At 53.2% G+C, this 69366-nt stretch overlaps 3 protein-coding genes across 6 annotated transcripts in view; 2 read left to right on the top strand and 1 right to left on the bottom strand.

The window, feature by feature from the left end:
- Window positions 1-10498, bottom strand: part of FIGNL2 (fidgetin like 2) — a 26119-nt gene extending 15621 nt beyond the window's left edge. The window contains exon 1 of the mRNA XM_045554880.1: window positions 10437-10498. The gene's annotated coding sequence lies outside the window, so the exon portion shown is untranslated. The remainder of the gene's footprint in view (window positions 1-10436) is intronic.
- A 21793-nt stretch (window positions 10499-32291) lies between these two features.
- On the top strand, window positions 32292-43064 carry ANKRD33 (ankyrin repeat domain 33). The gene is made up of 10 exons (XM_045555166.1): window positions 32292-32320; window positions 32476-32494; window positions 32578-32692; window positions 33393-33453; window positions 33631-33826; window positions 40149-40194; window positions 40458-40702; window positions 40947-41076; window positions 41246-41362; window positions 42367-43064. Exons 1-10 carry the CDS (start codon window positions 32292-32294, stop codon window positions 43062-43064), a joined length of 1656 nt encoding a protein of 551 aa, XP_045411122.1.
- Window positions 43065-51985: 8921 nt separating this feature from the next.
- ACVRL1 (activin A receptor like type 1) lies at window positions 51986-66177 on the top strand. Of its 4 annotated transcripts, XM_045553961.1 has the most exons (12): window positions 51986-52945; window positions 53333-53596; window positions 54074-54261; window positions 54456-54517; window positions 58744-58812; window positions 59385-59639; window positions 59838-60049; window positions 60253-60352; window positions 60690-60836; window positions 61073-61348; window positions 61878-62075; window positions 62661-64499. In XM_045553961.1, exons 5-12 carry the CDS (start codon window positions 58749-58751, stop codon window positions 62972-62974), a joined length of 1566 nt encoding a protein of 521 aa, XP_045409917.1. In that variant the 5' UTR covers window positions 51986-52945; window positions 53333-53596; window positions 54074-54261; window positions 54456-54517; window positions 58744-58748; the 3' UTR covers window positions 62975-64499. The 4 variants fall into 4 exon arrangements, with proteins under 4 accessions (XP_045409917.1, XP_045409918.1, XP_045409919.1 ...); XM_045553962.1 differs by lacking the exon at window positions 53333-53596; XM_045553963.1 differs by lacking the exons at window positions 51986-52945; window positions 53333-53596; window positions 54074-54261; window positions 62661-64499 and adding exons at window positions 64506-64636; window positions 65858-66177 and having other exon boundaries at window positions 54310-54517.
- Window positions 66178-69366: the final 3189 nt, after the last annotated feature.

Raw genomic sequence — 69366 nt, 5'->3', positions numbered from 1 at the left:
AGGTCCCCACACCCCCTTCTCACTGCACATGAGCTACCCTGGATTAGGTCAGGGATGGACTTCAACTCCTGGGCCCTAGAGAAAGGGCAGAAAAGGAAGTGAGGGCAACGTTATCATTATGCTTCCCAGGGGGCTCCAGAGGGCAAGGGGCTGTGTCCCAGAGGCCACTGGTACTGGGCGGGGGTCTGATCTCCCTGTCTCCTGCAGTCCCCACAGCAGGCTGCAGGGGGTTATGAGTGCGTGAGCCTGGTCTACCGTGGGCCACACGCTTTCCCTTTCTCTCCCCTCTCCACCCGTTCACTGGCTGCTCCCAGCACCCCTCCCCACAATACAGCCCGCACCCATGATCAACTTGAGTGAGACAGGTGTCTCAAGGGCAGCCTGAAAGACCTGCCCGGGGCTGGGGGTCTCTGAGCCCCCTCTAGCGAGCCCTCTCTCCCACCCTTGGCTCAGGTGTTACAGGGAGTGAGCACTGGCCTCAGAGTCAGCCTGAGATATGGGACAAGTGTCTCAATCTGTTTCCTCCAGTGTGAAATGGGGAGACCCAGCATCCCCCTCACAGGCCAGCCTGAGGGCAGTGAAGGAGAGTGGTGCTTTGAAGACAAGCCAGAAGGAGGCCAGGGGCTGGGGCAGGACACCAGGACAGAGCCCAGGGCAGGCTCCGACTCAGCTCCTAAGAGGCTGCCTAGGTGCTTCAGCCTGCAAAAAGGTGGGGGAGTGGCACTCTGGGGCCAGAAGTATCCTATGGGTTTGAAGGATGACTCCAAGGAGAAGCATGGCTCCCGAGCTGCCCGCTGGGGCCCAAAAGAGCACCGCCCTGCAGGAGCGAGCTCCCCGTCCTGCCCCTGGCTGGCTGACTTCGCTGAAAATGCAGCCCCAAACCACAGCTTCCCAGCATGTTCTAGCCTGACCCTGGCCCTCTGACCTGTGTCCTGGGATATCTGTCACCAGCTTCTCCTCTGCCAACAGAAAGAGGGGCCCCAGGGCCTGCCATGAGCCCCCTACCCCACCTTCTGCCACTTGAAACTTCCCAGGCAGGGTGTCCTGCCCCTGCTTAGATCCGTCTTGAGAGCCTGTGATGCCCAGATCCAGCTTCGTCCTGAGCCACATTTTTCACTGTCCCTGGCAATCTTAGGAGGAGATTTAGGAATCTATGTAAGAATCTGTAGGAGCCCCTGGGGGGTCCACAGAGACCTCGGACTCAACATGCCCAAGGAAAACATCTCTGCTTCCTCTCTGCTGTCCATCTGTTCACTGTGGCTGAAAGCCTTGGAGCCCCTGTCTCCACCTATCCAGCCAGCCACTGAGTCCCGCCGACATTCTCTGAAATGACCACAGCTCCCACGTCCCCCACCACATCGGAACTCACTGCTTCTGCTCTCTGCCTTCCTGATCCTCCTTCTGCATGGCTGCCACAGGGGTCCTTCTGTCTAAAACACAGAACCAACCTTCCACCAGCCAGAGTGGACACTGAACCACTTAGGCTGGCACCAGAGGTGGATCAGTTTGTCCTTCCTTCCAGCCTCAGCCCCTGCCTCAGGCCCGTGTAGCCCCTCCAGCCACATCCGCCCATTCCCCAGGCCACACACGCTCACACTGCCACGGCTTCGCCCCGGCCGGCCCTCTGCCCAGATGGCCCCTCCCCAGTTCTGCAGCTGGGGCGCTCCCAGGCCTTTCCGTCATATGGACTCTGAGGCTGTTGATGGCTCTCTTTGGGAACCTCTGTCCTGTGACTCCAATGCCTCATTAGAGGTGGCATCACGTGTTAAACTGGGCTCCCATGCCCTGCCCAGCTCAGCCAGCCCTATCTGTGAGCCTTTGTTTGCACTGCAGTTCTCTAGCCCTTCCTGTCCTTTTCCCTCCCAAAGTCCCCTCCCTCAGAAAACCTGCCCTGATTCGATGGTGGAGGGAAGAGCAAGGCCCCTGGAGCAAGGCTGATCTGGACTTTTTAACAATAGTGATTTTTTTTTTTTTTGGCAATTACTTTTGTAAAAGATTGCTTGCTTTTTCATGGAGGTACAGAGATTTGCAGTTAAATCCTATGCTTTGCCCGCCTAGAGTCAGCTCCTTCCTGAGACCCCGTGGGGACAGAAATGAGCCTCGCAGGGGGCTGCAGGACACTCCCCGGGCAGCTACAGGGCACAGGCGCTTGAGAAGGGGGATGTGGGCAGCTGTCTGTCCGCTTGGGGGCACCACTGTTACCTGGGGCTGGTCAAGACCCTTCCAAAAGTGCTCATCTCCTCGTGGGTCTGCACCCAGGGCTCCTCTTCCCTTGGGACCTGGCCCAGCGTGTGCGTGAGATGGAGGGTGTGGTCGGGGCTTCTTACTGCATTTAAGCCATAGGCCCCTTTCACAGTCTGGAAAACCGGTGGCCTGTTCCCCAAATTACTTTTGCAATGCATAAAATAAAAGTACACGGGACTACAAAGGGCACTAATAACACCAGCCTATATTAATACTTCTATTCGTGAACTCCTAGGGGTTGTGGAGTGGCTCAGCCCAAGAGCCTCCAGTTTCCTCCAGAGCCCCACATTGCCGTCCCCCCAGCCAGATGCAGGATCTGAGGTTGACTTGAGTCAGTTTGGGTGGTACGCAGCCCCCAAAGGCTTACGCTTTTTTTGTTGTTGTTTTTCTTTTCTTTTCTTTTCTTTTCTTTTTTTTTTGCAGTAGGGTGCAATGGAGTCATCATAGCTCACTGCAGCCTCAAACTTCTGGGCTCAAAGGATCTTTCTGCCTCGGCTTCCTGAGTAGCTGGGACTACAGGCATGTGCCACCACGCCTGACCAGTTTTTTTTTTATTTTTTGCAGAGGTGGGGTCTCACTATGTTGCCCAGGCTGGTCTTGACCTCCTGGCCTCAAGCAATCTTCCTGTCTCAGCCTCCCCAAGTGCTGGGATTACAGACATGAGCCACCTTGCCTGGCCAAAAGGCTTATGCTTTCAAGTCTGGTTGCCCCTATGTCCTCTGGCCCCAAATGTGGTCCCTCCCTGTGCATGTGGGTGGGTGTGAGACACGCCCCCGAAGGCCAGCCTGACCAAAGGTGAGGAAACAGGCCCAGGCAATCCACCGGGTGTCCCCAGTGGCTGCCTCAGCCTCCTCCCAGCCTCTTCCCAGCCCTGGGGGTGCTGAGCTGAGCAACTCCAGCTATGCAGCCTGGCCAGTCCACCTGGGCGTGAGTGGGCAGGGCTGTCCTCCAGGGGGTGGCCCCCACACCTGCAGGGCCACAGGAACAGAGAGACAGAGAAACTGGGCTAGGAAGAGACTAAACAAGCACAACGCTCCTCTGTCCGTCTGCCCCGGTATGGGGTTCTCAACACAAGCGCCGAGCACTACTCCGAGTGTGTTCCACACATTAGTTCAGTGCATCCTCACTGGAACCCTAGGAAGTGACTCCCCTGTTGCAGATGAGGAAACTGAGGCATGGCTAACCTAAGTCACCAAGCTAGGACAGAGTGCCACCTGCCTGGGCAGTCTGGCTCCAGATGTTTTTCTTCCTCCCACATGAGAAGCAGATGTTGTGCCCATTTGACAGCTAAGAAAATGGAGGTATCAGTTGATTCTCATCCTCCTCATCAACCTCCCCTATCCCATTTAGCCCTCCTCCCTCGAACCCCCTCCTGTACTTAGCCACAAGCCCAATTCAAAGCTGTTGTCATTGGACCAAGTAAGTCCTTGCCCAGGTCTGAGAAGCTCTGGCCTCAAGGTTAGGACCCCAGATCCTGGTTAGGGTCCCTGCCTCACTCTGAGAGACAGGGAAGTGAGTCTGGAGACCATGTCTAGAGGAATGTGGAGGAGAAAGGCTCTGAGGACCAGATGTCTGGATGACAGGCAGGTGGCAGACTGTACAGCTCTGTGCAGCCTCTCCCCTCCTCCCCTACGCTCCCTACCCTCCTCAAAAGTGGAAAATCCTCTCTGAAAGATTTTTGGCTTAACAGGAGTTGGCTCTGTCTGAGACCACGCAGGCTGTTTCTAGAAGTGCTGAGCTCCCCAGCAGCAGAGGCATTCAACGTCAGAGGCTGTCCTCACAGGGAGGGGTGCTCCCAGGCTGGTGGAAGGGCTCCTCCCCTTCTCTCAGCAGTTTTCCCAGGTCATCCCCACTTGGATGTCTAACAGACACTGCAAACTCAACAGGTCCCCACTCAACTGACCTCCACCCCCCTGGTCCCCCAGCTGCCTTCCCCACTCCATTTAGGAAGCTCCATCTTTCTCAACAAGGGGCTCAGACCCCAAAACTCATGTCTGAAGAGGGCTACAGTATGGAAGACAGTGATAAAACAATGGCCAGCTCACATGGGACACAGTCTGCCTGGAAAAGAAGGCCCTTCCTAGAGGAGAGAGAGTTCGGCCCCTGATGAAATGCCATCGCTTGCAGGAGCTGCGTGGAAGGGGTAATTCCTCCTGGCATCCAGGGAATTCCCAGGGAGCCCCTCTGGCCCAGCAGAAGCCGACAGACAGGCTGGGTGGGGAGGGGGCCACAGGCTGTGGGGGTGGGGGCAGGGTCCTTTTTCAAGTATAACCTAACTCCCATCAGTTTTCTTTCCCCACTGGCCTGGAAAGAACAAACACCTCCAGGCTCTTGAGCATCCAAAGGTCAAACATGGCAGTCAGCAGCAAGTGGACTCTCCCTGAGCAGTAAGTAGCCCTTGTCCCAGTTTTCTAATTCCCACTGACACAGCCTCCCCCAGGAAAACGCAGTCTCCTCAGGACTCCACCAATGCAAGGCCCTGGACCTCCTCTACAGCCTCTCTGCTGCAAGCCATCCTGTACACTCTCCACAGCTCCTGGCCTGCCACTCCCCAGCTCAATGCCCTCAGTGGCTCCCCTCTACTCCCAGAATATAGGGACAGTGGTCCTGAAGCATAGCCTGTCCCTTTGCCTCTTCACTGGTCCCCAACATCTTGCAAGCTCCCTGAAGGTGACACCACATCAGAAAACAATGGTTCCTGGATGAACAGCTACCTGGAAAAAATACTGAGGGCCTGGCAGCCATGATTCATGCTAGGTGCCTGTGGCAAAGCAATGCCAGGGTTGGGGACATCCTTTGGCTCTCCCTGGCCATGTGGGAGAGAAGGTTGTTAAGGAAGATCCCAGGTATGAAAGCCCCAGTTCAGGGCCTGGTCCGTAGGTGCCCAGTGAGTGTCTGGGGTGTCTCAGGGGTCCAGGAATGCTGACCCCGGCTGGGCACCCTCAGGGATCCAGCTAAGTTACACTCAGGACCTTGCACGGTGTTGGGACACAGTGTGTAGATGCTCAACACAGGTTTGTTAAGAGTAAAATGCAGCCTCTTCATCACATCTTCCCATCCATCCCCATTTAATCACAGCAGTAGGCTGGGGACCAGGTGGCCTGAGTCTGCACAGGCAGTGAGAGGGGATGGAGGGAGGTATCCTGCCACCCCCCAGATTCCTACAGGCAGCCACGCTGGCTCTCCTCCCACTCACCTCCTGATACCCCACCCCCAACTCTACTTTGGAGGGGGCTTCAAGGATGGCCTGGGCAAGCCCTGTCATGGGCCAGAACTTTCACATGCATGTCCTCTTTTCCTCCTTACTCTTATGCTGGGATGTGGTTCTCTGGAGTCCCTGGGTCCTGAGTCACTGAGCAGGTCACCAGAGAGGGGCATGTGCTTTGGAGCCAAAGGGGCAGACTATTTGAAACCAGGGCCCAAATCACCATGATGTGAGGTTCTTATCCCCATTTTGCAAATGAAGAAATTGAGGCCCAAACAGTTGAAGTTTCTTGTCTACGATTACACCTGATTAGCAGCAAGGTCACTGCAGCTCAGGGCTGTGTCCCTAGAGTAGGGGCTGTGGCTGGTCATCATTACATGGGGTTGGGGCCATAGCCCTATGGAGGCAGGCCCGTGGCCACTGCCCAGCTCTGCCATCCACCGAGAACTCCCCACCCCACCTCCAGCCCCCAAGATGAATGCCAAAGTTTGACACTGTCCACACCTCATGCTAAAGGAAATGACAGCAAGGCACTTGGTGGTTCCCACTGCAATCTCTTTTTATTTATTTTTTTTTTTTGAGACAGAGTCTCGCTGTGTTGCCCGGGCTAGAGTGAGTGCCGTGGCCATCAGCCTAGCTCACAGCAACCTCAAACTCCTGGGCTTAAGCGATCCTACTGCCTCAGCCTCCCGAGTAGCTGGGACCACAGGCATGCACCACCATGCCCAGCTAATTTTTTCTATATATATATTTTAGTTGGCCAGATCATTTCTTTCTATTTTTAGTAGAGACGGGGTCTCGCTCTTGCTGAGGCTGGTCTTGAACTCCTGACCTCGAGCAATCCACCCACCTCGGCCTCCCAGAGTGCTAGAATTACAGGCGTGAGCCACTGCACCCGGCCCCCACTGCAATCTCTTTTCCTTGGCTGGACAAACCAGAGAAATGTCAGCATTGACAGCAATCATGGCCCTGAGCACTTTCACCTGCTTTTCTGACCAGGCCCTCGCAAACCCACAGTCATTCAAGACCAGGACTCAGGGCTCCCAGCTCCCAGCTCCCACCACATTTAATCCTCATAATAATGCTTATGCCATTCTTAGTTCCATTTCCCAGAAGAGATGTAGAGTTTAATAAGTGCTTTGTAAGTGTTAACTGATTCACCAGGATTCTGAAGAAACTGCTCCGCTTTCCTGCCACTCATCCTTGTGCCTGGGGACAAGTGGACCCTAAAACAATAAAGTCCCTGGACAGCCTCCTCTCCAGGCCACACAGTCAGAGATGAGATGACCAGCCCAGACCCCAACCCAGGCAATGTGAACCTTCCCACTCGAAGGCTGGCCCTGCACCTCAGTCCCCTACCCCTGGCCCCTTGGCTCATGCTGTCTCCCTGCCAGTAATGAGGCCAAGGTGCAAGCACTGAGTGGAGAGGTCAGGAAACCCAGGCTGCATGCCTGACCCTGCCATCAGCACATTACAGGGGGCTGGACTAGGGTGAAGCTTTCTTGGTATAGCTCCCCAGTGGGCTTGGGTGGGGGTCCAAGAACGCTCTAAAGCAGAATGCAAAGCCTGGTGTCAATGAATGGCAATGCAGCTTCCTAGGGATGCCTTTCACCAGTTCCTCCAAGGGCTCTGTAAATCAAAAAAGTATGGACTCCAAGACTGGGTAATCTTGAAGGCCCCTTCCATCCCTGGTATTCTTGGCCTATACACGTTTAAACATAAATTCCACTCCTCATCTTTCAAGGCCAACTCCTGCTGCTCCAGGAAGCCCTAGCAGATTTCTTGCTTCTTTGTCTGCACGGACAGGCTAGGGACCCAATGCCACAGAGCCTTGCAGGATCTTTCCGTCCTGATCTCCTTCACTCCCCACTAGCCTGCCACCTCCCAGGAGGAGGCAGGGCCAGTCCAAAGCTAAGATAGCAGAAGATGCTGGGACACCCACAGTCAGCCTAGTGTGGCTCCTCCAACCCACAGCCTCCATCCACTGGACAGCGGGGGCTCTCAGTGTTGCAGACCACAGGTGCACCAGGGTCTGAAGTCCACCTCTCCCTGCTGCAGCCCTGGAACCTCCCTGAACTGTGCTCCTGTGAGGAACCTGGTTTTCATTAAATCGGGTAAAGGAGTCATTAACTGCCAAGTCAAGAAGAAGCAAAGTTCTGCTAAAAGGCACAGGGAGGGTAAGGGAGTCCAGCCTGTCCCTTGCCCTCCCCAACTGACCAATGGTGGGGGAAGGGGAGGCGGGCTCCTCAAGGTCCAGCAACTGCAGCAGTAGGAGCTAGGGGTGGAGAGTGGGGGGAGTCTTGCCCAGATAATAAGCAATTGTTAATGTGATCCATATGGATCCTGACTGGCCCCTCTGTTTAACAGGATGATAATGGCAGGGAAAGAATGCTGGTCTGAGGGGAAGGGAAGGGGCAAAGTCCTCCTCAGACTTGGGGGGTGGGGGAGGGTCACCAAGGAGAAGGAGGAAGAGGAGGAGAGGAGACCCACCCAGGGGTCTCCACCACTCAAGAGCACAGAGCTATTTGACTGAAAGTGGCCAGATTGCATGCTCTGCAGACTGCCTAGCTAAAAGCCCTTACAAAATCCCTTTTATTCAACTAACCAAAACTTATGGCACCCACAAGGTGCCAAGCCCTGTGCCAAGTCCAGTGGGGGCAGGGAAGTATCTGCTCTACCTCTGTCCTCGGGGAGGCAAAACCCCATGTAGAGCCAACCACAAAGGCTGAAGGGAGGCACAGGTGCAGGGCAAGGAGACCATGGACGCAGGAGCAAGTGACAAGAGGGCTTGGGTAGGCTGCATGTAGGAAGTGTGGCATCCGAGTTGGGCCTTGAAGAATGAGGAGGTTGTGGAAAGACAGGGACAATGGGGAAGGCATTTAGCTGAGGGAACAGCAGGAGCAAAGGCAGAGAGGCGTGAAATTGCGTGGTGAGAGTCTGAGATCTCAGCAATAAAAGCCGCAGCCCGGGCAGGGGAGGGAGGGGACTCTTGATCCATAAAAAGCTGTGGCCATGGTTGACCAGGAGAAAGGCAGGAAAGAGCTCTGGAACACCCCACTCGGGTCTGGGTGCCTCTCCCCGGCCTTCCTCCACGCCGTGCGCTGGAATTGTCCAATCGTGGGATCCCCAGCCCAGCTCACCGCCACGCCGCGGCCAGAGGATCGGGCAGAGCCTCGGGAGCCAAACCCATCCCTGTGTCTCTCAGCCCCCTTTTCTGGGGAGCTGGGGATCCCCCAGGAACGCGGGTCACCCAGGCATCAGCAGGAGCAACTCCACCGCCCCGCACAGCTAAATTCTCTTTGGCGTAAGAGCGCTTCGCCCAGCAGATACCACGGCGAGGGCGTAAGGGTCGCTCCTGTCTGCTGCGGACACCAATGGAATCGAGTGGAAATAAATGAAATGGTGCTAAATGTGGGAAGGGGGATTTATGAGGCCAGTCACCCGGGCCGGCCCAGCCAGCCCCGCAGGCCCCGCCCCTTTCCTCGCCCTTCCCGGGAAGTCCCGCCCCGCCCCCTGCCCCGCGGCGCTCGCGGCCACCGGGGACCCGCGCCCGGCAGCTGAGTCGCCGCGACACGGCGCTGCGGGCGCGTCTGCCCGTGGGGGGCTACCGCACAGCAGGGAAGAGCGTCTGGGCTCGGGAGGGGGCCGTTGCCAGCAGGATGCTCTGAGGGTTCGGGTTGAGTTCTGGGAAGGTCTGGGACTCCCTCTGCAGAGGTGTTCGGACCCGGCGTCTCCTGGCCCACCCCAGAGACCTGGCGGCTCCACAGGGAAGGCTCCCGGCCCCGGGACCCGAGGAGCACCCCCCGCCCCCACGCCCTGAGCCCAGAGTGGGGTTGGAACCCGGTCGACCGGGCGCCGCAGCCCGTGCGGAGGACAACACAAACATTCTTCCGTCCTCTATTCTCCTCCAAATTAGGTATCCATGGAGACAGGGCCGGCAGCCTGACAGCCCTACGGCCTAATCCTGATTTAGTGACCGTCCCTTTAACAGCCCACCCACCCGTCCACCCACCCCTGCGCTCCGGGCCGCCGCCGGGCGCAGGCTCCAGGCCGCTCGCACTCTCCCCCGCGCAGACCCCTTCCCAGGCCCCCTCTGCCGGGAGGGGCAAGGGGACCAGAGGCGCAAAGGGGGCCAAACTTGCTGAGCACCTACTGTGTGCGCGACACTGCGGAGGAGCCTCTACAGAGAGGTTCCTAGCATGGGAATCTCTGCAGACCAGGAGAGGGCTCTTGCAGCGGGGAAGTTTAATGGGCTCTCTCCAGAGAGCCGGGAGCCTAGGGGGTCTCCCTTGCAGCCTGGAGGGCAAGGGCGAAGGTAAGTAAGTGCAGCTTCCAGCAACACCCCGACTCTGAGATGGGGGCTCTGCTCTCCCAGGCCAGAAGAGAAGAAATGAAGGCAGTGGGAGTTAGGGACGCAGGGACCCGAAGTACCCTCAGTCTCCTGTCACTGCCCCGTCACGATGCTGGGGAATCTCCAGGCCAGTAACCCAGCCCCCACCCCCTCCCACACACAGGGGCCGCTGGACAAAGACCTGACGGAGTGGGAGGGGCCTGCGGGCCGACCCTCGGGCTCCAGACGCAGGATCCTTTTGGGACCCGAACCCGCAAATCCTGGCTCGCCACCCCCCAATCCCGCAGACTCCCCTCAGAGTCAGCTGCTAGCTATTGCGGCAGCCTCCGCACCAGAGGGGGCGAGGAAGCTGGTGCCCGTCGGCGGCCGAGTGACGATCCCCTACTCTGCCGACCCTTCCCCCCGGGAAGTGACCCTCGGCTCCCACGCACCCGCTCGGGTCTCTCGCCGGCCTTGCCCTCCGACCCCCGCCTAGTTGAACCCCATGGCCTGCAGCCCCCGCCCTCTCCGGCCCTCGCACAGCCCCGAGCCCGCGGACAAAGCTCCGGACACCCGGACCGAACAGTCACCACCCCCTGACCCCGGCCTGCCCGCGCGCTCCCGTGCCTGCCCCCGCCCCGGCCCGCGGCCCCGTACCTCGGCATTCCGGCCGGGTCCTAGGTGAGTGTGCGCGGCCTGGGGGGGCGTCCGGCCCAGGGACAGGGGCGGGGGCGCGGGCCGGGGGCGACAGGCCGGGGCTGGGGGGCAGCGGCGCTGACCATCCTGGGGCCGCTGCTGCTGCGGCTGCTGCGGCCGCCGCGGCCGGGAGCGGGACTGGGCAGTGGGGGTGGCCGGACAAGGGGCGGCCCCGGCTCCCCCCGCAGGCAGGACCCCCACCCCCACCCCCGCCTCCCCTCGCCCGCCCCCAGAGCCCTCCCTTGCGGGCCCTCGCTCCCCTCCCCTAGCCTGCTCCTCCCCTCCCCTAGCACCCCTCCCTTCCCCCAACTCCCGCCCCTTCTCCGGCCCTCTCCACCCCTGGCTCCTTCCCCGCCCTCCCCCACCTCGCCCCCGCCCCGCCCCCACCTCCCCTGGGCTCGCCCAGCCCCTCCTCGCAGCCCTCCCGGATGGCCCCGCCCCTCTCCCTCCCCTAGCTCTAAAATAAATTAGCCACAGAGGGGGGGTAAAAGAGCAAATGACCCTTGGTGTGGAGAGTGTCCTTGCGCCACTCTCAGGCCCGCCCGCCCCCGCCTCTGCCCGGCCGTCGAAGAGGGAAGTTGACGGGGTGGGGGCCGGGCCGGCTGGTAGAGGTGGGGGCGACCCGGGGAACGGGTGGGGGGTGCGGGGAGAGGCCGGGATCGAGCAGCCCAGCTCGCCGAGCGTGTCCGCTGGGTGTGAGCGGCTTCCTGGGTCGAAGGGCAAAGGGGAAGGCAGCCGGCCCTGGCCCGCCCCGTCCGCTAGCCGCCGAAGTCCCCCTCTCCCAGGGCTGCTTCGGCCCCCTGGCCAAAGCCTTGATGACTCTGGTTTACTTCCTCCGCCCCCAGGTGAGCTGAGCACCTACTGCGTGCAGGACTGCATCAGCCAGCCCTGGATGCAGAGGGGCAGGACCACAGCCCGGCAAGTCCACTGCTCGGCACTGCTGCCACTCCGAGTTCGGGTGGGGGCAAGGGAGGAGGTCTAGCCGCGCACGACCATGAGATATGTATTCCCGACAGCAGGCTTCACCGGAGGGCTTCCTCACGAAGGTAGCATTCACACTGGGCCAAGCAGGATGAATGGCTGGAGGCAAAGATGGAGATGCGTCCCAGAGCTCTTGTCTCCTAGAGGTGTCAAAGGCATTCGTTGATTGCTGCACTCATTCAAAAGATACATAGTGAGCGTCTACTTTGTGCCAAACATTGGGCTAGGCATCAGGGATACCCAAGAGGGTCCAAAGGCACAGCCTTGCCCTCCTGGAGCTTCCAGTCGAAGGGTAGACAGAACTCTGGCAGATACAAACTCCAGGCTTCAGGAGCCACTCAGCCCCAGGAGGCTGCAGGAGGAGGGGCTGTGCTTATGGTCGAGGGTCCAGAGAAGCTTCCTGGAGATGAGCATCCAGAGGGTCCCAAGGTCATCAGTGTTTCCACCCACGGGCAGTGCTTAGGGTCCTCTCTTCTGAGGTGTTTTTTTCCTTTTGGGTGGCTGCTCAGCCTGAGTGTAAGGCAAGATTGCCCCTGTGCCCCTCACCCCCCAGCCTGCAAAGCATTTTGCAGAACTCTAAACACTACCCCTCCCTTCTCCTAACAAGGATTCTTCTGGAGGCTCTGGGGTCGGTACCCCTGTAGGTGCCACTCAGGAAAAGGCAAGGGGAGGGCCTCAATAGTTCCCATTTCTTTCCCAGCCCACATCTGGAAGCAAGACCAGCATCCAAGTAGGTCCTGGAACTCATGAAAGTCAGGTTCTTTTCCACCCCCAGAATTCTCTCTTTTTGTCCACTTCACACCCCAGGACCATACCCTTGCACAAGGGAGAGATGTGCGGAGGCTTAGAGTGCTAGGGGCAGTCTCTGGCTTCAGAATCAGAAAGGCAAGACAAAAGGAGCCACAGCCACCATCCTAGGATAGCTAGCCCCTTGCTGGAGGGACAATCCCAGGATAACAGAGCTGTAGGGGACTCCTTGAATATTTCTTTACTGATGGAGCATCTGAGGCTCCTCTCTAGGAGAAGTGACATGCCTGAGACCACACAGCAAAGCTGGATATAGAATCCACTGCACTCTTTCCACCCTACCTGTCAGGCTCCCCAAGGGCCAGGGACAGGAGTGCAGGGAGAGACCAATGTCCACATGAGCTGAGTGACCTCGGCCAGCAGAGTAAGTGCCAGGAGGCCAAGCCTGGCATTGCTGTTGGTGTCCCTGGGGACCATACTCCACCAAGCGCCTGGGTGGGGGTGGATGACAGGAGTGGGGCTGGACTGAGGGGCCCAGCTTGAAGGAAGGAATTGATATGTGCTCCCCTGGGGCATGGATCTCACCCTCCTTCATCCCCCAGGAGCCCAGGAGCAAAGGACCTTCCTGTGCTGGTAGGAAGGACAAGGCACTAAGGAAGGCCTTGCTAGTAAGGTATAGGATGGGTCAGCACCCTGGGGAAGGCCTTTGCTGGACTCCATGAGGTAAGGTCAGCATCTTGGCAGTACTGAATTGCTTCTGATGGGCAAACTGCTGTGGGTCACATTAAGGGGGGTGAGGTTGATCACTTCTCCCCTCCACCTCCCATCCTGCACCAGTGCTCAGGCAATGAAGTGTGGCTCCCCCTCCCTGAGCTCATTAAAGTCCTGTTAATTCATCATCCAGCCTCCTGGGCAGACAAATACTCAATCCTGGCAAATGGCCCTTCATCATATCTCTACCTCCTGCCCTCCTGGGTGGGGCCCTAAAGGTCTGATCTCTGAGGACTCTGGGCTGACCCCACCCCTGGCTGTCCCCAGTCAAGAGATCTGTGCCCTGAGAGCCTCCGGCTGAGGTCGTTGTGATCATTCCCAGGCAGGTCAAGTGCCCAGCAATGGATTGGATAATAATAGTGGTAATGATGGCAGTAATGGCTGGCTTCCACAGAGGGCCCTCCCTTCTCTCCCAGCCCTTTCCTGTATCACATCCAAGGTGGAGAATCCCTCTTCCACCCCGCCCCCAGGGGAGGCAGGTGCTGTCTTAGGTGTGCAGCTGGGTGCAGCACCTGCTGTGGGCGTATGAGTGGGTGTGGGGCATAAGCAGGTGTGGGTGGGTAGGGCTGTGTGTGAGTGTGTGACCTTCCTGGTCCAGAGACTTGCAACAAGGGCTTTCTGAAAACATTAAGAAAAATAACTCCACTGGCCTAGGGAGAATGAGCATTAAGGGTTTTGGAGGGAGAAAGCAGAGTTAAAAGGAGGAAGTAGAAGCCAGAGAGGGAGTGAAGTAGGGAGGAGCAGGTGGGGTGAGGAGGAAGGAAAGAAAAGGGCCCCAGGGAAGGATGGGGTGGGGGAGGAAGGGAGAAAGAAATGGAAGAGAGGAAGAGGAAAAGGCGGGGAGGCCTCTCTTTGTGGTCCTCTGATCAGCCACTCAGGAGTCATTAGGAGCAGGAAAGGAAGGAAGTGTGTCCGGGCTGTGGGATTGGGGTGCGCGCCCAGAGGACACCAGACCTGGCTAACTGCTACCCACCGCACGCTTGGGCTGCTCTCCCCAGAAATGGAAGCCCTAGCCCTTCTCTTTCTGGTTGACTGGCTCTCAAGGTCTAGTTCCCAATGCCTCACCAACCCTGCTCAAACCCCCACCAACTCTTATTGTTTATGAGTTTATACCAGTTTGCCTTTACACCGTGCTGCAAGCTGTGTCTGGGTCCAATCCCCACTGAGCAGCCTATGATCCCTTAGGAGCCTCCAAGGAATTTAGAAAAAGTGCTGCCTCCTCTGTGCTGACCCAGCTCTGTGCTCAGCCACACAAGAGTTGGGAGGATGAGCTGGGGCTGGCTGTCAGCCCCCACCTCACCCCCTGGAGCTCAACACTTGGGGACCCTGATACCCCACTTCCAAAATCCTCACCCCACACCTGACCCTGCTGTTTGGTCTATAAGCAGAAACACATCCACCGCATCCCCATCCTACAAAACAGCCTTCAGCCCAGCACCGCAAACTGATCCCACCATGTACCTTATAGTCCCACAGAACCTCTCACTAAACACTCACACCATTTTAATACCTCAGCATCTCTCTACCTGGAATCTTATTTCCCCATGTTGCCTGGTAAGCTCCTATTCATCCTTCAGAACCCAACTCAGGTGTGCCCTTCTCAATAAAGCCTTCTCTAGCTGTCCCTCACCCCCAACTGAGCTAGTATCTCCACCCAAGAGCTCTTCTAATCCTTTTTTTCCTAGGTTCCTGGATTGAGCCTGGAACACTGCTTCCTAGAGCCCGTTCCACTCTGTCCAAAGGCAGAATACTCTCCCTTATGGGGCAGACCTATCCTTTAACATGCTAGCTCGTATGGAGCCCCCTCCCTAAAACTCACAGACCCAGGACAGAATGGGGAATTGGAAATCCAAGTGGCCCAGAGATCTCCCCACCCCCACCCTGCCTTCACTGGGGCTGGGACTGACGGGAGATTCCCAGCACATCTGGTTGTACTTAAATCATCCAGGACCAGACTACCAGGGCAGGTTCCCCTGCTTCTCTCCCCTTGGCCTAGCCTCCTCCCCTTCCTGAACCAGCCTTACAGGTCTCTCCGCCAGGGTGCTCTCCCTAGCTCGCCCAGCCTCTGTATCCACAGCTCCCCCTTTGAACCTCCAGTTCTTTGGGTCTGGGGTCTGTGAGGCTGTGGAAGGGAGGGTGTATGCTCAGCAAGGCTCAGCGTGTGGAATCTCATCCTTCCCAAGCATTGGTCCTAGATAGAAACCCTCCCTTCAGGTAGGGAAGGGAGCTGACCAAGGGCCTCCTCTCTGCTCCCTTGACCGCAAGGGTGGCTGCCTCCAATTACTGGTATATGCAGCAGGGAAGGAACAAATGCTGGCCCCTTTGATACTTTGATTCAGATCCAGTCAGAGCTATTCCTGTGGCAACTCTTGCTGTCAGCCATTTTCCAAAAAGCTTTGCAAAATATTAAAGAACAAAAGAGAAATAAATGCAGAAAACAGAGCAAATATAAAAAATACACAGGCTACAGGCTGGGCGAGGTGGCTCACTCCTGTAATCCCAGTACTTTAGGAGACTCAGACAGGAGGATCGCTTGAAGCCAGGAGTTTGAGACCAGCCTGGGCAACATAGCTAGACCCTGTCTCTATAGAAAAATTAAAAAATTAGCCATGTGTGGTAGCACACACCCATAATCCTGCTATTTGGGAGGTTGAGGTGGGAGGACTGCTTAAGCCCAGGAGTTGCAGGCTGCAGTGAACTATGACAGGGCCACTGCCCTCCTGCCTGGGTGACAGAGGGTGTTTAAAAAAAAAAACAGGCTACAAAGAACGAGTTTGTGGATCTGCCATGACCAGCTCTACCAGGGCTCCAGGTTTGAATGTTCATTCATTCTTCCATTCAATAGCATGTCCTGATCCCTCAGTCTACTGGACTTGAATAAGAGCCCAGTGCATCCTAAAGAAACTCAGGGTCAGTGGGAGAGAGGGACAAGTGGATGAGCAAATGCTAGATGTTGTTTGTGACAGACATGAGAGGGGGGAGGCAGTGGGGCGCCCTGGTCGAAGGTCAGAGACCTTGAGCTGAATCCCAGCTCCATCACTTTTCTGCACTGTCCCTGGGGGGGCCACTTAACCTTCAGGAACTTGTCTCCTTACCTGAAAACAGTGGTGATGTGACCTCACAGGATCTGGTGGGATTCAAATATGATAATGTGTGTGGAAGCACCTTATAAAGTGCTAAGTGAGTTGTTGCTATTATTTTTGAGCTCAGAGGCTGCCTATCTGATGCTCATTTTTCTGATTCGTCAGCAGCTGTCTCTGCCTACCCACCCAGGGCAGGAGGCATGTTGGAGAAACTTCTGGCAGGGTGAAGAATGCCCAGCTCAGAGCACCAGGTGGTTCAGGTCCTCACACACACTTTTGTTACACAAGTAAAATATCTTTTTATAATAGTTAGCAAATATAGATAAGCACAAAACAAAAAATTTAAAAATCAAACATCTTCAATCCCACCACCTAGAGATAACCACTGGTAACCTTTTGGAGTCATTAGATATTACTCTACATATTATGTATATGGGGGGGAACTTCACACTGTTTGTAATCTGCTTTGTTCAATAGATAAATATTTTGAACATCTTTTCCTGTCTAGAATAGATTTATGCCACAAACTTGTTAATGACAGCTTAATATTCCATCATGTGGACATGCAAGAATTAATTTAACATGTTTCCAGAAATAAAAACTTGATGTACAAACATGTAACATCCATCTTTGTGCACGCGTCTAATTATTGCCTTGGGGTAAAGTCCTAGTAACAAGAGGCTAGGAGTGCACATTTTTAGCTTTGAGGAGCCGCTAGTCCAGGCCTCTGCACGGTGCTCTCACATCTCCTCCAGGCAGGCCTCCCAGACTGACCTTCCAGGGTGGAGTACATCTCCCATGGCCCACGCCTCTCTGAGTGGCTTCATCTCTTAAAGACTTGCCCTGGAAGGCTTGGCTGGTAAGGCCAGGAGGGGCCCTGGGTGGAGAGCACAAAGCAGGTTTGTCTGGGCACAGGAAGAGGCCCCGCCCTCCGTGCTGCTGGCCGAACATTCCTCCCGGACAATGGCCGCCTCGGAATCCGGAGAATGAAGGAGGCGAGTGGCTTCCCGAATCTACCCCCTTCCACCCCCCATCCCCCATCAAATTGTGCCCTTTCCAAAAATGGAAAGTAGGGGCACTCTGCACTGGGGGCGGGGTGGGGAGGGCAGCCGCGGTCCAGGCCTGCAGCCCTGCCCCCCCTTACCAAAGCTAATCCCCAGTGGCCGCCAGCCCCGCCCAGCCGCCCTGTCCCGGTGGACCTTGGGCAAGTCCTGCTTCCTCTGCAGGCCCTGCTTCCTCAACTGTAAAATCAGGGCCTTGGATTCGGTGGTTGCCAAATTCCCCACAGATCTCAAATGCTGAAATCTAGTGACTAAGACATGCACAGGCTTTGGAGCCAGATTGCCTGGTTTCAAATCTCCGTCTGCCCTTTACCCTGTGAACTTAACCCCCTGGGCCCCAGCTTCCCCCTCTGTAAAGTGTGTTTGTTCATAGATAGGCACTCCCTCCCCATGGGAAGACGCCCATGAGACCAGTGGCTGACACGTGGAAGTCTATGAATGCTGATCCATACTTAACTGCTCAAAATACTAACTGGATCCCCAACCCCAGTCCCCTCTCATGCCCAGGGCAGATTTTGGCTCCTGGACATTTGCCCAGCAATTGGCCACACCCTTGGGAGCTAAGAGGGGCACCTGATACCCGTGAGGAAGCATCCCTTCTCCTGCATGTTTCCATATCCCCTTATATTAGCCCTAAACTGTAAACTGTACAGGCTTTGGGGGGCAAATAAAATTTAAAATATAGGAAAACTTTTGTGTTAGGTCACATGTCCTTATTTTTTGTTCAGGAAATACGGGCATTTCCAATACAGCCAGCAATTGCTAGGCACCATGGGTGACATAAGATTCCAGGCTCTTAATAACCCATGGGAGGATCAGGATGAACACACTTAAACGGTGAACAATTCCCAAATCTACTCCTATAAATATTTTTGAGCTATTTCCACAAACCCCTGCCAACTCTCCCTCATGCACTTGTTCTCTCCATCTCCTCACTTACCTCCTCCTCAACTCTATTCCTACATGCCCCTGAATTAAGATCCTCATTGTGAGAACAGCCCTCACAATGGCTTGCACAATAAGGAAAATACATGATTATATTTGGTCCAATTTAGATGCCATTAATGTTAAGAAGCACTGCTGCTTTTTGTGTCATTAGAAAGGAAAAAAACATTGCCAGTTAAACTGACAATGATTTCTTATCACTTAGGATGTTTATTTTATACTTATTGAAAAAGCTGTTTTAGACTTATATAGCAATACTTTTTGTTTTTGAGACAGGGTCTCGCTCTTTCAGCCAGGCTAGAGTGCAGTGGCATCATCATAGCTCACTGCAACCTCAAACTCCTAGGCTCAACCAATAATCCCACCTCAGCCTTCAGGGTAGCTGGGACTACAGGTGTGCACCACCATGACCAGCTAATTTTTCTGCTTTTTGTAGAAACAGGGTCTTGCTCTTGCTCAGGCCGGTCTCCAACTCCTGACCTCAAGCAATCCTCTCACCTTAGCCTCCCAAAGTGGCAATACATTTTTAACATAAGCTACTCCTATACGTACATAACAAGGAGAACATGGGTGAAATAAATTGGTTAAGGTTTTCTTAAAACGTTATCACCTTCAGAGTCTGATTCTTGGAATCACTTTTCAACTCCGAGCTGTCAACGTCTGCTTTTCCGCCCAGAATCATTACCATCTGGGCTATCATGAGTACTGATGATACAGAACATTTCTTAAAAGAGTGCTCTCCTGAATTAATTATCTATTGCTGCATTAAAAAGTTACCCCAAATCTAGGTAGCTTTCAGCAACCAACATTTATCTTATACTTTCTATGGGTCAGGAATCTGGGAGTGGCTTAGCTGGGTGGCTCTGGCTCATGGGCTGGACAGACCACTTCCAAGTTCACTCTCATGGCTGTTGGCAGACCTCAGCTCCTAGCTGGCTGTTGGCTAGAAACCTCGGCTCTTCACTATATGGGCACTTCTACAGACCTCCTCACTGTCTTCAGGACAGGGCAGCTGGCCTCTCCTACAGCAAATGATCCAAGAGAGAGCACAAATCAGCATTCAAGACACAAATCACAGTCTTTTTACAACCCAATATCAGAAGTGACATACATGATATCTGCTGTATGGTACGGTCACACAGACCAACCCCAGAATAATGTGGGAAGGGGTTGTGCAAACGTGTGGATGGCGGGATGTTAGGACCATCGGGCGCCATTTTGCAAGCTGCCTACCACATCCACTATAATCTCCAGGATTTCTTCTGAATGTTGCTAGACAATCAAAAGCTTCTAGCTAGCAGCCAGGACTCAAAAAGTCTGCATGGTTTGTGGATCAAAACATCATGGGGTTAGAGTTGCCCTGTCATGACACCAGAAAAGCCACCAAGTTCACACATGCAGGACAGCTCAGTCAAAGCTGCTGTCTGGTTGAAAGAGATTAAGATGACATTGATTATAAGATGTATGCTGATTTCAGAAATGTTAAAATATGACCAAATATGCATTTAGAATTGTTGAAATAGAGTATGTTACATAAGAAGTCTTGAGAAATGGTGGCTGGGGATTTGATTGATTCAGAGGCTCTATACTATTGTCAAGGATCCAGGTTCCTTCCTATTTGTACTTTAACACCCTCAGTATATCTGCTGTGTCCCTGGATGGTTTCCTTCAAGGTCACAAAAGAGCTGGTGCACCTCTAAACATCCCATGTGGGTTCAACAATTCCTCTCAGGAGTGTCTTTTCTTTTCTTTTTTCCTTTTTTTTTTTTTGAGACAGGCTCTCACTGTGCTGCCCACACTGGAGTGCAGTGGCAAGATAAGAACTCACTGCAGCCTCGAACTCCTGATGTCAAGTGGATCTCTCGCCTCAGCCTCCAGAGTAGCTGGGACTACAGATGTGTGCCACAACACCTGGCTAATTTTTCTTTTTTTTTTAGAGACAGAGTCTCACTATGTTGCCCAGGCTGGTCTTCAACTCCTGGCTTCAAGCAATCCTCTGGCTTTAGCCTCCCAAGTTGCTGGGATTACTGGTGTGAGCCACCACACCTGGCTCATGTGATTTCATCCTCAAATTCACCTCACATTCCAAAATGGCTGCTGGAGTTCCAGCCATCAGATCCATGTTATAGACCAAAAGGAGCAAATGCAGAAAGGCAAATGGTTGTTCCTCAGCAGAGTAGCTCCCTTAAATAGCCTTCTCAGATGTCTCACAGAACATTTGTTTACATCATATTGAGCAGAACTTGGTCACATGGCCATACCTAGCTGCAAGAAATCAAAGAAACATTTTTTAGTGTAGTTAGGCACAGTGTAACCCTAAATAAAATTTGATTCTTTCACTAAGGAAGAAGAGAGGAGAATGGATGTTAGGTGGCCACAGGCAGTGTCTTCCACTGTCCTCACACTTAAACCAATCCCTAGTTAGAGGAACAGATTACTAGGATTGATCTAGATGCATCATAACTTACTGCTGGGTTGGACACAGGTTATATTCCTCAAGGGATGGATGCTTATGCCAAATCTGAATCCTATTAATGATGAACAAGCAGATGGAACAGTCACTGTTGGTTATTTACCAACAACCATTACCCTTCTTTCTTGCTAGCACAACCTTGATTTCGCTGGGGAACCAGTCTTCCAAGTTCTTCAGGAGAGGCTGAGCCCCCTCGTCAGTTTCAGGGGGTGAATCTTAATTAGTCTGAGGCATCCCTGGGAATTCCAGTCCCTTTGCTAGTGTTTGATTTAAAAATGGACATGGGACATAATTTTGGCCTATGAGACATAAGGGGGTTTTTTGGGGGAGACTTCTGGAAATATTTCACAGAGGCCAAAGGAGAAACAGCTTTTCTTGGCCTCTGAATGTTGTCTGCATGTGATATCTGAAGCTTCAGCATCTACCTTGTGACTTGGAGAGAGGTCAGGGTATAAGGATAAAAACCAGTATCATGAGGATGGCAGAGAAAAGAGAAAGAAACATGGTAGAATATTTATAGAATGCAATTCTATTCAGCAATAAAAATGAACTGTTGATATACACAACATAATGAGTGAATCTCAAAAACATTTTCTGAAGCAAAAGAGCCAGACACAAAAGAGTACATACAATATGCATCCATTCATAAGAAGGTCTAGAACATGCAAAACTGGTCTATAGAGATAGAACTCAGATCAGTGGTTACCTGTGGCAGGGGGTGAGGGAAGGACTGTCTGACTGCCTACGGACATGAACTTGCTGACATGATGGCAATGTTCTACATCTTGATTGGAATGGTGGCTACCAGGTATATAATACATTCTTTTGCTTATAAATTATATTCCTTTTTTTTCCAGACAGGGTCTTGTTCTGTGGCCAGGGCTAGAGTGCAGTGATGTCATTATAGCTCACTTGCAGCTCCGAACTCCAGGGCTCAAGCAATCCTCCTGCCTCAGCCTCCTGAGTAGCTGGGACTACAGGCATGCGACATCATGCCTGGCTAATTTTTCTATTTCTTGCAGAAACGAGGTCTTGCTATGTTGCTCAGGCTTATAAATTATATTTCAATAAAATTGATGAAAGGAGGGAAGAAAAAGAGAGAAATAAAATAGTCAAGAAACAAACAAGGGAGGAAGGAACCTACATCCTTGATAACATTGTTGGGCTAATTAACCAACAGCCCCACCTCAGGACTTCTTGTTTTGTGACATAATAAATACTGTATAAGCCATTTTTAAGTTGGGTCTTTTATAACTCAAAGCCCAAAACACTCTGACAAATACAATCCTTTATGTCAAAAAGGAGAAGAAGCACCAAGGGGTAGGGGCATAGATCCAGCCTAGGAAACTGTGGGTTTCGAGAAACAGCTGAGAAGGGCTAGAGACTTTGAGGTTCTGCTTGATCTGGTGTGGTCTTCTCCCTGCCTCACCCCCCATCATGCCCAGTACAGCCAGGGATTTCTGACTTTCACCCACTCCATCTGTGGAATGGAGACCCTAGTAATCAAAGGACCTACTCTCAGGCTTCTGGTGACGGTTCGTGAAGGGAAAATGCATGAAAGCTCCTAGCACAGTGTCTGGCACATAGTAAGGGCTCATAAACCAAGCAGAGGCAGGGGGAGAGGAGGGAACAGAATTTTAGGAACCTTTAGGAAGCAGATGTGGGATTGTAAAGATTGATGACACAAAGGACTCAGGCATGGGTGGAAATGTGGATGGGATCACTTCTCGGGCTTTTGGCAAAGATTACATGCAGTATCTGTTTTTATCACCAGGTAGATACTAGTAGAAGGAGATAAGAGACAGAGGAGGAAGAATAGGTTTTGGGGGTAAGAAGAGAAGTGTAAGTTGAGTTTGAGGTACCTGTGATCAGTACGGAGCAGTGGACAAAAGCAAGAGCTCTGCCACCCACTGGCTATGTGATCTTGGTCAACTACCCCCTCTCTTGGAGCCCCAGTATTCTGTACTGTAAAATGGGAATTCTAAAAATACTTAGTAGATGAAATGATATATTTAAAGTGTTTAGCATAGTGCCTGGCACATAGTGGGTGCTCATTAAATAATGATAATAATTTTCATCATCCCTTCCCACTGCCGCATCTGCCTAGGCAGGCAGCCTCACGCTGAGCTACTGTGCTAGAGTACGAGCCATAGCTGGCGTGCATGGAGCTTTGTGAGTTTTCACTTTACCCTCTCTTGCCTCAGACAGGATGTTCCCCTACAGAGGATTTCCTCTCCTTTTATTTTTCTTTGACACACCCGCCCCCCTCCCTTCCTTCCAGTCTCTGCCCTGCCTCTTCCAGGAAGCCTTCCTTGACTAATGTCTCCCATTCCCTGCCAGCCTCTCCACTGCCGCCCTGTAGGAACTGGCCTCCCAGCCCAGAGCTCTCTCCACCCCGCTCCATTGCCCATGCCCCCAGTAAAGACCACAGCTTTCTCCATGCCAGCTCAGATAAGGCCTGGATCCTTGGGGAAGCTTGCCTGGTGAGGGACAGATGCCGCCTTCCACCACATCCCAGTGGATAACGGCTTGGAAAGGGGTGGAGCTGGTGAGGAGGAGGCCACCTGCCAGAGTGGCAGCAGACAGGCCGGCTAAATCCTTGACCTATGATTTAAGGGGTCGGGCATAGTTCAATAGAGCACTCCAGGCTGAGTCCCAGCTCGTGCACACAGGTCAGGGGGATGAGGGGCGGGGAGGGGAGGAGGGCCATCTCCTCCAGGAGCCCGTGGCCTCATTACCCCTCTGGGGCATAATCCAGCACCCTGAAAACCCACTCCCCCCTGCACACGAGTGCAGAACCTCCGCCTGAGAGGTGAGGGGGTGAGGGATGGGGAGGGGCAGAGGGAGGAGGAGGAGAAGCCAGCAAGAAGGTGGGAGGTCTACGGAAGCGCAGTGCGGGGCACACAGTAGGGGCCCAATAAGGCTCCTGTCTCTATTAATTGTAGAGCCCTTGTCAGGTCCTCAGTCGCAGCAGCTGTGTCCAGTTTCCAGGTTGGCCCTAGTCTCTGCTCCCCTCCTTTTCCCTCTGGAATTTTCCCTCAGAAATGGACTAGGGTATTGGGGAGGCTCCTCGAATAGGGGGATTGTCTGATAGAATTACACGTGCAAAACGGAGAGAAGTTTTCCTGGCGTAGCCATAAATCCTGGCCAGGCCCCGGGAGGCGCTCCAGGCCATTCCCCCCCACCTGCCCCCGGGCCCCCTCACAGGCCACCGCCCAGGTTTGCCCACTGGGAGTGCCATGCAAATGAGATGCAAAGCAGGCCGAGACAGCCGTCGGGATTGGCTGATGCGGGAGACCCTGTCCGCCCAATCCTGGGCCGCCGGACAGCCTGGGCTGCCCTGGCCCCGTGACTGGGCCCGCCCATAAATCAGCGCCGTCAGCGTTAATGGCTCCTGACTAATTGCCTGGACTTGGGCTCCGGACTCGGGTCGCCTGCATTAAAATTCAATCAGGCCTAGCGCTGAGCTATTAAATATTCATTGGGAGAGCTTCCCGAAACCGGGCTGGGGGATGGGGATGGGTGGGGTTAGAGGGACTACCCGAATCCCCGGTCCCGAGGAGGCGCCCTCCTCCCCAGCACTCTCTCCTACGACTGCAGCCTGTTTCCATTCTGCTGGCCTGCTCTCTCTCTGGAAGTCCCCGAGCCCTCTCTACAGACTTGGGAGATGGTGCTGCCCTGCAGAAGGAATGTCGTGTTAAGTCATGCCAAGGGGTTGCCCTAGTCCCCTCCCCTGTGTCTCCTCCCTGTCTGGTCACTTCACCTCACAGACAGGCAGTGCCCACTGTGAGCTCCCATCAATGCTGGAACCTTAGGTCCCAGCAGGAGTGGAATAGCTCCAGGGTACAGAAGGCTTAATCCTCAGCAGAGGCCAGGAGGGCCCCCTATTTCCCTGGCCCTGCTGCCTTTGCCAGGGGCTCTGTTGGAGCTACCCTGGCCATCTTCAGCATGGCTAGAGAGCATCAGTCTGGGCTGCAGGGGGTCTGTGCTGGAAGGGAGGGGGCTCCTTGCAGTCCTCCTCTCCTCTTCCCTTCCCCCAGGAATGCAGCCTGTCCCATCTCCTGGGCCCCTGGCCTGATGCTGAGCAGGCTGCCTGGAAGTTCTCAAGGAAGGTACCAAGGGGGAGGGGGCTGGGCCCCAGGGCCTGGATGGGGAGCCTTTGGGAGTGTCAGGGACTTAAGCAGAAAGTGCACCCCTTCTCCTCCAAACACGCACCATAGTCAGGGGGCTATGAAGAGGGTTTAGCAGATGTGACGACAGCCATGGCTCTAAGACTGGGTGACCCACTCAAACAAGGGCGGAGGGTTATTCTAGGTCCCTGCCTACAGTACATTGAAACATCTTTTCACACAGCTCCAGTTCCTAGGCCAGAAGATGTTTGGGTTAGGGGGAGGAAAAAGTATCAGGAAATATGGTAGGAGAGACTCACTTCCCTCCCTGTTTTTACAGGGGATCCTTGGGAGCAAACCACCCGCTGGTAGGGTTCTTCCCCTGCCCTTTGGACTGTCCCCTGCTCCTGATGCCTGAGGACGGTGCAAGAAATTAACCCTGTAGGGCATGGGGGCAGGCTAAGACTGCCAGAGCCACAGAGTACCCCACAGATGCTGCAGGGAAGGGATGGAGGCTGAGGGCACCAGTCTCTACAAGGCCAGAAGCAGCTCAGGACTCCAGCAGCGGTGTAAGTTCAGGGAACACTGTTTTGGGGGATATTGGAAGGAACTTCTTGGTCTGCTATCTCTGATGGCATCAACCCTCGACCCAGCAGGAAGCCTTGAATTCTCTGAACACCCTACTCCCCCAAGGCTTAGAGGCTCTCCTAGCAACAGAAAATGGGGCCCCAAAAGCACCCCCTTTCCAGGATCTGGGCAGGCCCCAGGGCTGGGTGCAGGACAGAATGCGTCTGGCAGCGATTAGGAAGGGAGCTAGGACTGGGAGGCCTCAGACTTAAGCGGGTCAGGAGTGACCCCAGCCAAGTGTCCAATTCCAAATCCAAACGTCATAGGCAATCCGGGATTCCAAGCTCACCTCATGTGTGGTTCCCATTAGGACTGGCTGGGGTCTTCCTGAAGGCCAGGCCAGATTCCTGAGCCCCTCCCCCAGCAGGGCCCCTCCTTCTACAGGCTGTTTGGAATGTCTTACCCAGCCCCATGGGGGGGTCTCCCAGCACCCAGCCTTGGGGATTTTCAGTGTCATCCCATTCTAATTAGGCCTCTTCACCCATGACATGATTTTTTTTTCTTTTGCCAAGCCTTAAAGGGGATAAAGGTGTAGGAGACTTTAAACCTTAAACCCCCAGAGTGGGCTAATCCCTGAAGACCCCTACACTGCAGGGGAAGTCTTCCCTCCTCTCCAGGTCAGCTGCTTTTGTTGGGGCCTCAGTCCCTCTGGCATGGAGGATTGCAACTGCCCCCACTGACCTTCTGCTACCAGGCCATTCCTCCACACTGCCCCTGAGCAGGCGTCCTAAAACTCAGGCTTGTTAGATCATCTCCCTCCTTGCAAAACTTCCAATGGCCTTCCAGCAACTCTGCAGCCAATGGGCCAAATCTGGTCCCCAGTTATGTTTGTGTTGTGTGTATTTGGGGCACTCACAGAATTTTAAAATTTTAAAAAATAGTTGTCAACATTTAAAAGCCAGAAGGCAACAGAAAAATCTACATTTCTAATTTTTCTTGAAAATATCTGGCAACATGAGGCTTGCGTTCCTACAGTTGGCTTCAGCCTGGGACTTACCTGTGCACCACGGTCCCCAACAGGCCCTATTGTCTCCCAGGTCTGAGGCCCAGGTGAGTGAATAGCCTTTTTATCACTGGGCTGGCACTGGCCTTTTTATTCTACTTCCCGTCAGCTCCACTCCTTTGGCCATTAATGTTCCTGTCTACCCCTTCCTGTGCAGATACTTCAATTTGCTACAACAAACTCAAGTCAAAATTTCTTGGCCTGCTACATGTGTCACTTCAGACTCCCTTCACATACCTGTCCCCATCTTATCCTAGTGTCTCCTTCTTTCCAACACTCTTGCTCCAGGCACATCAAACTTGTCACTCTTCCAGAGATGCAGCTAGACTTTCACAGTCCCAAGTCTTTGCACAGGCTGTTCCTTCTGCCTGGAGCACCACTTCTCCTCTTCCGCCCCTGGCAAACTTCTATTCCTTCCTCCAACCTCAGCCCAGAAGCCACTCAGTCAGGGGCATCCACCTGACCCCTGCAGAAGGCAATTACCCTCAGGTTGTCCAGTGGTCCCTATGATTCCAGAATGTCTCACACTGTACCCCACCCCCAGTGATAGCCCCTCCAGGGTTGAGAGGAAGCCTGCTTGGCACCCCTAAGGCTCACCTGTGCTGAGGGGTCAGGCCAGCAGCCTAGTGGCAGTGATGGCTGTAGCTTAGAGCTGACCTCTGTGACAAACAGGTTTGTTGGAGTCAGCAAGGCTGCAGGAGGGGAAGGCAGCAGGCATTCTGTGCCACAAGGTGAGGTTCTAGGATATGGACAGGACTGACATCTGTGTCACCAGGGGACCTGGGTGAGTGGCTTCCTGTAGCAGGGCAGCGGGGTGCCCTCCTCTGCCCTGTATTACAGTGAACAGAATTTCAGAAGAAAAAAAAGGAGCAAGCCAGGGGTGGCATGCGCCTGTAGCCCCAGCTACTCAGGAGGCTGAAGCAGAAGGATTGTTTGACTCCAGGAGTTTGAGACTAGCCTGGGCAGCATATTAAGATCCATCTCAGAAAAGAAAAGAAAAGAAAAAATAAAAGGAGCAAAACATCAGGACTCAGGGTGCTGGGCAAGTATTCTTACAAGAAAAATGAGGCAGATTGTTTGAAACCCTGATCGCTCTGGGGGGTGATCCACAAACATTCCTTGAGCACCCCAGATCATCAGTCATCTTCACCTCTGCAGTCACACAGCTCTGCAAGACATAGAGTCCCCTGGGGTTGCAGAGACCTCCAGGAGATGGTCTTGGCACCAGCCTCCTATTCCCAGCCCATACTCCCTCTTCCACAGCAGAGGCTTCACCTCCTCCGGGCTCCTAGCTCTATCACAGCACGTTCCAGGGTGCCAGCTCAACCCTGTCATCAATTCCCCAGCCCCAGGGACTTCCCAAGGCTAAGGTGGGTCTGATGCCCCAGATCTCCCCGGGACTAGTAACTTCCCCCCCCCCCCGCAGGTGTTGGCTTCTCAGACTCTGTGAAATCCAATCCTCGGGCACACCCAAGAAAAAGGCACTGGGTCCTCAACTTACAGACGAGGACACCGGCTCTGAGAGGTGCCCAAGGTCCCCCGGCCGTTGGGGATTCCAGCCCGCTTTATCTGAAGAGCCAAGTTCTGCTCCTCCCCACCGGCCCCCGGCTGGGCTTTGGCGTCGCGCCCTCCCTCCCACACACCCGGACGCGTCCACATCCCAATGCAAGCGCTAACCAGGGACCGGTGTGCACGTCGGCGCTGTGAGTGCCGAGGGACAGCCCCCATCCTGCCCCCGGTCCTGCGTCCGCTAGGAGCAGAATCCGAGCGCTGGGACTCGGTCTTGCAGCGCCGTGTGACTCCGAGTGGGGCCCGCCCCCACCACGGACAGGCTGGCGAGGGGCTCTCGGTTCACCCGCACTGCCCCGCGGCCGGCTCGCGGGCCACCCCGGAGCTCCCGCCCCTCCGCGGCTGGGGTGCGCGTGAGACGGGGCGCTCGGCGAGGTGGGGCTGCGGCTAGCGCGAGCCTCGGACCCTCCCCCAGGCTGCGGGAGGAAGAGGGCGGGAGGAGGAGCAGATGGCAGCAATTACGGCTCGGACCCTCCCCCGCCGTAGCCTGGGGCCGGAAGATCGGCTCGTTAGCCCGCTCGGGAGGGAGGGGCGGCGGCCTCCCGGGCCCAAAGGCCGGCGCGGGCAGGGCTCCGGGAGGGGTGGCTCTGGCCGCCTGTGCGCGGGCGTCCTGGCTTCTCGGGGAAGGCGTGTGTGTGCCAGGTGGAGGCACTTCCTCATCCCGGGACCACAGCCCCTTTGGAAAGGCCAATCCCCTCCCTCTGTCCCCTGCCCCCAAAGTTGTTTTCAGGCCAGAGCCCCAACAAGCGCCGGGCCTGCAGGTTCTCAGAGCTCTAGAGATTTCCAGGTTGAGCCGGTGGCCCAGACTGGGGAGGGGGGAGCTGTGCAGTTGTACAGGTTGTGACCTAAACAAGGAGGTAGGGCATGGCCGTGGGTGAATGCGGTTCCATTGGGAGGTGCTGACTCGTTCTGAAGGAGGGCAGGGAGCGCCTTTTCTCACCAAGCGCCCGAATGAGCCAGCCTGGACTGCCCTTGATTCGGGGCTGCTGACCGTAGAGAGAGGGAGAGCAAATGGCTAGGGCTGGCCCCTGCGGGTTGGATGCAGGGCCAAAGAGGGCAGGAGGACTCTCCTGGCCCAGGATAGAAACAACCAATCTGGCTCCCTGGTCCTTTCTCCGTTCCTGAATTCCTTTCCCACCCTCACCCTGAGTCTTGTCCCTCTGTCTCTAAGATAGACCTTAAATCAGCCCCTCCCCCCAACTGTCCAAGCCCCTGTGACTTCCTCGCAGTGGCGAAGCTCCTGTCTGCTCTCCCAGGCTCCCCAACAATCAATTCACACAGCAGCCAGGCAGACATTTAAAAATACAAATCAGAAAGAAACCTGGCACATCACTCCCTGCTTAACAACCAACCATGGCTTCCCTGGGAAGAAAGCCCCGGGTTTTTACCCTGGCCCCGGCCTCCACTGGCCTCTCTTCCTGTCATTCTGCCCTCCACTCATGCTGGCTGCCTTTCTCTTCCTTGAACTTGACAAGCTTTCCCTCACCTCTGGCCTTGGCCTTGCTGGTCCCTTTGCCATCCTGATCCTTCACAGGAATGTCACCTTCCCATCATCCCTGACCACAGTGCTAAAGCAGCCCCGTATGTCTGATCCAGTATGTCACTTAATCTTATGTATTTCTTCCACAGGACTCACCACATTCTGTAATTATCTTTCTTATTCTCTTGGTTTGTGGTCTGTTTCACTTACCAGACTGTCGGCTTAATGAGCGCCAGGACCTTGTCTTTGGTGCAAACCCAGGAGGTGCTCGGTACATACTCCACACATTTAGGGAAAGAAGGAGTCCCTGGGGAACTGGATGCTAGTCTGTCTGGTCACCTCTCTGGGTGGGGCCAGCTGCAAATACCTATGTCCACCTGGGGAAACACCCAGATGCCTTGCACACAGGTGCAGGCTGATGGTTTACTATAACAATACTCTTGGCATCCAACATTTTTTGAGTGCTTAGTATGTGTCAGGCATCATTCTAAATTCTTTATGTGGTTTAACTAATTTAATTCATACAACTCCCCTATGAAGTAGACACTAATATCTCCAGTTTACAAGCAGACACACCTTGCCCACACAGATTCACACTAGGACACACCGCAAACACACACATGCATTGTGAGCATTGAATTCATTAATTATTAATATTACCATGCAACAGATATATGAGTAAATATAAGTGTGAGTGTGGGGCACGTAGTAGTAACTACTGCAGGAAGGTAACTACACCAGGGAAGGATCAGTACAGGGGTGGGCACAGGGCTAGCTTGGGCAAGGGGCGGAAGAGGAAGGTTAGCCACAGGACAGGCCCATGCATACTCTGGGTCCCCACAGCACTTAGTGTGGTGCAGAGGAAAGGGCCTGGTCTGGTTCAGCTCGGCAACCCACCAGAGGGTGATCTGGGACAACCATTTACCCTCTTGAGACTGCATTAGCAAAATGGTGGGTGAGGCATATGTAATACCTAACTCCCAGGGCCATCCTCAGGATTAAACTCAAAACTGCTCAGAAGTGCTTTGTCTTCTGCAGAGGCCTTGCCGACAACAGGGACCAGGGAAACAGTGCAGGTTACCAGCTGGGAAAGCTGGGGCTGGAAGCTGAGTTTTGGCTCCTCTAGAACCACAGCCCACTGCCATGTGGTTCCCCCAGGGTAGGGGGCCCAGGCCTCACCAGTCATTGCCTTCTCTGTACTTGGCCAGGCACAGAGCTAGAGCTCCACTGGTGTTTGCTGAGTGACTGCCTGAGTGAGGGAATGACCAGGGGACAAGTAAGAGGAGGAGGATAATATATGAGTGAAAGGTAGAGGGAACAAAACAAGGACTAGAGACACCGTCTGCCTCTGCGCCTCAGTTTCTTCATCTGTCAAGACAGTGTTGAGGCTGGGCCCACTCTTCTCCCAGCGCTCCAGGGTGGATCAGATGGGGCAGGCCCTCGAAAGCCACTCCTTGCTATCCACGCAGGGCCCCAGGGTGTATGGGGGAGCTGAAGTGACTGGTGTTCCCCTCCCCCACATCCCTGTCCCCCGGAATTTATAGATTCCTCATTGTCCTGCACAAAGGCCTTCTGGGGAACGGGTGGGGTGGGTGAGGAGCCTGGGGAATTAAAAAGTCAGAGGCTGAGTAACAGCCAGCCACACTCCAGGCCCCATAAATCTGCCTGGGCCCCTGTAAGACGGACTTACTGTGCCCCCACTCAGCGGCTTGCAGGGCTCCTGCTGCTGGGATCAGCTGCCCTCCTCACTGCTCTGGAGCCTCACCAAGGTGCAGCACGGGTGGCGGGTGGCATGAAGACCCCAAGAGGGGAGGGGTGACTCATGTTGTTTTATCCCGCTGGCCTCAGAAAGTCCTTGGTCCCAGGTTGTCCCCTGTAATTCTCGTCCACTGCTATTGGTTGTGAGCAGGAAAATGAACTTTCTCTGGATGTTCTGAGTCCCTTGGTAGGAGGGGCCCTGGAGGCCCAGACTCTAGGCAAATGGCCTCCTCCCCCACTCTGGCCTCTTGGGTAGAGGGTGGGAGGCTGAGGGTGGAATTGACAGATGGCGCAGTGTTAACAGATGACATGGAAAACAGAATTACTCAGCTGCTATGTCCCTCCATCTTCCCCACGGAAGGGGATGGCTTCAAACTGGAAAAAGACAATGAACTGGATTGGAAGGGCATCGGAAGAGAGGGAAAGAGAGAAGCCACAGGGCATAGGGGACCGTGGACAGGCATATGAAAGACCTAACAGGATATCCTATCCTTGCCACTCACTGGCTGGGTGATCTCAAGCAGGTCCATTAACCTCTGAGTCTCATCTATAAAATGGGTCAATGAAAAGTCCTGTCTTACCTTTCTCATTGGCTTTTATGAAGATAATTGGTTTTTTGTGTTTGTAAAATGGGATTTAAAATTTGCAAAGGTATAAAAAGGTAAGAGATTACTTATTATAAACTATAAGTGCCAGCCCAGTAGTTGTCCATAAAATCATTTTAACAACTTTTTTTCTTCCAACAAAATAGAATAGAGTAGAAAACATCACAGTGCATCACAGAGTTTGATAAAACTTTGCTTTTAGTTATATATATGTTCATGTGTCTTGGGTCCAGATGTAAATGTATTTACTGTGGATGATGGTCAAAAAAGTTTGAAATGCCCAAAGTAGAGGATATTCTTCAGTGATATCTCCAGAAGGGAATGATGAATGCATGGAAAGTAGCAACGTGAAATGTACCAGGCTAAACATAAATGGAAAGGGTGGGTTGGGGGGACTGTGGAACCCCAGGCTGGGGAGACCTGGCTCTGAGCAGCTCACTGTAACTAAGTTTGGTGGTGATGGGTGGAGGTGCTTACTTAGCATTTAACTGACTGCCCTCTCCGTGGGCCCTGAGGCTCTCTGCTTTGTAAGATGCCTTGAGCCTGAAATCCTGAGGAGCCTGTCCCCAAACACCCACTGGACAGTGAACGCTGCTCCCTCAGCATGGCCCTGAGCTCAGATGGAGAGAATGGGTTAGTCAGTGAGAGTCTTTAACTCATGTGCCTGGACCTCCCCTCCAATCCGCTAGGAGTACAGAAGGATCTGCAACAGGTATGATGACGTAGTGGTGGTCAGGACCCCACTGCCTGAACTTCACCCATGACCCTCATCCCCACCCCCACCCCAGGGGCCATAGTCCAGTGAGGGTGAGCTGGTCAGAGAGGGCCCTAAATCAAACCAGACCTTCCTGGCCGGCACTGAGTTATGAGCTGTGTGCTTTGTGATGTAGATCATGGTTGGAGGTAGGGGGCATGACCTATGGCAGGTCACACTGGACCCCCAGAAGGGGCCGGAGCTGGGGTCAGAGGCCACCTCCTCCATTCTCTGCCCCACCCCGCTAAGTGGTGGGTTGGGCCATTTCCCCACTGACTGCCGGCCCAGCTGTACCTGTCATCACATCTGGAGGCTGGGAGTAGAGGGGCTTCTGCTGGAAAAAGATCCCAGAAGAAAGGAAAAGATGAAATGGTGGTACATTCGGTTCCCCAAAGGTGATCGGTCCCTGCTGCAAACCAGACTCAAAAGTTTCCTGAGCTCCTTCTCAGTAGATTTGCCACTGTGCTCCCCCAAACCTCCCCCTTCTCTTCTGACTGAATTCTGCAAGTCAAGACTCTGGGCCAGAGCCCAGCCTGAAGGATTAGATGGCTGAAGATATGGCATGACAGGCTCCAGACAGTGCGTGTTATCAGGGCTTAAGGGAGAGCATCAGAGAGATACAGGGATAGAGAGATTGAAAGAGCCAGACAGTGAGATGAGAAAGATCAGAAGTTGAAGAAAGGAGAAGACAGACAGAAAGAGGAGTATCAGCAGCAGACACCGAAGGGGGAGAAGTTGAGGAGAGGCTGGAGTGGCAGACGAAGGAGCATGCTGGTGAATCCGTCCAACCCCAGCCGCTAAAAGATCACCTATAAAGTCCCTCTACTTTTAATCCTTAAGGCTACCACACTGAGACTCCAGAAGTCCTGACTGAAACGTACATGTATCACCCAGGGTGTGATCCATTATTTTACACATTAGCCGGCAACCTCCACTCCTCCACAACCACAGTCGTCTCTAGTAGCAAAGACACAGGGAGGGTCGAGACCCAGCCTGGGGAACTGGACATAGGGTGGGAAGGGATCTATTTGGAGTCCTCCTGAGCGGGGAGGCCCGAACAGGGCACCTCGGCACAGGGCACCAATGCAGATGGAAGGTAAAAAAACCTCATACACCTTCTGGGTACCCCGCCAGGTTGGCTAGGGCTAGTACACAGAAATAACTGCGGAAATAACTCCCCTTCCTTTAGGCCCAAATTGGAACCCCACCACCTCCTCCTGGGCACCTGCTCTGCCAAGACCCTGCCCCTGCATCTGGCCCCAGAACCTTCAGCTATAGCCTCAAGTCTGCGGAGTGGAGATGCTCTTTCAATTCCTGCCCAGGGCTGCCACCTGCTGGCTACGAGTGGCCTTGCAGAAACTGGACCCTGGCAGAAGCTGGGTGTGGTCTGTGATGGACCAGGAGTAGATTCTCTAGGCTTGGGGGAAAGAGAATTTGAAAAGCAAAATGTGAAATCCCCTTTCACCTAGCTAGGTGTCCTTGGGGCCTCTCTGCACAGGTTCAAGTTCCCCTATCCCTTGACAGTCACTCCTGCAGTGTTGGGGGGCTCTTCAGGCCCGAGGAGAGTCTGGCAGGGAGCTCACATTTACTGAGTGGCCGACACAGCGCTAGATGCAGGAGACACAGAGATGACTAAGGCGAGGAAAACAGCCAAGAACAAAATTAATGATAACTAGTGTGAAAAGCGCAAGAACTGAAATATGTGCCCGACACATAATAGTTTCCCATTCACAGTTACTGAATGAATGAATAAGAGATAGCACCATGCAATGATAAACTGTGTGTGGGAGAGGTTGGGGAGGAAGAGGAGGAAACAGGCAGGGAAATCCTTCTGATTCTATTCTTTTTTTTCTATTGTTACTAAGCAGTAATTATCTTAGTGGAAGATTCTAACATTTACAAGTTTAAAAACCAAAATATGAAGGTCCCCTTCCAGCCATCTCCTATTCTTTCTTTCTTTAATTTAACCATGTTTTAATGAGCATCGTTCTGTCCAGTGGTTCTCAACCTTGGCTGTACATGAGAACCACATGGGAGGATTTAAAAAATCCTCTCGCCTGACTTGTGCCCAGGCCAATGACTTCAGAATCTCTGGAGTGGGTTCCAGGGATCACATTTCTAAAAAGTTCTTAAGTGATTACATTGCACAGCCAATGTTGAGAACTGTTCCAGCCTTTTCTATGCATTTACAAAGAAATGTAAGTAGTCAATCTCACACTTGCTCACATGCACACACACACCATATATATGTATATGTACACAGTATATTTGTGCCTGTGTGTATGTGTATGTTACATTTGGCTTTGTTTTTCAACCAATTCACAACATGGCTCAGGGATATTTTCAGAGCAGTCCATGTGGGTCTATCTTTTTTTTTTTTTTTTTTTTTTGAGACACAGTGTCACTTTGTTGCCCTGGCTAGAGTGAGTGCCATGGCATCAGCCTAGCTCACAGCAACCTCAAACTCCTGGGCTTAAGCGATCCTACTGCCTCAGCCTCCCGAGTAGCTGGGACTACAAGCATGCGCCACCATGCCCGGCTAATTTTTTCTGTATATATTTTAGTTGGCCAGATAATTACTTTCTATTTTTAGTAGAGACAGGGTCTCACTCTTGCTCAGGCTGGCCTCGAACTCCTGACCTTGAGCGATCCACCCGCCTCTGCCTCCCAGAGTGCTAGGATTACAGGCGTGAGCCACCGCGCCCAGCCCTATCTTATTCCCTTTTAATGCAAGCATAATCTTCATATGCCACACTTTCTCTAGCCCTTTCCCTATTGATGAACGTTTAAATTGTTTCTAGTTTTTTTATTATTATTACAAACAATGTTGCAAGGTATATCCAGTATATCTTTGCTTACAAATGCAAGTACTGTTTTGGAAAACATTTCTAAAAGCAGATTATTTGGGTCAATGTGTATGTACATTTGGTATTTTGACAGATACTGTCAAAATGCTTTCCAAAAATACTTCCCTAATTTACATTTCCCCCACAATGTAAGCACTTAATATTATTAATGTTTAATTTTTGCTAAGCTGTTGGGCCAAAAGTAGTATTTCATTATTCTTTTAATTTGCCTTTTACTGCCTACTTGTGAAGTTAAGCATCTTTTCATATATTTATTGGCCATTTTTATTTCTTCTATGAATTAATTGCCCATGCTTTTGCCCATTTTCCTGTTGGGATTTTTAAAAAATTCATTAGGATTAGAGAAAGTTTTACTTGCAACAGTATGACTGGCTGGATTCTAGACTGGTCTTTCCGAGTAAAACAGGTAAAAATGCTCATTAAGAAATAAATGGAAATTATTTTAAAGGATAGACAACCTGGCCAGGTAGTAAGAAAGCATTAGGTTATAATCTAAGGGAAGGCGGAACTGAGACACGGAAAGAGAACAAGGAATCTGCTTTAATCTGAGGACGTTTGCTGAATTAAGTAAACTTGAGCTTCAATTTTCATAGCCTTTATTTTTGATGGAACCAAAGTAAGGAGTCTTATAGGAGATTTCTCTAAAAAGCTGTGAGTCCAAAGGGTACACTGTTAATGGGATGTTGAACCTGAAATAAATCTTTCCCACTCTCACTGCTAGGGGACTTTAAGGAAAGCTGCCTCAGTGCCAAACTCATGGGGAGGCTCTTCCCTGAGCTGTAACTACTAACTCGTCCTTGAGCTGATCTACAGCCCAAGTTCACACTACCTTGGGTGGTCCAAAACTATCCAAGTCAGGTATTTAGTTTAAGATGGCTCAGGACTGGTGGTACCTCTAAGTGCCTGGCAGAAAAAAACCCCACATTCTCTGAAGGAAGACATCTTCATCCTCAATCTCAAGAAATTTCCAACATCATTTTCCAGGTAAATAGCTCACAGTAAAATAAATAAATAAATAAATAAAAATAAATCACTAAACACAAAAGGGGAAAAAAAGCACTATGAGCAAGATCTAGCAGAAATCATAAACAGCAGAAACAGACTTGCAAGGTCTTCAGATAGGAATGATCACATTCAGAATATAAAATAACCATGTTTCATATGTTTAAAGAAATAAGAATCAAGCTGGAAAATATCTGCAGGTCATCAGAAACTATAAAAAATGACCAAGAAGCTTTGACAAAGAACAAAAAAATGAAAAGATAAAATAATTGAAATCTAGTAATTTACTGTTTACTGTTAATTTATTAACCACCACAAGGAACTACTAAAAATCAGAGTCAAAATAATTGAACTCTATTCCCACTTTATTTTCACATGGTGTAAGTAGATAAAAAGCAGATAAAATAACAATATATATCAGAGATTATTCTTTAAATTCAAAATTGAAAAACATAATTTGAAAAATAAATATATCTAATTATTAAAATTTTCATAATTGGTTAGTCGTCTAATTTGCAATAAAGAAACTGATTATTTATCTTATACACTCAGAGATACACCAGTATCAGGTCTTAACATCTTGTGTAGTAACATGCAGTACAGAATTCATACTCTAATCCTTTAACTGGGAACAATATTTAGTTTTATTCATTTTTGTAACAGAAAACAGATATTTACAAACTTAGGTACCTCTGAACATCAATAGAATCTTTGCATGGTGAGTTTTGGGGTTTTTTTTGTTGTTGTTGTTTGTTTGTTTGTTTGTTTGAGACACAGTCTCATTCTGTCACCCTGGCTAGAGTACAGTGGCATCATAATAGCTCACTGCAACCTCAAACTGCTGGTCTCAGGCAATCCTCCTGCCTCAGCCTCCAAGTAGCTGGGACTACAGGCGCGCGCCATCACGCTCAGCTAATTTTTCTATTTTTTAGATAGAAATGAGATGGAGTCTCATTCTTGCTCAGGCTGGTCTTGAACTCCTGGCCTCAAGTGATCCTCCAGCCTTAGCCTCCCAAAGTGCTGGGATTACAGGTATAAGCCACCATGCCCAGACTTTTTTCAATATTATAAAAGTGAATTACAGATAAATTAATGACCAAATGGTAAAAATAAAGCTGCAAGATTAATTTAAAAAATGAAGATCTTTGTGATCTTAGAATGGGAAATTCTTCTTAAACAAGACTTCAAAGCACAAAGTATAAGGAGAAATTTTAATGAATTTAACCATATCAAAATTCAGGATTTCTTTCAATGAAGGTGACCATAGATAAAGGTAACAGAAAGGTTTATAGTACATATCTAAAACTCATATGATAACAGGTTATTATCTAGAATATTAAAAGGCAGTCCTGAAAAATCAATAAGAAAAGGACAGGAAAATCCAATGGAACACTGGGCAAGGGCCATGAACAGGCAATTCACAGGAGAGGAAAGAAGCATGGGTATCAGGGCATGTGGAGAGATGCTCATCTTGCTGACAATCAGAAAAATTCAATGTGAAATAGCAATATCACTTTATCATTCTGGACTATCTGATTGACAAAATTTAGCTGGCTGAATAGTGACAAGTGTTGGCAAGGATGTAGGAAACTCTCACGCACTGCTGGTGGGCACACTGCAAAACAGGGAGCAATCTGACGTATCCTGTCAATAAGCATGTATGTGCCCTATAACCCAGAAATCTCAGAGACCTGTGCACAGGTCAACAACTAGATACGTACTAGGACATTCACTACAGCATTATTTGTGGTGACAGGAAGTTGGAGGCAACCTAGGCATCTATTGCTGGAAGAATGGATCAGTACGAGGTGGGAAATGCACACCATGGAATTCTGTGCAGCAGGAAGAAGGGGAAAGAAAGAAGTAAAATAGCGCACCCCACATTTTTTATCAAAAGAGCAAAGTTTTTCCCTGGAGTCCTGTCCATCAGACATCTGTATGCATTTCATTGGCCAAAATTGTGTTACATGATCAAACCTAACTAAAAGGTGACTAGAGAGAAGGGAGGTTATGGGTAAGGCTTGTGTCAGCTAATGAGAGATGTCTGACATATAATCTGGTAGACTTCTTCTAACTGCTGCACAGAATTCCACAGTGTGCATCTACCACATTTTACTTTGATGGCTAGAGATATAGCAGTCATCTGGAGGAAAAGTCAAGAGAATCCCAGAGAAGGCCCTGACATCATCAAATTCCTTAACCAACACCAAATAGCTTCCTTATCCCTGAACTTTTTATCATGTGTGAAAAAATAACCCCCTGTTGAAGCCACACGTGTCAGTTAGAGTTCCATTGCAGCCAACAGAAATAAATCTGGTTAGTTTAAACAGAAAGGGATGGAGAAGCAGGCTCTAGGTCCAGGGACAACTCCTAGCTTTGAGAGTCACATGATCTCTGCTTGTGAGTGGGAAAACAACGGTCTCTACTAAGGGAAGATGATGAATCAGGAAGCTGCACACTAGAGGCCCACTGCAGCTGTCATGACCTGTGACAGCAAAACGGATGTCCTATGTTATGTAGCTGTGTTTGAAATTTTTATCTTGTGCAAGAGCATAACCTAAGCCACAGATTCCTAGCTCAAAGGAATCTGGGACGTGTTGTTTTAGCTTTCCAGTTTCTGCAGTTCAGAAGAAACACTAAAAGGAGTTTGGGACTGACATTGAGCAGCCAGTCTATCACCAAATGCGCTCCTAGCTGATACACTGTGCATAAAGCAACAAGGGTGGATCTTAAAAACACAGTATTGAGTGAAAACAGACAAACAATGAGTTCTGTAGCACAATTCATAACATGTTAAACACACACACACAAATCAACATTACCCTTTTCAATGAAATATACATTTCAAGGATATTAATGTATAAGTGCCAACTAGCAAAGGGAAAAGGAGAATGGGGTGTGGGGATTAAGGGTGAAAGAGAGAAACTAAATAAAGTAAAATAAAATGAGAGGTCTTGTATAGTCTGATGGTGGGAGTGATACAAACGGAGGAATATTATTGGCTCGGTTTTCTATATCTGAGGTCCAAAACCAATCCACTAAATTTAATATTTAATATTAATTTAAATATCAATGTAATAATTATTAAACTAATAAAATTTAAATATTTCATATTTAATTTACCACACCAAAACTAATCTATGAAGTTTAATATATCATAATTTCTGTACTCCTAATTTGACAATTCTTCATGTTTTGATTTCCCCAGAACCCTAAAAGATCGGCCCAGGTGACCCCTGGAGGCCCCCACCCCACAGTCGTTCTGAGAGTCCTAGCCCTGTTTAGTGAGAGGTCTGCATTGTCTGCACTCACTCATACCCTCTCCTACCATCACCTCCTCTCCAAGTTCCACTCCTCCAAAGCAGGCGGAGGTGGGGGGAGGAGAGCTTCAGGTTCTCGGAGCTGGGTTCTGAGACCCCATAAACCTTCCACCTTCTAAGGCTCCATTTGGGAGCTCAGCTGGTATCCCCAGCAGGTTTAAGGTGCATGCGTTGGTTCAAGGCGGGGAGTCACGCCGGCGTTGATGGTATAGTGGTGAGCCTAGCTGCTTTCCAGGGCGGGGAGTCTTTCAGAGCCCGCCCCTGGTGGGAGGGGCTTCCCGGTGCAGGCCCCGCCCACTCTGCAGGATCTTGGGGCGGGTCTTGGTCTGCTCTGTGACAGGAGCACCCGCCCCTCCAGGCCCCCAATCCCTTCCTAACCCGGCTTGATCCAGCTCAGCCCTGAGGTGTTTGCAGCAGCTTTTTCTCAAAGTCCAACCATCTGTTACCTGGGTTGCTTCCTGGGAAGCAACCCTTTCAGGTTGCCTCTGAGAAGTCTGGGGGGATGCTGTTGGCCCAAGGCTGTGCCCCAGGATGACTGCCTCTTAGAAACCTTCCAAACCCCAGGTAAGGTCCGGTGGGAAAGAAAAAACGACCACCCCCCACCTCCATGAATCTCACGGGGGTCCAGACCTAGAGCGAAGTCACCCTGCCTGCTTAGGTCTCCTGAACCACTGCTTGTCCTCTCTCCCCATGGATGGGGCCAGACACCTGCTGGGATAAAGGCTTTCCCTGGGGCAAGGGTTGGGCGATTTGCAGCTGCTGGGACTCCCCGTCCCCCCAGGACCAGGGAGACACTGCTCCTCTCCATTCTGTGTTATAGACGCCAGCGGCCTGTGGACAAGGGCCTTGTCTTCTTGCCCCCAGATTGGAAGAGAAAGAGCGGCCATTGCACAGGGGAAGGCTGGACATGTCTGAGGCACTGTCCTGCCCCGGCAATAAGCCCCCAGCCCCAGGCTGCAGGCTGGGGGCCCTGTACTGGGCCTGTGCCCATAATGACTCCACTCAGCTCCAAGCCATACTGGATGGAGGGGTCTCCCCAGAGGAGGCCACCCAGGTGGACCGCAATGGGAGGGTGAGATGCCCCGCGTGCTACCCAGGACAGCTAGGGGCAGCTTGGTCTCCCCACCATGCCGTCCTGATCTGACTCCCTGAAAGAGTTTTGGGACCTACTGCCGGTCCTTAGGAGGAAGGGAATGGGTGAGGGGGGGTCTTCACGGGGGTTGGGACAGCCTCTGGGACAAATGCGGGTTTAGAGAGTACAAGGGGCCTGGGGAGCCCTTGGAGGAAATCAGGGGACTGAGCTGCCCTGCCCTCAGACAGGCCTCATGGTCGCATGCTACCACGGCTTCGGGAATGTTGTGGCCCTGCTCAGCCGCTGTTCCTTCCTGGATGTGAACCAGCAGGACAAAGATGGGAACACAGCGCTCATGCTGGCTGCCCAAGCAGGTGAGAGGCTGCTGAGCTCCACCCTCCACCAGCCCCGCCCCACCCACAGCCCCACACTCATTGCACAACATTCTCCTGTGCAGGCTTTGTCATGTTGGGTGGAGGGTGGGTTTGGAGCCTCATCACTCCCTTTCCTGGGGGGCCAAGCTCTGCCCTCGGTACCCTGCAGGCCACGCGCCTCTGGTGAGTCTCCTGATCAACTACTACGCGGGGCTGGACCTGGAGCGCCGGGACCAGCGGGGGCTCACGGCATTGATGAAGGCTGCCATACGGGACCGCTCCGAATGCGTGGCCGCCCTCCTCATGGCAGGTGTGTGGGGCCTGGAGCAGGGTGTGTGGCCTCCAGTCCCTCCCCCAAGCCTCCCCACCACACAGTAAGTCAGCTATCATTTAGTTGCAGGGAGGAGAGAGGTGGAGCTAGAGGATCAACCTAATTCAACTTCCTGAAGGAGGAGGCTCTTCACCATCAACAAAACCCAGCGATTGCTAGCTCTCTTTACATTGTGGGCCGGTAGCCCAGAATGGAAAGCTCAGGAGGATGACCTAGCCCAGCTGGAAAACCTAAAACATAAAAGGCTGGTGTCTGGAACCAGACTCTTGGGTTCTAGTCCTGGCCCTGCCACTATAGGAGTGGCCCTGGGCAGATGGCTTCCCTCAAGCCAGGCTTCCAGGGGACACAGCGAATTGTCATTGAGGCATGTGGCTGTGTGGAGTTGTTGGGGGTCAAGTCCACATTGTCCATGGAATTGTGGGCCCCCATTATTCCCTGAGGTGGGACTGTCCTCTGCTGGTCACTCTGGGGGATCCCAGCCTCCAGCTTTTCCCTGCCCCACCCCATCAGACTGGGTTTGGGGGAAGAAAGGAGGGAGCTCCACAGCCCTTCCTTTGTCTGAGAGTAACTGCCCGCCCCCGATTAGAGGGGTGTGGTGATGAAGAGGAGAACCAGGAGAGGGAACCAGCAGAACACCACCTTCAGCCCCAGAAGGTGCAGCTCAGGACACACCTGTCCTGGGTCACCTGCACACCCTCCTCTGCTCTGTTCCCTGCATTCAGTAGGTCCCTGTTCTGCTCCAGGCTGGAGACTTATAGTAGGTCTCTCTGAAGTCTTTTCCCCTCTCTGGAGTTAAGTCTGCTCATGTCTCTTAAACAGGAGGTTGCAATACTGGCCTCCAAGATCTCAGCTTCAACAGGATGGGACTGTATGGTTTTGAATCTAACCCAAGTCAGTCTTCCACAAATCACCAATCTCTATCCCACCCCACATCACTCCTATGCCCTCCCACCCCGCAGGTGCTGACCTGACAGCAGTGGATCCTGTGAGGGGCAAGACAGCCCTGGAGTGGGCAGTACTGACTGACAGCTTCGACACAGTGTGGAGGATCCGGCAGCTGCTGCGGCGGCCACAAGCGGAGCAACTCAGCCAGCACTACCAGCCTGAGTGGCCGGCCTTGGCGGGGCTCGTGGCCCAGGCCCAGGCCCAGACCCAGGCTGCTCCATCCCTCCTAGAGCGGCTACAGGGCGCCTTAAGCCTCCCTTTTGGCCAGTCTCCTCAGGAGGGGGGTGTCCTGGACCACCTTGTGACTCTCACGACCAGCCTGGCCAGTCCCTTCCTCACCACTGCCTGCCACACTCTGTGCCCTGACCACCCGCCTACACTGGGCACTCGAAGCAAGTCTGTGCCGGAGCTGCTAGGTACTGCCCCGCCCCCTCCCCCAGCCCCCTCCCCTCCCCTGGTAGTCTCTGGCCCCCGAGTCTTTGTCCCCTACCAGAGCCCTCAGGGTATATTGAGTGTGTGTCCTCAGTGGCTACAGCCTAGGGACAGTACCAGCCCGAGGCCCCAAGTCCCCAAGATCCTCCTCTCCAAAGCATCCTCATCCTCCTACCAGCGCAAGCCGAACCCCAGTCCTACGGGGAATCGATGTCTGGCCCTTCCTCTCTGGCGATATCAGCAGCTCAGGATGGAGAGGAGGAGGCAGGAGGAGGGCTAGGCCAGGCTGGGAACAGGTAATCAGGCCCCTCTCTAGGCGCTTTTTCCCTTTAGAGCCTCTTCTGCTTTCCCATCCACCCCTGCCTAAGTGAATCTGCTCTCAACCTATGTACAAGGTCATTCATTACAGCATTGTTTGCAACAGTAAAGGGGTGGAAACAACCTAAGTGTCCATCAACAGGCTCAGTGGGTCATGCTTGTAATCCCAGCATTTTGGAAGGCTGAGGCAGGAGGATCGCTTGAGCCCAGGAGTTTGAGACTGGCCTAGGAAACATAGTGAGACCCTGTCCCAATAAAAAAATTTTTTTAAAATAGCCAGGCATGCTGGCACATGCCTGTAATCCTAGCTACTGGGGAGGCTGAGGTAGGAAATCAATTTGCTTGAGCTATGAGATCGAGGCTGCAGTGAACCATAATCTCGCTACTGCACTCTAGCCTGGGTGACCCTGACTCTAAAAGTAAAAAAGGGGAGGGACTGCTAAGTTGATTAGGTGTGTAATTACTGTACACCCATATAGTATATTCTATGCAGCATATTATAAAATAAGGAACCTACATTCTGATATGAAACTATCTTCAAGATGTATTAAGTGAAAATAACTGAGGGGTGGAACAGTGTGTTCTTATTTGTCAAAGTAAAACTTTCACAAAGATAAACATGACTAATGCAAATACACACTGAGTACCAAGTTTTTTAACTACCTAATGAGTGAACTAGCAGGATAGATCAAAGAAAGAAATGACAGTCAGTGGAGAAAAGAATGCTGGAATCAGATTGCAAAGGTAGATACAAAAAAGTTAATTACTATCTGGCAGTAAAACCATAGCTGTTTTTATTTTTTTCTAGCAGACAAAAATAATTTGCTATTTATCAATCTTTAACAGGTTAACCTCGTGTTTTAGGGAGTCTGGGCCCTAATCAATAGTAAATAGTATGTCAAACAAACAAAGTTAACTTCCCCTAGATGACCCATAGGTAAGATTACTAGCTGATGATCTAAAATATCTTTGAAGGCCGGGCACGGTGGCTCACACCTGTAATCCTAGCACTCTGGGAGGCTGAGGTGGGTGGATTGTTTGAGCTCAGGAGTTCGAGACCAGCCTGAGCAAGAGCGAGACCCTGTCTCTACTAAAAATAGAAAGAAATTATCTGGCCAACTAAAATATATATATAGAAAAAATCAGCGGGGCATGGTGGCGCATGCCTGTAGTCCCAGCTACTTGGGAGGCTGAGGCAGTAGGATCGCTTAAGCCCAGGAGTTTGAGGTTGCTGTGAGCTAGGCTGACGCCACGGCACTTACTCTAGCCCGGGCAACAAAGCGAGACTCTGTCTCAAAAAAGTAAAATAAAATAAAATAAAATATCTTTGAAAAGGCACTTAGTAACTTTTTTGGCCTTATTTACAAATTTTGGATATTTTTTCTGAATCCATTTGTTGTATAAATATATTTGCTTTTATTTTCATAATAATTGTAGCAACCACTTATAAGATACTTACTGTATATTTTAACATATTTAACCCTTTCAATAATCCTGAGGGTTTTTGTCTTTGAGGACACAAGGCACAGAGAAGCTAAGGAGTTGCCCAGGTCCCAAAGCTAGAAACTGGCAGAGATCAAGGTCAAGGCCCAGCCATCCAGCTGTGGCCTCCAGGGTCTAAATGATCCTGCCTCACTGGAACATCCCTGGAGAGAAACAGTGAATTTCTCCGGAAGAGGACTGCACAGCTGAAGGAGTGGGAAGGAGACTTTCCACTAAATTATCCTTTTGAACCTTTTGATTTTAAAAAAATATTTCTTAGAATAGTTTTAGATTTACAGAAAAGTTGTGAAGATCATGCACAGAATTCCCACACATCCAACACCCAGTTTCCCCTATTATTAATGTGAGTGTAGTACATTTGTTACAATTAAGGAACCACTATGAATACATTATTATCATTAACCAATATCCATACTTTATTAGATTTCCTTAGTTTGTACCTAATGTCCTTTTTCTATTGCAGAATCCCATCCAGGGTGCCACATTACATTTAGCTGTTACATTTCCTTAGCCTCCTCTTTTTTTTTTTTTTGAGACAGAGTCTCGCTTTGTTGCCCAGGCTAGAGTGAGTGCCGTGGCGTCAGCCTAGCTCACAGCAACCTCAAACTCCTGGGCTTAAGCGATCCTACTGCCTCAGCCTCCCGAGTAGCTGGGACTACAGGCATGCGCCACCATGCCCAGCTAATTTTTCTATATATATTTTTAGTTGGCCAGATAATTTCTTTCTATTTTTAGTAGAGACGGGGTCTCGCTCTTGCTCAGGCTTGTCTCGAACTCCTGACCTCGAGTGATCCACCCGCCTCGGCCTCCCAGAGTGCTAGGATTACAGGCATGAGCCACCGCACCTGGTCCTTAGCCTCCTCTTGACCGTGAGGGTTTCTCAGACTTCCCCTGCTTCTGACGCTCTTGACAGCTTTGAGTAGTACTGGTCAGGTATTTTGTGAATGTCCCTCAATCAGGATTTGTCTGATGTTTTTCTTAGGATTAGTTTGCGGTCAGGGGTTTTCAGGAAGAGCACAGACAGAGGTAAAGTTTTCACTTTCAAAGGCACATCAAGGGCACACACTAGGAGCGTGACTTACCACTGTTGATGTTGGCCTTGATCACTCAGCTGAGGTAGTGTTTGTCAGTTTTCCCCACTGTGAAGTCCCCTTTTCCCCGCTCTGTACTGCACTCTTTGGAAGGAAGTCACTATGTGAAGCCCATACTAAAGGCGTGGGGGATTATACTCCATCCCCTTGAGGATAGAGTATTTAAATTATTTGGAATTCTGCACAGAGCATGGTGACTTTTAAATTATGTATTACCATATTGTGAAAAGTTTAAAAATAAATTTGCTCTTTGAATAGGGGACCCCCCCCACACACGTATATACTCTGAGGTGAAAATGACTAATAGAGTTAATGTGCAATTTCTCCCAGAGGGCCCTGAAGGCAACAACAGAGGACTGGAATGGGCTCAAGGCTAACTTTGCTAATTCCCACCTGTTTGATCCTGAACAAGACACTTAGGTTTCCTTTGCCTCAGCTTTCACCTCTGTTAAATGGAGCAAACAGGGCTGTTGGAGGGATTCCTCAGATAATATGGGTGCGAGGGTTCTGCAGACCGTACAATGCTGTCAAGAAGTGGGGTATTGGCCAGGCTCGGTGGCTCATGGCTGTAATCCTAGCACTCTGGGAGGCCGAGGAGGGAAGATTGCTTGAGCTCAGGAGTTCGAGACCAGCCTGAGCAAGAGTGAGACTCCCATCTCTACTAAAAGAATAGAAAAAAAAATGAGCTGGGCGGGTGTGGTGGCACACACCTACAGTCCCAGCTACTAGAGAGGCTGAGGCAGAAGGATCGCTTGACCCCAGCAGTTTGAGGTTGCTGTGAGCTAGGCTGATACTACGGCACTCTAGCCCAGGCCACAGAGTGAAACTCCGTCTCAAAAAACAACAAAAAAAAGAGGTGGGGTATTAAGGAAGGGCCTGAGTCGAGACATTTCCGGGCCTCCAGGGTGAGCAGGAGTTCTTTCCTTCCCACCCACTGCTGAAATTTCAGCACAGGAGGCCAGCCTGAGCATTGGGCATCACAGACGGGGAAAGAAACTCCATCTGCAGTCTTGGAACAGCATGGTGGCCGGATGCTTCAGCCTGGGAGTTGGCCTGTGACCTTGGGCAAGTTCTCAACCTCTCTGAGCCTCACAGCCCCCGTGTGTAGAATGCAGGTAGGCACAACACGCTCACCGCAGCTGCTGTGAGAGCCAAGTGAGATAACGCAGCCCTCACCACTGTACCTGGCCTTATTAATATCATTTTCTTATTTAATCTTCACAACCTTCCTTTTTCACAGTTGAGGAAACTGGGGTTACGAAGCTTATGCGACTTGCCCAGTGGCAACAGCCTTGGCAACAGCCGATAAGTGGCAAAGCGGTGCTTGGAGCTTACGTCTGTGAGACTCCAAAGCCTGGGCTCGTTCCACCGCAGCGCGTGGCCTCTGCAAAAAGCTAGGGCTCCTCTGATTCTTTGAGCCCCTCCCTCCCACTTCCAACCTGCTCTGGGGGGACCGCTGCACCTTCCAGGCCAGGGAGCTCGCCCTCTGTCATTCTCTCTGCCTCTCTGTCCTGTCTGGCCTGGGGATCTGGTGGAAGGGACAGTGATGCCTGGGCCCCTGGTCGGACAACATTGTCCAGCAGAGGGAGCTGCTCCACCTTGGAGAAGACCCACCCCTGTGGTCCCTGGCCACCTCCAGGGCAGCTAGGGACCCAGGACTTCACTCCCACAATTCTCCCTCCCCCTAATCCTCTACTATCTCCTGGCAGCAGCCTTCCCTCCTTCCCCTAAACCCTTTCAGGCTGAGCAGAGAGAGGGAAGCCTCCAGGCCTGGAGCTGCTCTGCCTGTGCCTCCTCTAACATCCTGGCTCTCCCACCCTCATCCCAGCCCCTGAGGCTTCCAAACTGGAAACCCACAAGAAGGCTGTGCAGAATGCAGGGCACTCCAGGCCTCCCTGTGATGGCGACGGTGCTGCATTTGGAATCCCACAGAGCCAGGCCTCTCCCAGGCCCCTCACCTCATTAGTAACATCAAATGATGGTAACATACAATAGCTACTTCCCAGGTTGTTGTGTGGCTTAAGCTGTGCAGAGTATGCAAGGCATTGAGCAGCGCCTGGCACACGGTCACGTACGGTCACATCCCACTATGGCAGATGCCTATCCTACGCCTGGGCTGCAGGGTTGGCTGTCCTGACACACTGGGGCGTCATCCAGTCTCGTGGGGACTCCTGGGGACCCATACTCACTCCTGTGTGGAAGGGACCATGTCTGTATTCCTGGCCCCTGGTCCAGCCCCAGGCCCATACAAGCCTCAATACACATGCCTAGGAAAGAATGGAGTTCAGGCTCCACTAAGGTTGGGGATGCTTGGGGGGGGGGCTTTATCATCTCCCTCATCCTCTCAGGGGCTGCCCTCTATCCTAGGAGCGGCAGCATCCTCAGTTATTCCAGGACATACCCAGGAAACCCCTGTCAGGTCAGGAGAAGGCACATATATAAATATGTGGGGAGGACATTCCTCACCCGGGCCCGGCAGTACCTTTTGCCTATCAGATCTCAGCTGGCTACACGGAGAAGCCATCTGGCTAGGGCTCACACAGACGTTTACACCTGCTCTCCTCTCTCTTTTCCCTCAAGGGTCCGTGGCTTTTCACCGTTGAGGAAAATACCGAGGTCTGAAGGGGGGGCTTGAGGACAAGGCTTGGGCCTTCCTCAACAGCCCTGCCCCTGCGCACTCCTACTGCAGAGGGTTAGACAGACTCTGAAACCTTGAACACAGTCACACAGGCAATGTCACATGCAGACACACCATCAGCTGTGGGACCCGCAGGCTCACAGGTACTGATGTACACACAACCCCACTGGCCCACAAACTCCTGGTTGCACACAGAGGGGCAATACACTTGGTCACACAGGTACACAAACATAGTCTCCCTGACCAAGAAAAAATAAAGGCAGGGCCACCCCTCCTCCCTAGGGTTCCTGGCCCATGCTCTCTGTCCCCTCTGCCCCGAAACGTTTACATCCATTGCCCCAGCCATCCAGCTGCGTACCTCACCTGTGTGACTGTGGTTGGAGTTGCAGAGTCTGTCCAACCATCTAGAGCAGGAGTTGGGGCCGCTGAGGGAGGCCCAAGCCCTGCCCTTAAGTCCTCCCTTCCAGCCTAGTGTCTTCCCTAACTGTGAAGAGCCGCGGTCTCTCTGAAGGAAAGGGGAGCATTGAGTAGGTCTAAACCTAAATCCGTCTTGGTGCCTATTTACTCTAGACCTGCCTTGGATAACCCCTGGCCCCTATTTCCTACGTGCCCTGCCTTGGGGGCACAGGGGGCAGAGGCCTGTGGGTTTGGGGGTGCTGGAGACAAGTGCTGGCCAGAGGGCCCTCAGTCCCAGGCCCTCTGGTCCTGGGAGGGGCAGAGCCTGGGCACGGATGCTGGAGGAGAAGGGAAGGGGCAGGATTTATGGCATTTCCCCTCCAGCTGGAAACAAAGGCAGATTCCTGTGTCCAGCATGAGCAATCCGGTCCCACCCACCCAAGCGGCTGGAGTTGAAGGAAATCTCGCTGGCTCTGGCCTCGTCCAGCTGCGCAGCCCCCTCTTCCAAACACTCTCTCCCAGCCAGGGCCATTACCAACTCTCAGAGTCTGGAGACCCCTCTAAATACCAAGCCCTTCCCACTGGAGATGGTCATCTTAGCCCCTCACACTCTCTCCCCGGGCAGCAAGGGTCCCCTCAGCACCACCCAAGAGCCTGCCAGCCCTTCCTGCCCTTGCCAGCCAAGCAAACTCAGGCCTTGCTCTTCATTACAGTGGGCAAAAGGCTCGCTGCCTCGAGGAACTCCTGTGCCATCCAGCACAAGCTCAGCAAGGCCCTCGAGTCAGCTCCACCTTCAGGAGTTTCAGCTGAACATCCCCCAACAGCAAGATTGCTCCCCGCAGCTAAGTGACACATCTGCGCTCACTGTAGCCCCGGGGAACTGTGGGGTGCACATCCTTAATTAGCGAGGAGTCAAGACACACTGTCTAATACCAACAGAACAGAAACTAAAGGTTTGGGTACATTATTTAAATTTACTATGTAATATTTAATATAATGATCAATAATTAGAGGGAGAGAATCTAAATGGCCTAAGTTACAAAGCTTTCAAATTGAGAGAGAGTATACACATATTATTGAGAGTTATTAAAGCAAATGTCAGAGAAACAAATATCTGGAACTTTGAGAAGAGGGTTGGCCCCCACAAGAGGGTCAAGGGATGGGCACAGTTGCTTTTCATAATAAACTCGTCTGCAAAATTTTATTTATTTATTTTACCCCATGTTTATTTGGGATTTCTTGGGTTTTTTCAAAATGGCTGCCTCCCCCTTTGCAGCCCTCTCCAGTGGCTACATATTCACCTGTGTGATGGCCCTCACAGGGCTGTCAGTGGAAGAGGCACCACTCAATACGCATCGCTGAGCAGGGAAGGAGACAGAGGCTCCTCCACCGCTGTGCAGCCACGCCTGAGGCCTCCTGACTCCAGGTTCAGTGCTCTTTCTCCTCCCCAACAGCTCTGCCCCCTCCCTCCAAACAAACCAAACGTTTCTGTGGGTTTCACAAAGGTAAGAGGGCGTTCACAGATATTTTGCTTAGTCTGAGAATGTGGTGCAGAAGGAATTATCAGCCCCTTCCTATGGGTATGGAAACTGAGGCTCACACACAGGAGTTCCAACTCTAAGCTTTCGCCCTTGCCACTACCCCTCCTCTTCCTCTGTGCAGCCCCCGCAGGCCAGTGCAGGGGGCCAGAGCGCCTCTGGTAAGCTGGGGAGGGGCAATGCAGAGCCCACTGGACTGCGGGGAGGAGGTGACCCTGAAACAGCTTCTCGATGGAGATCAGGCTTCATGCCTACCCACCCCTGTGGCATCGTGTGGACACCTTCTGACCCCAAGACTCTGCTGCCCAGGCATGCCATCCCTTCCTCAAGAGGTTCCATCCTGAGCTGAGCCATCCTGAGGGCTCAGGGCTGGGCAAGGAGTGGACAAACCCGTCTAGAGGAAATCTGGAAGCACTGGAGAGGAAGAGGAAGATGACTTGGCGGCGCAAAGTCTGGGAATCAGGCCTGTGTCTGCCAGCCTCTTCCTGAGGTGCAGGGCAGAGCTCTGGCCACCCCCACCCTCCCCACACATAGGCACCAGCCAAGCTGCTCTTTTACCTGAGTTACAGTGACAAGGCCTGGGACCAGGTAGTTTCCTGAGACTTAGAGCCAAAGAAGATCACATTAGGCTGGGAAGCACCTTCAGGATTATCTCGTGTAAAGCCCTCAGTGTACAGGGGAAGAAACTGAGGCCCAGAGAAGTGATCCAGGCCTGGCACCCAGGCCCCATGATCCACAGTCTACTCTCTTTTCAGACACCATGGTGCTTTCTGCCCTGAGCTGACGAAGACCTACAGGGGTCATTTCTTCTCCCTCTTCCTCCAGACTCCATTCAACTCACAGAACTGGGCATCTCCTCTATGTGTTGAACAGATGGATGAATGGAATTTAGAGGTATCTGCCCCCCATCTCCCCTAAAGGAGACCCACAGTTCTTTCTCCTGGGGTACCCTGCGCTACTGTTTTCATGTCTCTTGTGTTTGAAAAATGCCTAAATTGTCTAATTTAATTCTCCCCCTCTGCAATCTAAGTGGAGCAAAGCCCAGCTCACCCCCTGCTGGTTTTCCTCTCTTGCTTTTTCTCCCTACTCACCCTGGTGCAAACTGGCTACATAATTTGTAGAGCCCAGCACAAAATGAAAATGCTGGGTCCACTGTTCAAACATCATTAAGAGTATTATTAAGAATTTCAAGATGGCCACAGCAGAGCATTAAACTAACACGGGGCCCTGTGCATCTGCACAGATCACACACCCGTGAAGCTAGCTCTGTCCTGGTATATCGAGTGAGCTTGAACTGCACACTCATAGCTGATCCTGAAAGGTCAAGGTGTCCACTTCCCTGCCTTCATGCCAGACTCCGTGTGCCTGTCTTCCAGAGGTGAGGATCTCCGTGAAGCGTCACCCCGCACAGCCTTCCCAGGATCTCCAGGCCTTTGCTTCATGCACTGCTGGGAAATCCTCTGAGTATCTAAATCTAAATCTCTGGGCCTGTTTCCTCTTGTTCTGTCCTCACTGAATATGGGGAACAGCTGGTCCCTCTGAGTAATTAATTCTTGTAGACTTGGACACAGTTTGTAATTCCTTTTCCCTTTCCTCATTGAGCTGAGTCTCCAGTGCTTTCTCCAACTCTGTGTCCCTCCTCTGACACCTCCCCCAGGTTTTCCGTGTGGTTTGGAAGGCACAGGGTTGACAAGAGCCCCAGTCAGGGTCCAGAGGGCTCAGTGTCTGGGGAGGTGGAGGACACCCCAGCGTTGGTGAAAGCCCCCATCTCCCCCAGGGTCCTCTCTTCCAACTCCCAAAATGTACTCTATTTTTATCTGCTTCACAAACCCTGCCCAGATAAAGTCTTCCATCCCCACCAACTGTCATAAGTGACTATCAGCTCTTGTCCATCTTGATGTTCCTGTTCTCAGCGTGCATCTCAGACTGAGTGCTTCCCTTGGGGGAGCCCCCACTCCCACCTCCTAGGACAGAGATCCATGGGTTGGCGGAGGAAAGGGTGACCAGAAGCCGTAGCAGGGCAGCGGGGAGAGTGGGTGTGAAAGACGGACACGCGGCCAGGCTCCCAGTTCTCCAGCTAATAGAGTGCCGAAGTGGCTGCTATAATCTGAAAGAGCAGATACCGTAATCCCATAGTACTTCCTATTGTCCGCAGGACGCAGTTCTGTCCTGACACTGAAATTTGGGTGTGCCGGGGTTCTGGGAATTCACAACGCTGGCAACAAGTTGTGAAGCAACTGTGTGCAGGGTAGGGCATGGGGAGGGTTTCAGCAGAGGAAGTGAGGTCAGTCAACAATTGATGCCTGTCTGAGCCTTTAGCCACCGTCTCCCCCAGCCTCTATTCCTGTCAAAGGGTGGGGGTCCCTGGCCCATCTTGCAGAATCCCCATATTAGAGCAAGATATCTTCGAGGTATACTCCTGCTTCTAATGCCCACATGTCTCCACATGGCTCTGAGGCCACCCCCTCCCCAGCCTTTTCATTTATTCATTTAACTAACAAACTCTTTCACTGAGGGCCTACTCTGAGTCAGGCTCAGCCAGCCTGCATGTTTGCTCTGAACTGAGATGAGCATCATTTCCTCCTATTCTCACAACCACCCTATGAGGCTGGCACCGTTTACTATGCCTGTTCAGCAGATGGGGGACTGAAGCATGGAGAGGTGTCACTAGCCTACGGTAAGGCAACTAGCCTGGATTCCTAGTAGGTAGTCTGACTCCAGAGTATTTGTGGATATCCAGGAGGCTAGGAATAAAATGAGAGTCCTGCCTTCAGGTGCTCGCAATGGCTGGAGGAAAGCAAGACAATGAGGTCAATGCTCCCAGCCTACAGGGGCATCAGGAGGAAGTTTATATCTCCTGGGAGCTGAAGCCATTCTGGTCCCGTCCCTAGCAGCGTTGTCTCAGCAGCATGCCTGTGCCCAGAGCCTCTGTCCCCGCCTCTGTGTGAAGCTCCATTTGGTGGGGTGGGATGAGGTGCCTACCTGGAAGGGGAAAATCCAAGGCAGCTCGGTCTCCGTCCACTCGGGCTGTCCCTGAGGAGAGGGTGGTGTTCTTGTCACTCAGCTGTGCGGCGGAGGGCTCACGGCTAACCCAGAGCCATCCCATCTGGGCCAGTTTACCCCTGTGCTGGGAGCTGACGGGGAGAGGCTTGGAAGAGCAAAGGGGACAGGGGTGTGTGTATGAAGAGGTCGCAGGGAGGAGGCTGAAAGATTTGGGAGTCGGGAGTCCCCAGGGGCAGAGCCAAAATACATCTAGACCTTGCCGGCCCCGCACTCTGCCCTCGCCGCTCTGAGCCTCCTAGACCGAGGACTCCGCGTGGCGATTGGGGTAAGGGCAGGTAACGTCCCTTCCCCTCCCGTCCCCGCGTGTCCTTCCGTGGGCGCCCCCAGTTCCAGACGCCCAGATTCCAGGCGGCCCCTCAGCTGCTGCGAGCGGCCCCCACCTCCGCGGCCAGACAGCGCCCGGGCTCTCGCCTCTGGACCCCGCGGCTCTGGGCCCGGGGTTCCGCGGGACCCCCACGGCCCGAGTCCAAGGCCCGCCCCCACGGGGAGGCGGATGTGGGAGGCTCGGGCGGGGGCGCGGGCCGGCGAGCCAGGGGCTGGGGGCGGCCGGGGGTGGCGGTCGCCCTGGGGGTCTGGGAGCGGCGCGGAGGAGGGGCCGGGTCCTGCGGCCCCAGCAAGGGGCGAGCGGCGGCGGGCGGCGAGCTGGGCAATAGGAAACCGTTTATTAGGAGGGAGTGGTGGAGCAGGGCCAGGCAGGAAGACGCTGGAATAAGAAACATTTTTGCTCCGGCCCCCTTCCCAGTCCCGAGAGGCCGCCGCGCCGGCCGCGCACAGCGAGCCTCTCCCGGGCCCCAGCCCCGTCCGGGGCCGCGCCCGGACCCTGGCCCGCTGTCAGGGCTTGTGCGACCGCGGCCGGGCGTCGCCCGGGAGGGGAGGCGGCCCCCGCCCGCTGCACGCTCGCGCCCCGGTGCCCACAGGGCCGGCCGAGAGGTGAGTCGAGGTCGGCAGGCGGGACGGGGGCGGGGGGCGGAGGGGGAGGAGAGGGGGCGGCCTGAGCCCCGCCCCGGTGGGCCCTTCCTTCGGGCGGATCTCAGAGACCCCTCCGAGAGGTGGAGATGGGGTCAGTCCCGGCTTATCAGGAATGCAAGCTGTCTCCTCGCCGTCAGCGCACATCTGCCCATTAGCAGGGGGCTGGAAGGAACCCGGACTGGAAATCAGAAAACTTTGCTCCAGCTGGGTGACCCCGGTGAGTCACTTAACTTCTCCGTTCTATCCTCATCCATAAAGTGAGCAGCAGAAAATGGGCAGAAATTGTCTTGCTTCACTCACAGAGAAGGGATCGCATGTCCCTTCAAGCTACTGGGTTGGGCTGTGAGTGTCCACTTTCAACTCATTTGAGCCTTCCCTTGGAGCCCACCTTTCCTGGACCAGCCCTTGCAGCTCTTGCTTAAGGAATGTGACACTATAATTGCATCAAGCCTCACCACAAGCATGGATGGTCAGATAATCCCTGTGCCATGGCCTTGTTTCAGGATCCAGGCCAAAAGGGATCCCCGTCTCCTTCCAGGCTGGGACCCCAGGTTTTCAGTCTACCCCGGAGGCCAGTGCTGTTGAGCCCATCTCTGGGCTCTCCGCACACCCTCTCCTGGGAGCTCTCACCCTCTAGTTTATGGGCAGCTCTGGCCCAGTCAGGATCTGCCCTCTCTAATCCATCATTGCCCCATTTGTCCTAGTGACTGTCCTCTCATCTCATTGGGTTGTTAAAAATACCTGCCATTTATTGAGTAGTTACTATGCAGACACCTGGATATATTTCTCTTATGTAATCCTGGCCACTACCTAGCAGAAGAGGGCTTTTGACACCCATCCTACAGAAGAGAAAACAGATTCAGACTTGAATAACTTGTCCAAGGCTCCTTGGATGGCATAAATGGTATGGTTGGGGGTTTGGTAACATTTATTAAGTGCTTACTGTGTACCACTTAGTACCCTGCTGAATAATTTTACATTATACCTATGAAATAAGCACTATTATTCCCACTTTACATATGAGAGAAAGCCTAAGCCTCAGAAAGTCTAACTAACTTGCCCCAAATCTCATAGCTCTAAGTGGCAAAGGCAAGATTTGAACCCAGGTTTCTATGATCCAGAACCCACACCCCGACCTCTGTACTATACTCTGCTGCCTCCAGGGTATGCCTGAGACCCTAAAATCCAGGTGTGTTCTGCTACATCACACCGCTGTGAGGGGCTAATGAAATGATGTGGATGAATCGTAAGGGGAACCCAATCTGAACAGCTCAGTGTGGTCCTCTGCTGTTTGGGCAAGACCTGCTCAAGTGCAGAGAGTGAGGCAAGATACACTTCCCCAGCCCTGTGACAATCACTACTGTGCTGAGCCACTGCTGCTGGTGGGAGTGGGTTCTACCAATCCCTGGGGCGTGCTGGGGATTGACAGCTGCCTTCCAGGCACACTCCCACTCTGGCTCTCCCTGCCTGAGGCTCAGACTTTGACTAAGTCTACAGCAAACAGATGATTTCTGGGCAGCAACACTGGTCTTTGCATTACAACAAACCCGAGTAGGGCACCCGTCGATGCCAACAGCAGTGAGCAGTTTGTTCAGATCCACTGAGACCCATATCTTTTTCCTCCTTTGAGGGACTCATCTAACTCCAAACAACTGGAGGAATAGCAATGACCAAGGAAGGATTTATTATCAGCAATTGAAGTTTAGCAAGACACACTTGGTGACTATGGGCAAGAAATTTAACATCCCCAGGCCTCAGTTTCTCCATCAGGTTATTGTGAGGATGAAATGAGATAAACCACAAAAGCTCAGTACTTAGTGCACAATTAGTACTCAGAGAAGGTTAACTGTTATTATTATTTCACGGTGGTAAGCTAATGTTTGAAATTAGTTTAACATTTGTAATTTCTGGCTGATAGCAGTGATGCTTCTGACAGCAGGAGATCTTACACGAAGGTTTGCTTACAAGTGAAAGGATTCTGCTAGGCCCCGGGGAATCTGTTTGTGTTACAGTCAGATTTCAGGGCAGATCGTGCAGGGTAAGCTCTGAGTCTGGACTGGTCAGGACTTGGCACCCTCCTGTACTTAACCTTACCCTGGGCCCAGTTAAAAATTGGACAGTCCCAATTTTACTCCATCACATTCCCAAGATCACACCAGTGGTGGGTTCTGCAAATGTTGCCAGGCCTTGCTCCATGGTATTGCCAAGTCCCTGGCCTTGCTGTTTGACCTTGGCTGTCCCTTCTACCCCCGGAGATGGGGAGGTCACTGGGTGGGAGTGAGAGTTCCTTTCCTCTCCCACTCACCCAGCAGGGCCCTGCAGAGAGAAATGAAAGCACAGGAACAAGTCTCAGTGTTGTGTGGAACGCATTTCTCAAACTGTGGTGCTCACACAAACTGATCAGAATTCCCTGGAGAACTTTTAAAAAATGCATGTTTCTTGCTGGTCCCAGATGGACTGAATTAGAATCTGGAGTGAGGGCGAGACCAGAGAAACGTGCATTTCTAACCAAGCACTTCAGGTGATTCCAATGCGTGGTGTAATAAAGTAGGTGAGAAGGTGGGCAGGGGCATGGTCAGAGAATTGGAAGAATGGGTAGAGGGTCCTAGAAGGATGCCAGATTTTATCCTTATTGTTAGCCACTTTTTTCTTCCCGCCTCATACTGTCCTTAACCGCTTTCTGGGCAAGCAAAGGCCTTCAAGGATGGGTTCCTCCCAGTAGCCCTGGGGGCAGATCTGGCTCCTCTGGGGCTCTCTTTCCATCCCACCACCTGCCCCTCTGCAGAATGCTTGCCAGAGTCCTCACTGGCTGCTGGGAGGGGCAAGAGGCAGGAGGTCAGGCAGAGGAGGCTGGGGACACAGCTGCAGCAGCCCAGGGCTCTGTTTCCTCCCCTAGTCCGGGCCTCTGGGGCAGAGGAAGCCCAGGCAGGAAGGCCAGAGCTGCCACCAGCCAGAGAGGCCCCCAAAGCCCCCCACCCCACCCCCAGCCATCCTGCCCTCAGAGGTTCAGCACCTTGGGTCTTCATTTGGCACCATTCTTAGACTACGGGCCTTCTGCAGCCTATCTGGCTATATGCCCAGCCCTATTAGCCTCACCATGTCATGCCAAAGGACACTCTCTCTCCCTTATGTTAGCTGCCCTGCCTGAGGATCCAGTACCCAGATACACACCTGCACATGTTCCACCGTTCAGAAAGTCCCTGTTGCTGTCTGACCACAGTCCTTCTTGCTGTAGCCTGAGCCCATATCTTCTTATTCTAAATCTTTAAGAAATGAAGAGTGGGTGGCTTCTAAAGCACTAGTTGGTTTGGGATTTGGGTTGGAACTAGCATAGACTAGAATTACTCCCCTTGACACTCTCCACCAAACTTCTGGAAAAGTTCAGCTCTAGCCAGGATCTAAGTATTAATATGTTTCACTTCCCCTCCCAGGTCACCAGCCATCCCCAGAGCCTTTCCCAGGACAGCAAGGAGAGGGCAGGGGGCCAAGGGATGGCTCAGAGAGAGCATTTTATACTCTGCCGAGATTACAGAGAGGTTCCTTTACACCTGACATGACGTGGCACTGCCCAAGCTTTGCATGGTTGTTACAAACCAGAGGGCTCAGATGTGGGCTGCCACCACTGGATCGGGAGACAGAGTGGAAAGAGTACTGGACTGGAAGTCTGCAAACTTGAGTCGTACTCCTGCTGCTGCCTCTGAGTCCTGGGGGACCCTGGGCAAGTCTCCTCCCCTGCCTGAGCTTTAATCCCCTCTTCTCTAAAATAAGGGGCAGGACTTTGTGATTCATGAGGTGTTCTCCCAGGAGCCTGTCATGTAGGTGTCCTAGCCCCAGGTGGCTCTTCCTGACCCTGTAGCAACTCTAGCCTGCCCTGAGAATATGCCCTTAATTCCCTGCTGTGCGTGACTCCTGCTTGTTCTATCCAGACCCCAATCTAAACAATCTTGATTCCTGTTCCTGGCCTGGCGGGGCCCTGAATGGCAGGAAGTGAAGACAGGAGCCTGTTTATGTTTGAGGCAGCCAGGGCTGGGGGGGCATTGGGAAAGGGGTGGGCAGAGGTGGAGGCTGGGAGGGGTGGGCAAGAGGCAGAGGACCGGAGGGGGCTGCTGAAGAGATGCACCTTCTACCCCAGCCTGGCACCCTCTGCGCCACCCCCCCAACCTGCCTTCAGCCTGAGCTCAGCAGCAGGGGTGAAGAGCTGGGTTCCCCAAGCTTTCAGTCACTTAAATGTGACTCTCCACCCTTCACCCCTAACAGGATGGTTTCCATGGGGAAGTGAACCAGGACTTCCCCTGCAGGCCCCGCCCCAAAGCCAGACGCAGGGAGTGGGGAGGTGGCCTCCCTGTCTCCCCCCAAAAAAACTCTCAGTGATTTCCTCTGGGTGGGAGGGAGCCACGGTCAGCGGCTGTCACATTTTGCAGATCTTACTGTTCCTCTCTCTAGGGACCATGACCTTGGGCACCCCCAGGAGGGGCCTTCTGATGCTACTGATGGCCTTGGGCCTGACCCAGGGTGAGTACTGGGGGAACATTTAGGGAATGGGGCCATAGATGGAAAAAGGGCTTTCTGGGCCCAGCTCAGCTCTGGCTGGGGTGAATTTGAGGAGCTGGGAGGAGGAGGACTTAGGAGCTTGGCTGGAGGGTGGGGACAGTAAGGCTCGGTTAGACTAAGCTCCCAGCTACCCCTGTCCTCCCTTACTGTCCTCTTGATCCAGGCCTGCAGGCTGGTGCTCTGCCAGACTCCAGGGTGGGAACCTAGAGCTGGGGTGGAGGGAGAGGGGGTGTTGGCTGGGAAAGCCCTCTGGGCTGGGGCTGGGGGCCAGGGCCAGGGCCGGCCTTAGAACTGGGAGAGGAGGTCCTAGGATCCAGGAGGGGACAGAAGCCTGCTTCTCACAGTGTCAGCTGCCCCTGGCTGGGGGAAAGGCTCTGAGGGAAGGATGATCTGAGGATGGAAGTTAGGGACCAAGGCCTCAAGGGGTTTGTTTGAGGGGTCAGAAGGGAGGGGGTAGTGGGACAGAGATGGGTGCTGGGCTCAGCCTGGGGGAGCTGGGCCCAGAGTGGCTGAGCTTCCTCTGTGTCTCCCAGGCAACCCCGTGAAGCCCTCTCGGGGGCCGCTGGTGACCTGCACGTGTGAGAACTCACACTGCAGGGGGCCTACCTGCCAGGGGGCCTGGTGCACGGTAGTGCTGGTGCGGGAGGCGGGCAGCCAGCCCCAGGAGCATCGGGGCTGCGGGAACATGCACCACGATGAGTACTGCAAGGGGTACCCCACTGAGTTCGTCCACTACCACTGCTGCTACAGCCCCCTCTGCAACCACAATGTGTCCCTGGAGCTGAAGGGTATGTCCAGTTGCCCCAGCACCCCCTCCCCATCTTCTCAGACCCTGCCCTCCCTGCCCTGCTTTCTTTTCATGCCCTGGTCAGTTGGGGATGGGGGGCGGGGGGCAGGACTCGGGGCTCTGACTGGCAGAATGGACTGGCGCAAGGTGGGGGGAGCTGGCCTGGGGGAAGCTGGGCCTCAGTGTCCCCCTCCCCCAGCCACCCAAACTCCTTCGGAGCAGCCGGGAGTAGATGGCCAGCTGCCTCTGATCCTCGGCCCCATGCTGGCCTTGCTGGCCCTGGTGGCCCTGGGTGTCCTGGGCCTGTGGCATGTCCGGCGAAGGCAGGAGAAGCGGCGGGGCCTGCACAGCGAGCTGGGCGACTCCAGCCTCATCCTGAAGGCGTCGGAGCAGGGGGACAGCATGTTGGGGGTATGGGCCTGGGGACCTGGGACACAGGGCGGGGGGGCAGATAGGTGCCACAGAATCAGAGGGGTCACCCAGAAATTAGAACAGGCAAGGAGCTGGGTGATTGAGGAGCGTGCAGTGACACAGCAGCAGGCCCCAGGTTGGGGACGGAGAAGGGAGCTGCAGCTGGTGGGGGCAGCCTCTCAATATCCTCTTGGTACCCCCAGGACATCCTGGACAGCGACTGCACCACAGGCAGTGGCTCCGGGCTCCCCTTCCTGGTGCAGAGGACAGTGGCACGGCAGGTCGCCTTGGTGGAGTGTGTGGGTGAGCAGTGGGTGAGCCTGGGGGATGGGGACCCAGGGCTCCCATGAGCCTGGAAGGGTGAGGAAGTTCTTGGCTTTTGGAGTCACAGGCGGGGCCAAGCCTAGGTCAGGAGGGAATTCTGCCGGGCAGGGACTGGGTTGGAGACGGGGTAGGGCTAGATCCTTCTGCAGTAGCCAGGGTGGAACAAGAGGCAGCTGGGGTTTCGGTCTCGACTGAATTAAATATAAGCATCAGAGGTTCTGCATATGAGGTCAGTGCAGCATCTAGTTGGGGCCTCCTTTGGGTTTCTATGTGCCCATCGTGTGACCCTCACCCTCCCCTCTGGCCATTGCATCAGGCAAGGGTCGCTACGGAGAGGTGTGGCGTGGCTTGTGGCACGGTGAGAGTGTGGCCGTCAAGATCTTCTCCTCGAGGGACGAACAGTCCTGGTTCCGGGAGACGGAGATCTACAACACAGTGCTGCTTAGACATGACAACATTCTAGGCAAGGCCGCACTCGGGGGTAGAGTCCACAGACCTCCAGACTTTGACACCACCCTCCCAGCCCACCTTCAGCCTCAGCCTCTAAGCTAGATCGACCTCTACCTCAACCCCAGCCTTGCCCTGCCCCAGCACGCTCCCTCTCCCCCAGTCCCACCGTGACCCTGGCCCTGACCCTGACCAGTCCAGCCTCCCTCAGCCCCGGCCCCTTGACGGAGTCACCCGACCCTTCTGCGACAGGCTTCATCGCCTCCGACATGACCTCCCGCAACTCCAGCACGCAGCTGTGGCTCATCACGCACTACCACGAGCACGGCTCGCTCTACGACTTTCTGCAGAGGCAGACGCTGGAGCCCCAGCTGGCCCTGAGGCTCGCCGTGTCGGCAGCCTGTGGCCTGGCACACCTGCACGTGGAGATCTTCGGCACGCAGGGCAAACCGGCCATCGCCCACCGCGACCTCAAGAGCCGCAACGTGCTGGTCAAGAGCAACCTGCAGTGCTGCATCGCCGACCTGGGTGAGCCGGGAGGGCAGGGCGGGCCCTTCGCGGGGAGGAGGTGGGGCGGGCTTCAAGAGCTCTCCCTCCTCCACCTGTGAGCGGCGACCAAGAATGGCACTTTAAACTTAGAGGTGTGTGTTTCATTTCACCTCTCCAAGACGCCACAAGTTGTCTTAACACCCTTTTCAAGGCCACCTCCTTCCACCACACCTGGGTTCTCATCCTGGCTTCACTAAGTACATCTCTCCTCACTGCCCTCCGGATTCTGCTTTGAGAAATGGGCGTAGGACGCCTGCCTTACCTACTTACACCTTGCAGGGTTCTTGGGAACCCAGAGAGCACTACAGGAACAAAGGGCACCTGGGACCGTCTTGCTCCCTTGGCTGTCTTCCAGCCTATCTCAGGGCAGGTCTCCATTTGGCTGCCCCTCTATGTCCCACTGTCTCCCTCCATCCCCACCCAGTCTGCACCCTGGACCCCAGCCTCTGGGGCTGCCCTGACTGTGGGCTCAGGTCAGGGGCAGGAGTGACAGGCCTCCTACCCACAGGCCTGGCCGTGATGCACTCCCAGGGTAGTGATTACCTGGACATTGGCAACAACCCAAGAGTGGGCACCAAGCGGTACATGGCACCCGAGGTGCTAGATGAGCAGATCCGCACAGACTGCTTTGAGTCCTACAAGTGGACCGACATCTGGGCCTTTGGCCTGGTGCTGTGGGAGATCGCCCGCCGGACCATTGTCAATGGTGAGGTCCCACCTTGCACAGGGTGAGGTGGGGGAAGGGGAATGGGGCAGGTAGAGACAGAGGCTTCCTGCCGAGGCTGGTGCCCATGGCTGGGGTGGGGGTGAGGGGCTTGTAGCCTGACCTCTTGGTATCCCTTCTCTGCCACCTACCAACTGGTTCAGCTGAGTTTGTGAGTCTGTGAGTCTGGCTGTGAAATCTTGGGCAAGTAATAATAATGACAGAAATATTAATAGAAGTTAACATTTATTGAGCTTGAATATGTGCCAGATGCCGTGCTATATACTTTACATGTATTAGCTTATTTCATTCTCCTGTCTCGGCAGGGTGGTGGTATCACTTAGTGGTTAAGAACATAGGCTTGGAACCAGACTGCCTGGTTTCCATTCCTGATTTTGCCATGACCACGGGTAGGTTACTTAACCTCTCTGTGTGTCAGTTTCCTCATTTGTAAAATGAAAATAAAAATACCCTCTAGTCGTTGAGATAATCCAAGTAAAGTATCTAGAATATTTAGAGCTAAATATTAGTGGCCATTATTGTTGTAATAGAATGACTGACTGACAGAGTATTATCCCCATCTTACAGATTACAGCTGTCTAGAGGCAGCATCAGGGTCTGAAACCAGGCAGTCTGACTCTGGAGCCAGTGCTCTTTATCACTGTGTCGACCTAACCCTCTCCAGTCCGCAATTTCCTCATCCCCAAGTGCAGTGTGTACTGGTGCCTGCACTGCCTGCTTGTTGCTGCCCCATTATTGCCACGCGTTGCTGCAGGGACTCTGGTTTGGAGGGGCCGGGCAGGCAGAGGGACCTGCCTGGGCAGCCCTGTCTGTGGTGGGTGTCTTCTCAGCCCTGGGGTGGATGGAGGATGAGTGGTCATCGGGACTGGTGGGAGGATTAGCAGGCTTTGTGGAGGTTGCCCATGGTGAGGGGCTGCCAGGAGTCCTGAGAGCTTGGGGACAATCCTTGGGATATGACTGGAGCCCTGTTCCCTGGGGACTTATTTACTGGCATCTACCAGGCGCAGCCCCATGGCAGACTTCATTTGCCCTCAGTGGTCATCAACTGACAATGGAGGCCGAGGTGTCACTGATCCCTCGAGGAGGCTCTAGAGGGGCTCAGATCCCTTGACTCAGCATGAACTGCCAGAGTGGGGTCTAGGAGGCTGGGGTCAGGGGAAGGGGGCACCTGGAAGACGTTAAGGCCCCTTGGATCAGGCTGCAGCCCAGAGAGGAAGGGCTGGGAAGGAGGCTGCCTGCAGGCTCCCGGGCGGAGGGGGAAGCTCCCTCTGCCCCGCACACATTCGCTACTCATTATAAACACTGTAATCTGGTGTCAGCCCCAGCACTGATTAAAGGCCCATTAGACACACTCAGGCCTCTGTGCAGCGCTGATTAGGACGCGACCGGCGCAGGGGCCAGCCTGGAAGCCCGCCATGGGGAGAACAGCTGGCGAAGACTCTACTGAGGTTGCGGCCTGTGTGGCCATGGCCCCCAGCGACACTGGATGGCGCATGGGGCTATCGGTAGCTCCACAGGCATTGTCTTCAGAAAGCTCCTACTAAGGACTGTGCACTGGGATAACATGGGGAGGGGACGCTGCTGGCTACAGGGGTCAGTGGGGGGCTGTAGGCAGACTGGGATAGAAATCCCTTTCTCTTAGGAGAGATGTTTTCTGCCCCTTCTTGTCCTTGTTGCATCCTCATTCAGCAGTCAACTAGCTACCCTCCCGTAAGTGTAGCTTGGAGGTCAAGAGCACAGGCTTTGGCGTTAGACTTTCTGGGCTTAAATCCTAGCTCTGTCACTTACTATCTGCTGATCTTAGATGAGTTTCTTAAATGCTCTGGCCTTAATTTCTTGGCTTATAAAGCAGAGCTAATAGTATTCCTTACCTCATAGGGTAAGGATTTAATGCAGAGCACATAGTAAGTGCTCAGTAAATATTCTGTGTTATCGTCATTGGGCATCTGTGATAGTTGGGGCCTGGGAGCAGTACCTGGGCCCTGGGTGGAAGGCACCTGAGGAAAGACCGGAGCAAGAGTGGCCTAGGAATCCGAGATAGGTTTGAGTCTTGAGTCTGCCTTTGCTAGCTGTATAACCTTGGGCTCAACTTCTCCGAGCATCAGTTTCTTCATCTGTAAAATGGAGGTATTAACAGTACCCACCTCATAGGGCTGTTGTGAGGACTGACAGTGTAATGCATGTAAAGTGTTTACAGCACAGTGCCTGGCACGTGGGAAGTACAGAGCAGATGGCAGTCATTTATATTAGTTATAAATGGATTTATTATATTATAGTGTCCCTCTCAGGGGTAGCATGGCCAGGCAACTGGTTTTCTGGCCCTTGGGACAGAGGGTGGGCAAGGCTCTTCTCTGGTGGTGTTGGGCCTTCCTCGGGTCCCCAGTGATTGTCCCATGTGCCCCCCATCTCCAGGCATTGTGGAGGACTACAGGCCACCCTTCTATGATGTGGTGCCCAATGACCCCAGCTTTGAGGACATGCGGAAGGTGGTGTGTGTTGATCAGCAGACCCCCACCATCCCTAACCGGCTGGCTGCGGACCCGGTGAGGCCTCTGCTGGGGCTGGGGCGGTGTGGGGTGGTGGCTCACAGCTGGGATTCCTGTCTGAGGCCTCTGCTTCACCTTGGATAGATGCTGGTGTCCTGGTGGAAGGCACCTCCCTGGCATCTCCCTCTCACATCCCTGGCCCATCCCCCGCCCATCCCCCCAGCCCCAGGACCCCTCTGGTCATTCTGGGATTTTCAGAATCCTTCACCATGCCTGTGAGGCTCTTTGCTGTGTTTCCTGCTGTGGCGTCTCTGTTGTTTGTTTGTTTATCTTTGTTTTTTCTCAAAACAATTCACATGCTTATACAAAGACACACATGTGTATATAAACACATACAAGCAAGCATATGCTTCTAAACATACACTCACAGACACATACCCGTGTGCATATATGCCAGACTGCTGGCCCCATGAGGACAAAGGGCATGTCTTTTGCTCACCCTCATATCCCTGTTAGCTATCATAGTGCTTGGCAAACAGTAGGCATTCCATAAATATTTACTGAAAAATGAGTAAATGTATACACATATATACATATATGCATACATAGACACACGTACGTTTCTGCCTAGTGTGCATATCCACAAAAAGCCACATATATGCACACACGTACACTCACTTTCAGGAGTCAAAGGAGGCTCATTCTAGGACCACTGAGCTTACTGGAATGGGTTCCTCCCTGGACACAAGCATTTTTAGGGCCATTCCCACTACCCTTACTTCCACGGTCTGCTGGGCACAGCCCAGTGGAGGGGCTGGGAGACACTGCTCTCCACACTGGGGTCTCAGGCTGCAGATGGGGAGGTGGGGACCCCAAAGCTTGCAGATCTGCCCTTTCCCATGGATCGTGGCAGAGGTTGGGTGGGGTTGAGGTGTTCCACAGACATTACTGGCTGAGGAGGAGGTGCAGGGGGCCGGGGTCTGAGTGCTCCTGAAGATCTGAGTTCTAGCTCTCTGTCTTGCCTGCCCTCTCCATCCCCTTTCACACTCCACTCTCTTCCTCTCCTGTTTTTTATCTTTCTCTTCTCATCCTTGCCTGGTTCCCTGCATTCCCCCTCTCACCACTCTGTCTTTCCTCACACCATCCTTTCCAATACTCTCATCTTCGTCTTCTCATCCTTTTTCTCCTGCCTGTGCTTCTCTGTCACTGGGCCACCCTCCACACCTCCTTTCTTCTATCTTCTCTGACCTATGTCCCTGCCTGTGTCCCCGACCCCAGGTCCTCTCAGGCCTGGCTCAGATGATGCGAGAGTGCTGGTACCCCAACCCCTCTGCCCGACTCACTGCACTGCGGATCAAGAAGACACTACAGAAAATCAGCAACAGTCCAGAGAAGCCCAAAGTGATCCACTAGCCCAGGAACGCCTGACTCCCCTCTGTCTGCAGTTGGGGCGGGGGTGGGGCTGATGATGGCCTGTCTGGGTAGAGGTAGTGTGAGTGTGTGTGCTGGGGAGGGGGTGCCCCTCTATGGGACAGCTGTGCCTGCCCAGCTCGGCCCCCAGCCCATCCAGCCAAAAATACAGCTGGGCTGAAATCTGATTCCCCGCCGTCTGGCCTGCTCAAAGCGGCAGGCTCCCTGACGCCTGGCTCTCTCTCCAACCCCACCGCCAGCAGGGTGCACCCCCTACCAATGCTAGGACAGGATGCAAAAGAGGTTCCAGGGCCAGGGTGGCCAAGCCAGGGAATCCCAGTTTTGGGCTCTGAGCCTGGGCCTGCACCTTACCCCTTCCCTTGGGCAACCCCACTGCCCCATCAGAGCTGCCAGGGTGGCACAGGGCCCTGTCCAGCCCTCAGGAGACACTCTGCCCTGCCAGGCTTCCATCTCTGGCACAAGCCCCAGAGACCCAGGGCCCATCAGTTTCTTTCCATGGGTTTATATCTCAGCTCTGTAATGCCTTGGGTTTTCTGTCTCCCTGACAAGACCCTGCCTAGCTGAATGCCAGCTGCTGGGAGAGCTGGGACCTGGTTGGTTTCCCCTCCCATCACCTTCCTTGCTGACTTATTAGGGCATTAAAACCCAAGAGGTCCTTCTGAGTGTGTGGCAGGATCATAAGCCAGTGGAGAGGTGGCAGGTCAGATGGGTAAGGCCCAGGACTTTCAGAATAACTGAGGGCATGTCCAGGCCTGGCATGGCAGGGAGAGGCTCAAGTGGGGGTCAAGAGACTCAGGTCTGATCCTGGGCGCTCACTTGCACCATATGACAAGAGTGGGGCCTTCATTGTCTTGGGACCTTTGTTTCTTCATCTACATATTGGAGGATTTGGTCCTGATGTCCTTTGAGGCTTCTTCTTCTTCTTTTTTTTTTTTGAGAGACAGAGTCTCACTCTGTTGCCCTGGCTAGAGTGCAGTGGCATCATCATAACTCACTGCAACCTCAAACTCTTGGGCTTAAGCAATCCTCCTGCCTTAGCTTCCCTAGTAGCTAGGACTATAGGTATGCACCACTGGGCCTGGCTAATTTTTGTATTTTTTATAGAGACGGAGTCTTGCTCTTGCTCAGGCTGGTTTCAAACTCCTGAGCTCAAGCAATCCTCCCGCCTCAGCCTCCCAGAGTGCTAGGATTACAAGTGTGAGCCATCACGCCTGGCCATCCAAGGGTTCTTCTTAGTTCTCTTTGAAATTTCAGCCTATGTCAGGGCTAAGTTCATCAGTGTCATCTACTCCTTATGCCCCAGCCCTTGGCAATTTGCCTTAAAATGGGGGTTTGAAAATAACTTTATCTGAGTCCAGGAGTGTCTAAAGCGCCTCCTAGTGTAATTCTGCAAGCTCCAGTTTTTGCCTTAAACCATGCCAGTGGCCATCCTGGGCTCAGAGAGCCCTGGGCCTTCTGGCCAACAAGCTAGCCCTTCACGCTCTCTGTGGCTTAGCCTTCTCTGCCCTAGGACTGAGGGGTAGCTTCCTCTAGGGCCTTCAAGGCTCAAAAGAAATTTGGCTCCATCCAAGAAGCCTCTAGCACCCAGGTTCCTGTTCCCCACTGGTCCCTGGCCCAGGCCCATACCCTTGGCCAGGCCCCAGAAAGCATGTGTCCCAGGAGAACTCAGTGGCTCTAGAGAGACACATAAAGTTTGGCATTTGGAAATGTCAAAGATGTATGTTCATGTACGAGTGGGTTAACCTGGACCCTGGATGTGTGGATGGGCTGGAAGGAGGTGGATTGGAGGTAGAGCCTGAGGGGTGTAAAGGGCAAGGGCTCAGGCTAGGGACAAGGATAGCCCCGAGCTTGGGAGGAACTGGCCTAGCAGCCCTTAGCCCAGGAGTAGGGCAGTGAAGAAAGCTTGCCTACCCCCCTCCTGCTGTAAATGACCCCGCAAAGCCTCTCCAGGCAGGCTTCTTGTGTGTGTATCCTCTACCATCCCCACAGGGACACTTTCCCAGGCCTGTCTCCCAGCATTGTGCAAGGCCCAGAGGAGAACCAGGAAGTGAAACTGGGTAAAAACAGAAAGCTGAATGGACAGGCTGGGTTCCCAGATCACCGGGGCAGAGATTGCATGTCCTCTGGTCACTGGAACCCACCCAGCCCGTGAATCAGTCTCCCTCCTGAAGGATCTTATCTCTATAGGATTTTGAGGCAAACTCCTGAGACTCCACAGCCAGAAACTGAAGCCAGCAGCTCCCTAAAGGCTGGAAAATCCCTAAGAGAAGGTCTGAGGCAGGAGATGGAATGACAGGGCAGGTTGACAGAAGGGGCCCAGTGGCCAGGGAGTGAAGGAGGTGGCATTGCTAAGAGCAGTCTGCAAATGCTTCCGTCTGCGTGCAGGAAGCTGTTCCAGGGTCGAAATTACACTTTTCTTATGTGGAGATACATACAGTTTGTGGGAGCACAGCACACGTGCCTAGCACATAGTAGGCCCTCAATAAACCATGGTTGAATCCTAAGTCCTGCCGAGTCTTCAGATGCCCCTGCAGTGGCCCGTCGCAGATGTCCAGAAGGAACCGGAGAGGGGAGGGGAAGGACAAGGTCCCCGGGTACACGCCCCCGCTCTGCCCTCAGGTCATAGTCCCCGCAAGCCACTGCTGAGAACCCCGCGGAGGCGCAAATCTCCGTGCGACTCTGCATCAGGAGCAGCCAGATCGCCGCGCCCGCCACGTCGCCCCCTGCTGGCCGCCCGCCTGCCCAGCGGCCGCCCCCCCCGCCCCGCCGGGCCCGGGCCGTTCCCGGCAAGGCTTGCCCGCCTGTCCCGCCCCCGCGCCGGCGTGCGTGCGTGCGCTCCGCCGACCTTCTGCTCCGCAGGGACTGCCCGGAAAGCCACACCTAGCGCGGAGCTTCCCGGGTCCTCACGCATAGGCGGCTCGGACCCGCCCTTCTCAGTTCTCATTCTCTATTCCCTCCTCAGATGGGATCCCCGTCCCTGGGAAACCACGGTGGCGTCCTGGGCTCAGAAGGCATCTCGCCCCCCGCCCCAGCCCCGGAAATCGGGGGCGGTGCACGCCGTGGGGAGGCAGGTACTGCGGGCAGCCGGGAGGGGCCTTGTCCGTGGGACTGCCCAGCCTGGAAAATCTCTTGCCTTTGTATTAGACGCCCTCTTAGGGACACGCAGGGTGGGCGCGCCAATTCCTCTTCCCACAGACGGCCCCCAGGTCGGCCTCACGCCTGCAGCCTCCTTCGTGGATCCTGCCCGAACGGACAGCGCCTTCCCAGAGGGTCGGCCCCGGCCTCTTAGACCAGCTCTGAGGAAACAGGAGCGTTCCTGGTCTCTGGCAGAGGCAGCCTTTGTCCTCCCCTCCGCG

Source organism: Lemur catta, chromosome 6 (assembly GCF_020740605.2).
Source record: "Lemur catta isolate mLemCat1 chromosome 6, mLemCat1.pri, whole genome shotgun sequence".
NCBI classification, from domain to species: domain Eukaryota; kingdom Metazoa; phylum Chordata; class Mammalia; order Primates; family Lemuridae; genus Lemur; species Lemur catta.
Note: the sequence above shows the minus strand (reverse complement) of the source record. Positions and strands in the feature narration are given on the sequence as shown.

Bases quoted from the DNA above. Each gene is read 5' to 3' on its own strand.
- ACVRL1 (XM_045553962.1), top strand. From the start codon at position 58,749: ATGACCTTGGGCACCCCCAGGAGGGGCCTTCTGATGCTACTGATGGCC. The intron at 60,353-60,689 runs GTGAGCAGTGGG...CCATTGCATCAG, and splicing joins CGCCTTGGTGGAGTGTGTGG to GCAAGGGTCGCTACGGAGAG. The intron at 60,837-61,072 runs GCAAGGCCGCAC...CTTCTGCGACAG, and splicing joins TAGACATGACAACATTCTAG to GCTTCATCGCCTCCGACATG.
- ANKRD33 (XM_045555166.1), top strand. From the start codon at position 32,292: ATGGCCCTGAGCTCAGATGGAGAGAATGG. The intron at 32,693-33,392 runs GTGGGTTGGGCC...CCACAACCACAG, and splicing joins CTGCCCCACCCCGCTAAGTG to TCGTCTCTAGTAGCAAAGAC. The intron at 40,195-40,457 runs GTAAGGTCCGGT...TATAGACGCCAG, and splicing joins AGAAACCTTCCAAACCCCAG to CGGCCTGTGGACAAGGGCCT.